This window comes from Schistocerca nitens, chromosome 5, assembly GCF_023898315.1.
Source record: "Schistocerca nitens isolate TAMUIC-IGC-003100 chromosome 5, iqSchNite1.1, whole genome shotgun sequence".
Lineage (NCBI taxonomy): Eukaryota > Metazoa > Arthropoda > Insecta > Orthoptera > Acrididae > Schistocerca > Schistocerca nitens.
This window is the reverse complement of record NC_064618.1, coordinates 74,914,881-74,976,809: the sequence shown is the minus strand read 5'-3', so window position 1 is coordinate 74,976,809 and position 61,929 is coordinate 74,914,881. Positions and strand designations below refer to the sequence as shown.

Here is a 61,929-nt window from a genome sequence, read left to right as displayed (position 1 = left end):
TCCAAAATTGTAACACACTGCACACATTATATTAATCTACATAAAATTCCACCTGATGATGGAGGTTTAAATTTCTGAAATGCACAATGGAAATAAATAATAACTTGTGGTTAGTAACAGTAAGCTGGAGAATTACCTCCATTATGTCAGCTAGAATGGATTCTGAAAACATCTGTCCTGTGAAACTCAACTCACAGTTTTCTCAAATGATGTAGTGAAAGCCATAGATCAAACCAGTCAGACAGATGTAGTATATCTTGACTTCCAAAAAGCAGGTGGCTCAGTATCACACCAGTTTATAAAAGCATGGTCATAAGGGGTACCAAACAATATTTGTAACTGAGTTTAGCATTTTTTTCCAGGGAGGATGCAGTATTTACCTTGGGTGGTGAGTCATCAGCAGATACAGAAGTAACTCTAGGTGTACTCCAGGGAAGTGTATTGGAACCCTTGCTGTTCATGTCATACATTAACATGTTGGTTGCTGCTTGCATAGAAATGGATGTTTCACTGCCAGGGTAGTCCATGCAGTGTTAATAACCTGGTAGACATTATTAATAGTAACACGAGACCTTTTGCAGATGATGCAGTTATCTATAATGTTAGTCGTAATACTCTGTTGTGGATGGAGGTGGCCTCGAGGCAGTCAATGTGTTAATAACCTGGTAGACATTATTAATAGTAACATGAGACCTTTTGCAGATGATGCAGTTTTCTATAATGAAGTACAGCCTAATAAAAGAAAAAAAGCTGCACAAATATTCAGTCAGATTGTGAGAATATTTAAAAGGGGTGCAAAGATTGGAAACTTATTTTAAATGTTCAGAAACAGAAATTTTGCACTTCTCTAAATGCAGAAAAGTGGTATACTATGACTGCAACATTTATGAGTCACAACTTGGAGAAGTCCTCTCATACAAATGCCCAGATGTAACAATCTGTGGAGATACGAAATGGAATGATCACATAGGCTCAATTGTAAGTAAAACTTTGGTAGACATTGGTTCATTGGTAGGATAGTGAGAAAATGCACTCCATACACAAAGTGAATTGTTTATAAAACACTTGTGCAACTCATGCTAAATGGGGACAATGGGGGACATAGAACACACATGAAGGAGAAATGTGTGAATGATCATAGGTGAGTCTGACCCATGGGTGAATATCATAGAAGTACTGAAAACCCTGAACTGGCAGATGCCTGGAAATAGATGTCAACTTTCCTGCAAAAGCCTACTTAAAAAATTTCAAGAAGTGGTATTAAGTGAGGAATCTGGTTATATACCATTGCATTTTATGTACTGCTTCTATGGGAACTGTACTGATAAGATTAGGATAAATATAGTGCACACAGAGGCCTTTAAGCAGTTGTCTTTACTGTATTCCATATGTAATGTTCTTGCTCACATATAACACACAACTTTAATTATAATTTCACACATTGCATTGTACTCTTACACTGATACTTAACATGTTGAATGTGTTCATAATTGTAGATCAAGCTATTAGTAATTCTTGTTTTCTACAGGAATCAAAGGGTTATAACATTCTTGTTTCTTCTGGATTCATTTGCAAACTTGAGGTTTTTACTCTTTGAAATAAAAAAGGCCCAACATACATAACCTGTCAATTTTCTTCATTTATTCATGCCAAATAAACTGCAGCTTCCTCCTCTCTCAATGATGACTCCCAAATGACTAAGTGCTTTGGTCCGACACTGACCCTTCTATATAAAAAAAAGATAACAATCCATGATGAGAAGTTTATTATTAGTAGGCCTATTAATACTTTTGTAAAGTTGTCATGAAAAATTATTTTTTCACAAAAAATGCGATACTAAATTTTACAATATTGAAGAAAATATTTGACAGTGTTTTCTTATACAATTTCATTTTTATGCAAAAATTTTACTAAGTATTAATTTTGAACCAAAATTGTAAATTATTGCTAAAGTGGTTTATTATTTTGGTTGCTAACATTTACAAGATTTTCAGTGCTAAAAGTTACTTTAATTGATACAACCAACTGCCTTGTAAACCATGTTAAAGATTATCATCTTCTGAGATATGTATAATTTGAATAATTGCTCATGACACTACACAGTGTTTATGTTGAACTTTCTGTTTGATTATTTTGCTTATTATCTTCAAAAACTGTGTCATGAGCGAACTGTTATTTTCCTGGATTAGAAATTATTGCTTTAACAGATACATGAGATTCCAAATTATTGTAATCTTGCAAATGAAATAGTACATCCAGCATTGTTATTTACAAGATATCTAATTATTCCAAATAGTGCTAGATATGAACACTGATTGGCAAGGAGTAAACACAGTCACAAATTCATGATAACATAATGAAGTACAAAATGTATCAAGTAATTCACTAAAAGTCATGCATCATCTACCCCTATATGAAATGTAAGCCTGTTACTTTATGCATACAGTATACTCCCAATTAATTGGGGCAATGTGGGGGAGAAGAGGCACAAATAATCGATAAACATGAATAATTGAGATAGTTTCAAACATGCATTCTTAGTTTGAAAGTTAATCCAAGTTCTGTGCATGGGTACTGTAGCCCCGTTTATTTCTTAAAGTAGTCTATGATGTTGGTCTGCTTCTGGGAGGGGTTGACATGTTTTAACACACATTTCGAATTTTTCTTGCAGCAGTAATGTCAATGTACTGAAACTCCCACTAACCCATGTAATCTAGAAGAGTATCAACATGTTTCAGTGTGGTATAATGAGTGACAAGGTCACTGTCTTCATCCTCACTTTCACATTCATTGTCTTCTTCTTTGTTTTGTTGTGAAGCAGTGGTCACAATTTCAGCATTACTCATGTACTGGAAGCCAGGTTTACATGCATCAATCTTCAACCACTCATTCAAATTTTCTTCATAGACTTCTTCAAAGTCATTTAAACCTGTTGCCAGGTTCATTATTTGTGCAATTGCTATTTTTTCATCACTAAATCCGTGAAAATCACTTTATTCTGTTTCTGGAAGAATTTTCCTCCATGATCGAACTAGTGTATGTGCCTTGACTTCTTGCCAGGCATCAGAAATCTGGTTTATGGTATCAAGAATTGTCAAATTCTTCCAGAATGCTGCCAAACCATCCTCAGTTCGCATTCTCAGTAGACCAACCTAGTAATAATGTTTTACCAATGCAGTTACTTCATGGTCCATTGGCTGTACAATGGCATCATGCTAGGAGGTAAAAAGTTACCATGAGACCATCAGATATGAGAATCCTCTTATCAGGATGTGAAAGGGTGCGTTATCAAGCAATAGAACAGCCTTGTGTGGCACTCCTTTCTCTTCTAGACATCACCGAACTTGCAGTACAAAATGTATGTAGAACCAGTTTTTGAAAATTTCACTACCCATCTACACTCCTTCCTGGAAGAATTATGCACAGGGAGATCCATGGCTACAATACCCTTGAATGTTCATTCCACCCCCCACCCCCCCTCCCCAACCATTAGTAGTTTAACTTTGTGGTTCCCAGAAGCATTAGCAGTGCATAAAATTGTAATTCATTCTTTAGATGACTTACACCCAGGAGCACGTACTCTTAAAAGCAAGAGTTCTGGTATGTACACATTTCCAATACAGACCACTTTTGCCTGCATTTTAAATTTGGTTTGGTGTGAAATTCTCTTCTTCCACAGATTTCTGGAATTCTTCCCAGAAAGAATCAGCTTCCACAGCATTTGAACTAAACTGCTGTCCTTGCCAGCACATTTGTGAATCCTGCGACATTTGAATCTGGTTAGCTGACCTGGTGAGGCATTAAATTCTCCCTCTAATCCTAGAGCTTCATGAAAAATGTTAGCTTTTTTGGCACACATTGCACTAAACTATTGCAAAAGAGCAGCATCTAATTCATCAACTGCAGCTCACTTCATACTTTTTTGTGCAAATGGTCCAGAATTAAAATCTCATTTTCTGACAAAATGCTGTATTTTCTGCATATTCTTTTTAACATTCTGAACAGTGTGCATTCTAATACCATAATCTGGTCTTTGTTTTGCAGTAGTTTCCCCCTTCTCAAGTCTTCTAATTAATTCTCATTTATGTTTTAATGTCAACACACATCTCTTTCATTTCCCCATCAACTCATTTATAAACTTTATAACTTACTTCATTGACACTTACAACCCAATTAACATCAAAAAACTAAGTTTGTTTTCAATTTACATGGAACAAGTTGGTCAACAACAATGGAAATAGTACTGTATTGTCACATAGCAGTCATGTAAACAATGGAAATGGCACTTATTGTCATGCGGCAGATTGTTTATTGCTGTTTGGTAGAGAAAAATGTTGCACTTTTTTTTAGATGCACGATTATCTGCAAACTGGATTATCCACACACAAGTAATTGAGAGTAGGAAGAACCCCAGTATGTGGAACAATGAAAAGTACCTTCTGTCATGCACTTCGCAGAGGTTCACTGGCTATCAACACCTACATCTAATGTAGATGTTAATCTGTGTATGCCTCGTGGACTTAAGGCAGGTGTTCCTGGTTTGAGTTCCAATCTAGCATACCATTTAACTTGTATTGTTGACAATACTAGGAAAAGGATATATTGCCACTCACTGTAAAGATGAGACACTGAGTTGTTGATAGGCACAACAAGAAAGCTGTTATACATTTAGCTCTCAGCCAAATCCTACATCAGAAAAGAGAAAACACACACAGTCACACAAGCGAGCACACCTCACACACACATGACCACTGTCTCTGACAGCTCTGACCACAATACAACTCTCACATTGAACAAAAGCAGCAATTTGAAGTGGGATGGGAAAGGAGGAGGAATAGCAGAGTAGGGGGGGGGGGAGGAGGGGGGGTTGAGAGGAGAGTGCTGCTGGTGGACTGTGCAGTGATTAGATGGCAACATGAGAAGGCAGCCAGGCACAGCATTGGGAGTCTGTGGGACAGGGAGTTGGTGGTGAGAGGGGTGGAGAATGTGTTGTAAAGATAACTGCCACCTGCACAGTTCAGAAAAGCTGGTGGTGGAGGGGAGGAGCCAAATGGCCTTGATTGTGAAGCAGCCATTGAAATCAAACATGTTATGTTCAGCTGCATATTGTGCCACAGGGCAGGGCAGGGCAGGAAACTTTGCTCTTGATCGCAGTTTGGCCGTTCATCCAGGTGGCCTCAACCCTGACGGGGTAAGATAAGTCTGTGGCAGGAGTGGAATAGGAAGTCCTAGGTGGGTAAATTGAGCTGGTCTTGCACCTGGGTCTTCCATAGGGATATGATCCTTATGACAAGGGGCTGGGATTTGGAATGGCATAGGGATTGACTAGGATGTTGTGATGGATTGGTGGACAATGCAACACCACAATAGGAAGGGTGGGAACAATCTTGTGTAGGATGCCTTTCATTTCAGAGCATGATCGTAGATAATCAAAGCCCTGATGAAGGATGTGGTTCAGTCGTTGCAGTCCAGGATTATACTGAGTGATGGAAAGGGTACCCCTTTGTAGCTGCTCCTTGGGGTTGGTGGGAGGATTGGAGGTGCGTGGGGAAATGGCTTCGTGAAACCTTTGGCATACTGGACACAGGAGTTCTTGCACTGCAAATATGCCACCCCCGGGTGACCAGGCTGTATAGGAGAGATTTTTTGATGTAGAAGGAATGGCAGCTGTCAAAATGCAGGTACTGTTTGTAGAATAAAAGATGTTTATAAACAGAATAAAAGATGTTCCCAAGACTGTGGTTAAGGCAAATACTACACTACTGTGGCTTTTGAGGGGGAAATAAATGACATATTTAAAGAATTTTGAGTTAGGTTGTGAAGCATTGAAGCTCTATCTCCACAAAACGCACTGGCACTGAGTTCAATTCCTCATCCAGGATACAATTTATAACATTTTCGCTGCTATGAAGATAGTTTTCTGAAAGTGGTATATTGTACAAAGGATGATAAGTGAAACCTATGGAATAGCATGAAGCACACTCATTATCAAGGAAAAAAATTGAAGACTTGACAGTGACGAATTTTGGTGACCTTTCTGTGGACAGAAATGACCACAACCTGTTGAATTTTGTCTTTGAGGACACATGCTATCAAAGCTAATGTCTCCGTTGATACATTGAAAATATTTGTTGTGCTTTTCAGGACAAATGTTTCCACAACCAGTTTGTCTGCTGCATGAAATGCCCATATGGACACTATGTGTGGTATTCCAAAACTGTCACAATTCTTTGGATGGAGAGACTGGGTAAATCCATCATACAGTCCAACTTTTTAATTTTCTTGAAAATTGCAGGAAATACCTGCGATAGTGATGTTCAAGTAATAGTGATAAATAGGAAGAGTAGGAGTTAATGCCTCATCAATGACAAAGTCGTTAGAGATGGAATAGTGTTATAGTGGTCAAGACAGAGAGCAGGAAGTTCTGTGAAAATGGAATGAGAAAAGTGTGCTTTCACCTCTGGTGATTATGTGGAAGATTAACTAAAAGTGTGTACTAAGCATTGTATACGCTTAGCACACACTTTTATTTAGCCAATTTTAGTTTAGCCAGTATGAAAATATAAACAAAAGAAGAGTCAGCCATTTATTGGTGGGTGGTTAATGTGTGGTGCATGTGCCCTCAAATGCAACAACCTGTGACTTCATCAGCGGCCGTGATAGTTAGTTAATACATTAACTATTTATGCTTTCCTTGCTGACAGGAGAGGATGTAGAAGAAGTGTGTGTGAGGGTAAGGAGGGGATAGAGGGGCAAAGGTAGACAGGCGATAGGGAAATAGGTGGCTGTCAGTGGTGGAAACAAAACAAGAAATGAAAAACATGATTATCGCAAAACAGAGAAAGTGGGCAAGGGATGTCAGGTATGAGAGAAAATTCGGGAGAAAGCTGATAACAAGGTCTGAATAGGTGTAGTGGTTTAGAAAAGACAGGAAAGGAAAGGATGAGTGAAAGGATAAGGCAGAGGGGAGAGGGATAGTGGAGGTTTAGGCTATCAGGATTATGAGAACATTGGACATGCTGAAAGGAGAGATCCACATTACATAGATTCTGGAGCAGCTGTTGAAATTATGTTGTTGTTTGTGGAATGTTCGGCAAGTGAGTGACCAAGATTGCAATTAGCCCACACAAAACACTGCTCAGTGATTATGGTACAGTCAATCCTAAATAAATCCCGAATATTGCGAAACTCAGCGTGTTCACCATATTCTTATACTTCAGTACCAAATAAATTAAAATAATTTCTTGCACCAAAATTATTGAATATTCCATGTACGATAGCAATGCATAATCGTTACAAACATTGTAGCTTGCCATAATAGTATAGCTGAAAATGAAAATAGTTTGAAATCATAATACAGGAAATCTATTTCATTGTATATTGCACGATACCTCAGTCTTGTACCTCGTCAGTTCCAAAAGTAATCGGCAAGTGAGTGACCAAGATTGCAATTAGCCCACACAGAACACTGCTCAGTGATCATGGTATAGTATAGCTGTTCCACACAACATCCATGCCTTTTCTAAAATAGGAACTACCTATGACAGACATGTGGTACAAGGTGGTAGATGTATAGGACAGACCTGGGTAGAGAGTAATTGATGGTAGAATGATCTGTGGCATGTAAGACTGGGAATAAGCACAAATTGATGATACCGCCACCTCCTCCCTTTTCTTGTGACTGTTTTTAGTTCCATCAAACCATCTTCAGACCTGTAGAGATAACAAAACATTTACTAACCACTACATAACCTAAAATGCACAATACTGTTATTACACCCATATCTAAAACCAAGCATACAAGAATCTATTTATGTTTAAGTATGTCGGATAGCTACAAGAGTGACCTGGCAGTTTATATATGCACAAAGCATCAGTGGTGTGCTAGGATTTTCACCATTAATATAAGAGCACTTGGCAACATTAGGTATTTTTATTTACTTATTTATTTATTTACTTATTTATTTATTACTTGTCATTAGCCAACATTTGTTGAAATAAACAGTTTTGACATTACATTTGATAGTGAATCTAAAATTGGGAAACTATGTACATTCAGATTACATTACATGAGGATAAAGAGTTATTCTCTACATTATAATTCCATAACATCATAGTTACTCTCTACTACATTCCAATTCCTTGACATCATAGTTACTCTCACTCTCTACTACATTCTAATTCCTTTACATCATAGATACACTTATCAGCTAACAATTTGTGCAGCTGCTTCTTGAAGGCATCACCTTGTAGGTCTTTCAGTGATTGTGGTAACTTGTTATATAATTTCAATCCTGTTTGCTGAAAGCTACTTTGGACCTTAGATAGCCTAGTAAAGTCTACATTAAGATTGTTTTTATATCTGGTATCATGTGAATGAACATCTGTTCTGGACGGTAAGGTATGTATTTGTTTTTTTATGGAAAGAAGACACGTTTTTATATACAGAGAAGCTGTTAAGTTCCTTAAAGTGCTTTCGACATGATTCTTGGCTTTTAATACCTGTAATCGCTCTAATTGCTTTCTTCTGCCACATGAACACTGTCTGAGCACCAATTGAGTTGCCCCATAATTTTATTCCGTACTGTAAGTGAGATTCAAAGAAGGCATAATAAGAAGATAAAAGTTGTTTTCTGCTAACTAATGTTTTTAGTTTCCTTAACAAAAAGACTACTCTAGAAAGTCTGGTACATAACAGTTCCGTGGGGGTGTTCCACGTTAATTTTGGGTCCAGGTGGATTCCTAGAAGCCTTACAGAGTCAGACTCATTTAATTTTTCCTGTAGATTGTGCAAGAAGAAATACATAGTTTCCGTCTTGCTACTGTTGAGTATCAGCTTGTTACTGTGGAGCCATATGGCAGACTTTTCAAGCATTGCTTTTGTTTGTTTCTTCACTTTCTCCAATTTGTTATCTGAGGTAATCAGGGTTGTGTCATCAGCATATATTATTGACTTGTGAAGCATGAAAGTAGGCAAGTCATTCATGTATACCAGGAAGAGAAAAGGTCCAAGCACCGAGCCTTGTGGCACGCCTCTTACAACTGGTAGGGCATTTGATTGCTGGCTATTTACTATAACTACCTGAGTTCTGTTTGTCAGGTATGATCTGATTAATGCCAGTTCGTTATTTTTTACACCATAGCACTCTAGTTTATTTATTAGTATTTCATGGGATACAGTATCAAATGCTTTACTCAGATCTAGTAGTACAGCACAAGTGATGGAATTGTTCTCGAAGCCATCAAGTATGTCTGTCACAAGAGTTTCTACTGCATTTATTGTAGACAATCCTGGCCTAAAACCAAAGAGCGAGGAGGAAAAAAGATTTTGTTCAGCAAAGTAGTTGCAAAGTTGTGTTTTAATGCAGCATTCTATTATTTTGGATAATATAGGTATGAGGGATATTGGACGGTAACTTTCAGGTTTGTTTTTTTCTCCTTTTTTATAGATTGGGATAACAATAGTAGCCTTCAGGACCTCAGGAAATTTTCCAGCTGTAAAAGTACTATTGATCAGAAAGGTAAGAGGGGCAACAATAATGTCAATTATTTGTTTCAAGATGGTGTTGGAGATGCCATATTGATCTTCACTGTATGAGCCATGTAGGTTTGTGACGACATTGTATAGAGTTTGGCAGGTCACCTGTTTCCATTTAAAGGATAAGTTATTTAGGTCAGGAATGTTGTAGGTAAAACTTTCAGAAGTTGCATCATCTGGTGCAGAGGTAGCAGTAGCTTCCAACTTAGTACTGTTAACAAAAAATTCATTTAATTTTCCTGGCACTATTGGAATTTCTTGTCCGTTTTTATGCTTCCCTGCTATTTTGTTTATTACCTGCCAGGCTGCTTTGCATTTGTTGCTGGAGTTTTCAATGAAAGCATCATTGGCTCTCTGCTTTGCCGTCTGTATTTCAGTTCTATAATTCTTCCTGGCTTCTTTATACCTCTGCTTCGATTCAAGGTTACCAGTTTTAGCCATTTTATGTAGGGCAATAAGTGTGTTTCTCAGGTCATGCAGTTCAGGAGTGAACCAGTTGTGCTTCTTTTTTCTATTTGGTGCACCATCTGTTTTCATCTTTTTGATTATTTGTGGGCAACAGTTTTGAACTAAGCTTGTTAGTATGTTCATGAATAAGTTAAAAGCATTACCGTTATTACAATTATATACTCTGTCCCACTCAACTTCTGATAATTTTTGCCTTAACTTTCTAATGTTGTCAGGATATAATAATATGATCCTCTTAATGTGTTCAGGTTGCTGAGTAGGATAGTTTTCACAGTTGACCATTAGCCATAGGCTGTCATGGTCAGATAAAACTGGATTTATCACTCCGTACTGACACTCGTCAGGTAGCATGCATGTGTGCTACAAACCAAACTCATGTGTTACATCTTGTACATTGTTTACACATACCAAATCCTTGAATCAGTTTCAACCAAATCTGGAATGCAAACAGCGAACAGCACAAGTATGAGCTTCTTGGGGTTTACAACCATCTAGCTCCAATAGGAGTGTGGATAGTGGCAGAAACGTGTTTTTTCAGCCTCCAATGTGTAGGCTACCCTGCATGAGAGGCATGTTGGAGTAGTGTCAGCCTGCGATATCGACTTGCTTTACATGGTAACCTATAATCAGGGGCAAAATAACTGTTTTCAATTCCCTGATGTGTAGAGTGTCCTGCACGATAGGTGTGTTATGGGAGTAGTATTGGCATGCTCTATCAACCTGTTTTGCAGAGGCTAGACATGTGATTGGGCATGGGTGCAGGAAGGTTGAGGAGAGTACGGACAGGAAGGTAGAGGACAGGAGAGGCATGGAAAGACAGATGGGACGGGGGGGTGGGGGGGGTGGAGGGGATGAAAGAAGAGATGTGGGACAGGAAGGGATGGACCAGGAGAGGGGGAAGAGAATGAGAGAGGGGAAGGAGGAGGGGGAGTGGTGGATGGAAGGTCTAGTGAGGTATATATATATATATATATATATATATATATATATATATATATATATATATATGTCTGCTTGTGTCTGTATGTGTGGATGGATATGTGTGTGTGTGCGAGTGTATACCTGTCCTTTTTTCCCCCGAAGGTAAGTCTTTCCGCTCCTGGGATTGGAATGACTCCTTACCCTCTCCCTTAAAACCCACATCCTTTCGTCTTTCCCTCTCCTTCCCTCTTTCCTGATGAGGCAACAGTTTGTTGCGAAAGCTTGAATTTTGTGTGTATATTTGTGTTTGTTTGTGTGTCTATCGACCTGCCAGCGCTTTTGTTTGGTAAGTCTCATCATCTTTCTTTTTAGATATATTTTTTCCACGTGGAATGTTTCCCTCTGTTATATATATATATATATATATATATATATATATATATATATATATATATATATAAAGATGATGTGACTTACCAAATGAAAGTCCTGGCAGGTCGACAGACACACAAACAAACACAAACATACACACAAAATTCAAGCTTTCGCAACAAACTGTTGCCTCATCAGGAAAGAGGGAAGGAGAGGGAAAGACGAAAGGATGTGGGTTTTAAGGGAGAGGGTAAGGAGTCATTCCAATCCCGGGAGCGGAAAGACTTACATTAGGGGGAAAAAAGGACGGGTATACACTCGCACACACACACATATCCGTCCACACATATGTGTCTGTCGACCTGCCAGCACTTTCATTTGGTAAGTCACATCATCTTTGTTTTTAGATATATTTTTCCTACGTGGAATGTGTGTGTGTATATATATATATATATATATATATATATAAAGAGGGAGAGGGGAGTAGGAGGAGGTACAGAGCTGGGACGAAAGGAGAAGGTGTACAGAGAGATGGTGGAGGAGGATGTGTGCAGTATATGTGTTGAACATATAAACAGGTGAAGGTGCAGGGAAAAGGCTAGTTAATAAATGTTTCTTCAGAGTACTTTTAAATTCTTGTGCTATCACTCACAAATGGTAGGACTAAATATTGTTGCTACTGCTTGTTGGTGTCTTTTGGGGCTGTGTGGAAGAGCGTGTACCTAAACTAGAAAGAGTTACGAATGTCAGTGTGGCACTCATCAATCAGGTACAGATGAGTGGTTGCCTTTCCTCATTTTGAAATTTCATTTATTGTAATGATATGAAGACAATCCTTAGGATAATTCTTTGTGGATAGCCTTTGCACAATCCAACTAAAACCCACATGACATTTTCCAAGACAATCATGACGGGTTACACTGTATAAACTGAACAATTCTGAACATTCTTTAAATCTATTTTGTCCCATTTGTTCCAGTTTCCCCTCTCTGTTTCATGCTCTTTAGATTTTACCAAGTGCAAATTTCATTGTCACTTTCGAACTCTACCATCAGAAGCATACAACAATTGGTTGGCAACGAATCTAAACATTCTGGAGTGGCACAAAGTCAGACAGAGCTTGTCTGTAGGTCACACTTTCACATTTTCTTTCAGTGTACTAACAAAGCTGCAAAACTGTTACTAAATACTCCATTACTGCAGACGCGTTGTGAAACATGTTTTAAGTACCACGTCGTATTATCTGCTATAAACGTGCAAATTTTCTTTTGCCCAGGCTATTGTAGAGATATAAAATATAGAAAAATAAAATCTGCAGTCTGAGATGCCTTAAAAAGAAGCTGTTCCCGTAGGAACACCAGATGTCAGAGGCTCATGGCAAGTGCGACCGTACGGGGGGGGGGGGGGGGAGAATGAAGTATTTTTAATACCTGTATTGGCAGACGAATGGCGACTTGTACGTACAGTAGCCATTAAAATGACCCTGATAAAGTCCTGCGTAATATCGACTTTTAAATCATTTTCTTGAAAGAAAACTACCTGACTACACAAAAGTTTTTCGTTTCCTGAGAGCCAGTGGCAGGTCGCGGCCTACTATTACACGCGCCCCTGGCTCAAGGAGAGTAGACACATACCAATAACTGTGCCCAAGTTCAAACTGCCCTCCTCCCAACGTGAGCAGTAGCTAGTACTCCGATTGGTTCGTTCAGACTGATCCTTGTTTGCGGCTATCCCCACCCCTACACTGAATTTAGTCTGCACACCAAGGAACATAGAATAAAAAAGGTATGCCAGATTGGCTTAGTGCGCTGTCATTGGTCAGCGACTTGTTACGTCACCTGGCAGCCAGACGGCAGCAGTCTCCGTTTGTAGAATATGGGTGATTGTAAAATAACTGTTTTCACGTCTCTTCTCTTCTCATATAACGTAAAGTTTCGCGCTCACAGGGTTGAACACACTTCATGTTAATATTATATACAAGGTTTCCGAAAGAAATGCGTTAAATATTAGTAGCAATGACGATATATCGCCACGCAAAACTAGTGGCCGATGTTCGCATCCGCATTCATGCTCGTGTTTTAGGCATCTGACTACGGTAAATGTTTTACAGTTGGGTACTGCCGATTTTACACATGTTTTTGTAAATAAAAAGATAGTAATCGTCGAACTTACCTTACAAAGCTGATGCAGAAGCTACGTCGAAGATGCTGAAGACGACGCTGACCAGAGCCGATTCTTCCTTGCCGAATTCCGTTTCATTGCATCAATTTTGGCTCTTTTGTTTAAATGTCTAATCCGTATAAAAGTTCTTGTTCTGACATATAACTGAACTATTTTGCTATTAAGTTCGGGAAATTTCGCACTTATATGACCTGCTAAGGTTGCCATCACTCTATTACAATGAGAAATATTTGATCCATGAAAAGCAGCAAATATAATTTCTAACTCACGTATTTTAGCAAACTAGTCAGTAGAGGGAGAAATAAGGCCCCCTTTTGAAATAATGGTAATCCAGTCTTGCTTCAGACTTAGTTCTGTATCAACAACACACTGCCCTGCTGTATTTCCCAAAGAACTGTCAACGTTTTTGCACTTGAATGCTATATATCCTGCTACATATTTTAGAGCATCCTCATTCACGTCTTCACTGGTACACACTGAATCACTGAGCTCGAAATGTAAGAGCAAGTTTTCGTCATCTGTAGCGACGTCAAATGATTTATCAGTTACTCTTATACATAATTCACTCGAGAGAAAACGTGCAAACTCTTCCTCAGTTTCATCAGCTGGTGTTGGGTAGTTTTCAGAAGCAGAATTCTCATTTCTGTTCTCTGAAGTCGAAGCACCAGAAGACAAAGGTATTTCACTTGCACTTCCAGTCAGTATCAATAAGCGAATTCTGTTTTTCACCTCGAAAGGAGTGGGATTGTTGTAGAAGACACCAAGGCCACGGATTCTGGAAAAGAAATTTTCCAGACAATCTTGGTTAAGTCTGGCTGTCAATATATAAGTAGCTCCGGAATTTTTCATGTCATTGTAAAGTCCAAAAAGTGAATTTATTGATATGATGAATCCCTTCTGAAATGGGAGAAGACTGTTTCTTTTTCCTACTCGCATACTAGAGCACATTTCAAGAAATCTTTTTAGAGTGTTTTCCTGACTTCTGATATGAAACCCGAACCACTTCTAAGGGGAGCTTTCTCATCTTGAGGGTATCTCGAATTCAGCACATCGAAAACATCGTTCACGAGCTCAATGAAGCTTCCTTCGCGATTTTTCTGCAGAACATATCTCACAGCTTGGGCAGTGCGACGTGAAAATATCTGTGCAGCCCTTCGGACATTCTGACGATCACGTCCACTAACGTTAAGATGAACCTCCGATATGTGGTGATTGATCGAAAGGTCGCCTTTCTGATGTCGAAGAAGATCTTCTATAACCATTTTTGTAATCATAGTACCATCAGGCAAAGTGATTCCGTCATCAAGAAAATGATTTCTTAACAACTTAAGCAAATGTGGAACATCAAAAATAACCCAAACTTTTCTGCTGTGATCAACAGGGTTTGAAAAGAATGTCTTGGATGTAGACACACCAAGTTGCTTCCACACATTCATATTTTTTGGTCCCATGTCACACGTAACAGCTACAATACGGATTCCTGCTGTTTCAACTTCTTTTATGACATTCTGCAACAAATCACTAGACATGGCAACATCAAAGTCATAATACACTGGCTGCTTCTATTTTGAAAACAAGCTGCGAACCATGACAACTTGGACATTGTTGTGTGGTCCGAGTACTACATCGTCGGACGAATCGTAAGTCACACGACCGTCAATGCTCATCTCGTCGAAGCTTAGGACACCAATCGCCTCTAATGATGTGAACATTTCTGACCTACCTTTAATTAACTCCAAAACTGGTTTCAAAATACCTGGTTGGCACTTGAACTGTTTCGTCCATGTCTGGAGTGTTGACCTGCAGGGAAAAGGATAATTCTTCCTCCTCCGGTAGGCATATGCTTTAGGAGACAAAGCTCTCAATGTGAGAGCATTTGCAATGTCCTCTGAGCACCACTTTACTTGCTTCCTCTTCTTTAACAGACAACGAATTTGTCCTGGTGTGAAACACTGAGAAAGAGTACTTCTCACATCCGAGCATACACATTTGTGCTTCTTAAGGTGCGTTTACACTGCGATTTGTATCGGCACATGTATGAGATACATGTATATGCGACTTTGCGACATGTATCGCGACTTGTATGAGTTGACAAGTATCAACCTCATACATGTATGAGCGTGCGTTTACACTGGTTGATATGTATCACTGTGCGATAGCTTCCGACGACGATTTGGAAGTTTTCACATTTTTATGTGCTGATACACTTGCTCTTTTGGAAGATGATAGGAAGAAAAGGCGGAGGAAGCGTAGATGGTGGCACAGAGAGTTTCTCGCGAATTAACGCTAGAGGATGGCGCATATTTTAGAAATTATGTTAGGATGAGTATGGAGGATTTCCGCAGTTTGTTATCACTTGTGGCTCCTCTTGTGTCCAAAACCAACACAAACTTTCGGGAAGCGATTCCACCAGAGGATCAGTTGGCAGTAACACTCCGTTTTTTAGCCACTGGGGATTCCTCGTAAAACGAAGATTTCATGACAAAACATTTGCATTGTCGCGCGATTGCTAATGCCAACGCCTCACACACGATTGTCGGCATCCGTTGTCAACATTATCACGCGAGGCCGCCGGAATAACAGCAAAACATTAATATACGTGCCAGATGCATGAAAAAATTATATAATGTATTACATACTCTGATATATATAAAACTTTTACCTTCACTTCTTGGGATAAAACTTGCACAATGGCCTCGCAAACACGAAGAATAATGTTGCATATGGCCCTTTTTGATATTCTACGCAGATACATTAACGTCTAAACGACAGTCGGCGCCTTCAAAACTCAAACAGCCGCCAAAGAGCCTGGTACTACGCATGCGCTAATCGTCGAAATAAGCGGCAGTCGACAAGACGACAGGAAATGATAGTACTGCGCATGCGCGAGTTCTTCAAATGTCGCTCATACATGTCGCGTATATGGCCAAAAAGCGATATACAAAATGTATACGCGACATGTATGAGCTCGAGGGTCCGCATACAAGTTCCGTGAATTTTTGTATGAGGTGATGTATCGCGACATGTCAAATTGACATGTCGCTCATACATGTCGCGATACATGTATCCCAGTGTAAACGTACCTTTAGTGTGAGACACATTAGGTTTTATAGATGTAGCTTGCTTTATAACTTCTTTCATGGACTTAATTCTTTGTTCCAGTCGAACATTTTTAATCTTCAAACTAACCAATTCTTTCTTCAGTGCTTGAATTTCCTGGTCTTTAAATGAAATTAGCGGATCAGTAAAAACGTCTGTGTTGCTGGATTTGTCTAGCTTACTTTTCTTGGGAGATAAAGTTTTCAACGTTGAGAGAGCTCTTTTTTTTTACTGTTCTAGTGTCACAGCGACGTTCTCTCTCTGTTAGAACACTACCGGTAACATTCGCGGTGCTGGGACCTGGAACTTCGAATACATTTCCGTGCCAGTTTGGTATTTTTAGAGACGGAACAGCATTATCCTGTAGCAGTTTCCGTGTAGGTAGACCTAACAATTCATTCTGCAAGTCTCGTTTGTAATCGCTTTCACAAAAATGTTCGGAACAAACTCTTGCATTATTAACATTAATTTTGTCCTCTCGTTTACAACGAGCAATCCACTTACGCTGTAGTTCAACATTTTTTGGAAAACGATGATAAATTACGCCTTCAGTCTTACGTCCACTATTACTACATTCAGCAACTGCACAATACGACGTATTTGTAGACATAATTCCAAGAATGTAGCTACAAGACTCACGAAACAATTCCTTTCCAACTGAACACTCGTCAGGACAAGAATTACACACAAACTAAAGTGTAACACGAACTCGCATGCACGCCTTCGATAGAAACACTGAGCGACACCGTTGTAAACAAACTGCAGTAGCTGCCAGGTGACGTCACAGCTCGAGATTCATCATGGCGGATAAAGGAGTGGGAGGTCGCATTTGCACTCCCCTGCTGCACACTTAATACAAACCGGCAATGCGGTGTGATTGTGAACTCGTTTGGCGGCATTCTCAAGGACCATTGTGTACCAGTCCTCCTTGAAATGCAGCCAAAAGATGCGATGCGTAGTCGTTGTATGTCACCGATGTGTTAAGAACTACTCCGATAAACGTAATAACGTAAGATAAATCGCGGTAAACAGAAGCGGCATCATTCAAGATGGAAATCTTATACGTTATATCTGACGTCCTGAGTATTATAACCATCACTTTGTGCCTTGTTTTGAAAATACCACAAATTTTAAATTTGCTGAAAGTTAAGAGTGCTGTTGGCATTAACCTGTATGGATTACTTTTGGAACTGACAAGGTATAGGACTGAAGTATCGTGCAGTATACGATGAAATAGATTTCCTGGAGTATGATTTCAAACTATTTTCATTTTCAGCTATACTATTATGGCAAGCTACAATTTTTGTAACGATTATGCATTGCTATCGTACATGGAATATCCAATAATTTTGGTGCAAGAAATTATTTTAATTTATTTGGTACTGAAGTATAAGAATATGGTGAACACGCTGAGTTTCGCAATATTCGGGATTTATTTAGGATTGACATCGGCTTTTCTTACCGGCGTACTACCAAAGACGATTTTGTCGATTTTAGTCGTAAGTCTTACGCTTGTTACACATATTTTTATTAGTTTCAAATTTCTGTTTATAGCATTAGTCAGGCGGAATTATTAGTAATTGTGTATGAACATAGCAATACAAAACAATATGATCAATGAAAACTGAATGTTTTTAACACTTGACAACGAGTTGAGAATTCTTATCAGCTGTTCTACATTAAATATAGCTAGGCCAACTTTAATTTTGATATGTATGAATAGCTGTAATTAAAAGAAATATTTTTTTTGTGCAGCCACTATGTACTCCTGTCTCAGCCTCCAGCAAAGTTGTCCAACTACTGGAAATTTTAAGAACGAAGAACGCAGCTTCTGTTAGTGTTTTGACCTGGTTTCTTTCCGCATTTACTAATCTCAGTAAGTATGGCATGCTCTCAAGTTAGTATTTTGTTGTGCTGTGTTATGAGCAACCATCAATATAACATTATGTTGTCACACACTTAGTGATACAAATACATATCAGTTTGTCTTCTCTTGTGTGTCCTGCAGTTTGTTTCAGGCCACAAGAAAAATTTCTGGAGAACAACAATTACTCAGGAAATAAAATTAATTGCTTTCCCTCAGTGAATGTTTTTACTCAGTACTTCATACTAAGCATCTGCATAACTTCACAGAGAACAGTGTCTGTTTATATATAAGAAAACCTGTATAGAGTGAACATTAATATTAAGTGGAATGTGCGTCACTGAGCCCAGAAGTTTTAGTAAATTGTAATAGATGTGATTAGTAAGGTACTCTTTTACTTTAGCTTTGAATGTTTGGATACTTCCAAATTCGTGCCTGAGGGCTACTGGTAATGTTCAGACATGTGGTGATAGTATCTCTTAGGGAAATGGCAGCAAGGGATTGAAACGAACATTAGTTGCACTCAATATGTATGCTTGGGGCCTCATTAAACATGTTGAAGATGTTGTTAGTGTAGCCATTGAGGGAATAGGATGCAGCTAATTATGGATTGTGGTGCATGTTGAGACAAATGATAGCTCTCTTCTGGGTTTAGAGGAAGGTCGTGCTTGGATCATTCAGGCAACTGGCAGAAGAGGTTCAGAACAAAAGGCTTGCTCAGAGTTTCAACGGAGCTCATAGTCTGCAGCTTTGTCCCTAGAACTGATTATAGCCAGCTAGTTGTAAGTCACGTGGAAGACTTCAACCAGAGACTGTGAAGGTTCCGTGACAAGCTAGGCTCAGATGTCCTGTACGTACGCCATTGGGTTGAGAACAGGTTCGAGCACTATACATCAGAGGCTGGTATCCAGCTAACTGACAGTGTATGGGGTACACACAAAGGATTTGTAGATTATCCTGTCCAGATAAAGATAGGTGTAGGAGGCCAAAAGTATCAGTGTAAAATCCAAAGAAATACTTCCCTCATCCTTCACAGACAAGAGTATTAAAATCATAGTGGTTAACTGCCGAAGCATTCATTTATTGCCAAAGCCTACAATAACTGTTGAAGCATTCACAAAAATTGCCAAAGCTTGAGATGCTCCTAAAACATAGTGGAGCTCACACAATATTGGGTACCAAAATTGGTAGCATTGAGAGTTTTGGGGAAAATTTAAGCGTATATCAAAAGGATAGGATAATGGGAATGGAAGTGGACTTCGTTATAGTAGATGAGAAAGTCAATGGAAACTAAAACTGCATGAGAGATTGTTTGTGCAGTACTCAGTATCGCACATGGGCATAAGCTTATAACTGGATCCTTGTATTGACCACCTGAATCACCCAAGATGTAACAGAAAACTTAAGGGAAATCCTCCATTATCTAGTACAAAACTTACTAGTCATACTGTAATCATCTTACAATATCCAATAATCACTTGGGATCATTACAGTTCTGTTAGTGGTGGGTGTGACAAGACTTTACTAAATGCCCTCTATGAGAACTAGCTAGAACTGGTAGGTTGGAATCCCCCTTATGAGGGAATATATTGGATCTATTGGCAACAAATAGACCTTACCTCTGTGAGGATGTGCACACTTAACTGATATTAACATTGAAGAAAGAGTGGTTACCAAAGTGCAAAGGGCAGCCAAAACCAGTAGAAAAGGTTAATGGAAACGTCTGATTCCACTCGTCTTCTTTGATCAATGACAACACCAGTACGGAGGAAACGACCATTCACAACTACTCCCATATCGCGACTATGATATCATTATGTAAACATGACAACAAACGCGAAAATAGATAAAAAAACCATCAAACACATGTTCCTCCTATAATATAATGAAACTAACGGGACATGCGGAGGAAATTGGGGTTTTTTGGGTGGGAACAAACTAACAATAAACACATGCCACTGAACCAAACGAGAAAACCGGTAAAATAAACCGACCACAACATTTGCAAAATCAACTAGATACAATATCCAATGGAATCGAACACTTCCCTTGACCTATCTAGGTTAACAGAAACAACCTATGCCAATTCATAAACCCCAAAACCTACAACCACTTCCACAATCATCACTACCTCAAAAGCCCCAAGAGAACACCAAATCTGGAAACGAACACTTCCCTTGACCTATATAGGTCAACGGAAAGTATAGATACCAATTCATAAACCCCAAAACCTACCACCACTCCCACAATCATCACTACCTCAAAAATCACAAGACAACACCAAATCTGGAATCTATCACTTCCCTTGACCTCACAGGGTCAACAACACACAAAACTAACTCACCAATACCAGCAACTCCCCCCCCCCCCCCCCCCCCCCCCACACACACACAAGGGTGATAGTGGTAACAAACTGAGCAAATCGTAATTACAATGCTACCCTGTAAGGAGCCACCAGAGATCATGAATCCCTCATAACAAAACATTCAGAAGGTATCCCTGAGAAGCCTCTGAAAGTTTGTCAGTGGAGCTTTGGTTCACCCATTTTATCTGCACTTAGTAGAAAAGCTCATTGTGGGAGGGACCCTCTGTGTGCTACAGTCACAAAACTCAATGAAATTTCTACATTGTAAAGGCTCCTAGTGCCACCAGAGTTTGTATCCAGATACACATGGACCAGACAGGAACTGAAATTGAAGCTAGTAAAGCAAAAGCAGAAATACTGAACTCCATTTTCAAATGCTCATTAAAAAAAAACCCTCAGCAAAGATGAGTAAAATTGTTATTATTGTCAGTGGCATTGAGAAACAGCTAAGATAGTTAAAATGGAACAAGGCAAAGATTCTGTACCAAATTTCTTGCAGATTTGTCCCTTCTTTACACCACAATAAAACATAGATTCCTTGAACAGAAAACCATGTCCTGTGATTCGAAGAAAGCAAAGGTCACATCTGTGTAAAAGAATGGCAGCAGAAGTGGGTCACAGAACAACCACTCAGTATTCTTGACATCCGTTTGTTGTACAGTTTTAGAACTTATTCTGCTCACAAATGTAATGAGGTATTATGAACAGAATATTCCCCATGCCAATTAGCTGACAGTTTCATTCATGTTAAATCCAACTTTCCCTACCCAGTACGTGACATTCTGAAAGCCATGGATTAAGGCAGCCAGATAGATGCAGTAGTTCTTGACTTGTCGAGAGCAGTTATTATTGAAAATGCAGTCACATGGCGGTACCAAACAAAACTTGTGACTGAATTGACAGTTTCTTGGTAGGGAGGACACAGTATGTTATCTTGGATGGAGAGTCATTAATAGAAGGGAAGTAACTCAGATGTGATCCAGGGAGGTGTGTTTGGCCCCTAGCTGTGTTGTGTATTACCAACCTTTTTTCAGTCGGTTCTTGATAAGATTTCAAAATAGTGAAAAGTGTGCCAACTTGCTTCAAATGTACATAAATGTAAAATTGTGCAATTCACAAAATGAAAAAATGTGCTTCCTAAGAGTACAGGATCAATGAGTCACAGTTGGAATTGGTCAACTCAAACAAAAACCTGGGTGTAGCAAATTGTAAGGGTATGAAATGGAATAATCACATAGGCAGACTTTGGTTCATTGGTAGAACACTAGAGCTATGCCATGAGTCCACAATGGAGATTGCCTACAAAACATTTGTGCGACCCAAGTTTGCGGGACCCGTACCAAGTAGGACAAATGGGGTGTATTAAAAATATAAAAGGAAGAACAACACAAATGGTCAAAGGTTTGTTTGACCCATTGGGATAGTTGCCATGGAAGTGCTGAAAAAATTGGAGTGGCAAATACTTGAAGACAGATGAAAACTATCCTGTGAGATGCAAACTATCCCATGAAAACTTACTTACAAAGTTTCAAAACCATCCTAAAATGCTCTGTGTAGGGACCGCGAAGACAGCTCATGCAGAGGTGTTCAAACAGTCGTTCTCACCACACTCCATACGTGAACAGAATTGGAAGAAGTACCCTCCCCATGCTTTTCACAGTGGTTTGTAGAATATGGATGTAGAAGCAGATGTAACTTTGAGAGACTTTTGCACAGGAATATAAAACTCATCTCATAAAATATGGTTGAGCTAAGTAGATATGAAAATTATTTTTACTTTAATATAGTGGTTGTGAATTTCACCATTTATCCTAAATTCTTTTTTATCAGCAACAATAATTGCCATTAGTTAGTAAATGTTTTGACATATGCGTGTTGATATTTCTGAGGTTGCTAAAGCGTACTTCGCTGCCTGTGGCTTTTGTCTTTGCATGCTGATGTCAGCACTTGGTTGACTTTGGTTGTTGGGTGGTAGTATACTGTAGCACTGAGAATTGCTGAATCTAATGATTTCTTGTGGCTGAAGATACGAATTATTTATGTTCAATATGGAGAGTGCCAGAGTAACCTTGACTGATTGTTATTTTGAATTTTAAGGTTGCTTACTGATTTTTGTAGTTTTTTGTTGCTTACTGATTTTTGTAGTTATTTGGTGAATGGAAAAAACAATGTCCTGATACACTGACCTGTAGCAAAGTGTTGTGACTCACTGATCATTCAAAGTGCCGCCGCGTAATTACACGCATCCTCTACGTGCGGCGCTGTCTGCCAGCCATGCAGCAGCTGCGCCACCTAAGCACCCAGCCGAGCAGCGGCCGCTAGACTGGGACTCAAGGCTCATTCGAATGCTAACGTGTACACATGTTTCGCTTGTCAACTTACTCTGTGACTTATATGTGTTGTCGTTCTGAAATATATTTGTTAAACTTGACGTTATAACACAAAGCCCAAGGATTAGGTTGGGTTGGAATGTGAGAGATCACTTGTTAGTTGGTGAAGCCAAAATTAACACGAAAATATGATCACTGTGATAGGTTGATGTGTTGGCCTACATCTATATCTGCAGACATATTTGCAAGCCACAGTGTGCTGTGTGGTAGAGGGTACCTTGTACCGCCACTAGTCACTTCGTTCCCTGTTCACTCGCAAATAGAGCAAGGGTAAAAAGACTGGCTCTGTGCCTCTGTTGAAGCCCTAATTTCTCTTATCTTGTCTTTCCAATCTCAAAAAAACCAGGTGTTGACAGATGCGAAAATTACCGAACTATCAGTTTAATAAGTCACGGCTGCAAAATACTAACGCGAATTCTTTACAGACGAATGGAAAAACTAGTAGAAACTAATCTCGGGGAAGACCAGTTTGGATTCCGTAGAAATATTGGAACACGTGAGGCAATACTGACCCTACGACTTACCTTAGGAGCTAGATTAAGGAAAGGCAAACCTACATTTCTAGCATTTGTAGACTTAGAGAAAGATTTTGACAATGTTGACTGGAATACTTTCAAATTCTGAAGGTGGCAGGGGTAAACTACAGGTAGAGAAAGGCTATTTACAATTTGTACAGAAACCAGATGGCAGTTATAAGAGTCGAGGGACATCAAAGGGAAGCAGTGGTTGGGAAGGGAGTCAGACAGGGTTGAAGCCTCTCCCCGATGTTATTCAATCTGTATATTGAGCAAGCAGTGAAGGAAACAAAAGAAAAATTTGGAGTAGGTATTAAAATCCACGGAGAAGAAATAAAAACTTTGAGGTTCGCTGATGACATTGTAATTCTGTCAGAGACAGCAAAGGACTTGCAAGAGCAGTTGAACAGAATGGATAGTGTCTTGAAAGGAGGATATAAGATGAACATCAACAAAAGCAAAACGAGGATAGTGGAATGTAGTCGAATTAAGGCGGGTGATGCTGAGGGAATTAGATTAGGAAATGAGGCACTTAAAGTAGTAAAGGAGTTTTGCTATTTGGGGAGCAAAATAACCGATGATGGTCGAAGTAGAGAGGATATAAAATGTAGACTGGCAATGGCAAGGAAAGTGTTTCTGAAGAAGAGAAATTTGTTTACATCAAGTATAGATTTAAGTGTCAGGAAGTCGTTTCTGAAAGTATTTGTATGGAGTGTAGCCATGTATGGAAGTGAGACACGGACGATAAATAGTTTGGAGAAGAAGAGAATAGAAGCTTTTGAAATGTGGTGCTACAGAAGAATGCTTAAGATTAGATGGATAGATCACATAACTAATGAGGAGGTATTGAATAGGATTGGGGAGAAGAGAAGTTTGTGGCACAACTTGACTAGAAGAAGGGATCGGCTGGTAGGACATGTTCTGAGGCATCAAGGGACCACCAATTTATTATTGGAGGGCAGTGTGGAGGGTAAAAATCGTAGAGGAAGACCAAGAGATGAATACACTAAGCAGATTCAGAAGGATGTAGGTTGCAGTAGTTACTGGGAGATGAAGAGGCTTGCACAGGATAGAGTAGCATGGATAGCTGCATCAAACCAGTCTCAGGACTGAAGACCACAACAACAACTTGTCTTTGTGGTCCTTCAGTCATTGGCACATGGGCCATGCATTCAAATAGAGTATAGAATAGAGTTTCTGACATCATAGCATGGAAAAAAAAGTTGTATAGTCTTTCAGAACTTGCGGAACAATATTTAGCAGGTCAGATATTCTGAACGTGTTTGAACATAGACCAGTCAGTTGGAAGAACTCCACCTATGTCGTAACACCATCTCTCATCAGTACAGAGCAAATGGCGGATCTCTCAAAAACCTGTCGTTAATTATATGATCTATTGCAGTAAAACAATATATAATGCCATATTAGTGGTTAAAGAGTTTCTGTATTTGTGTATTGTGAAAGTATGCTGTTTCAAGGCAACAGCACATTGAAGATCCATCAAAAACACATTGTTCTTGGTACAGTACATTATGATTAAATGCCAGATAATAACATATCAATGAATAAAGCTTTGAGGAGGAGATAAGACACAAAGCATGGTTGTAGCTCATTCATAGTCAATATAGCATAATGGCTGGAGATGCAGAATTGAAGATAATGGGTTATGTGTTGGTGGTTCGTGCCTCTCTGGATTCAGATATTTTTTTACTAACCTTTACATTTTGTAGTAGGTTCTGATACCATTCTATCAGTTTAATAGAAGTATATTCTATAATCTACATCTACGTGATTACTGTGCTATTCTCAATAAAGTGCCTAGCAGAGGACAATAATGATTGATGTTATGTAAATAAGTGCGCTCTTTCTGAGTATTGAGTTTATTCAGTTAGTTTTATCTGCAAGGCAGTTTGCACTACTTGAAGTAAGATATTTTGCTCATTCTTGTTTAATGTTTTGTATTTAACATGTACTAAAGATTCTGCTCCTGAATAGGAATAGTGATCAAGTAAGGATGACCTTATGGTTTTACTAAAACGTGAGAAAGATGAAATACTTTTTACCTTAGGTGGAGAACCATTATAAATTTGTATACACTGTTTGAAATGGAACTTCTATGAGCTGATGTCCTTACTGACTGGACATGGTACTTTACTTTTTGCCTTGTAACCTGTTCGTGGATATTGAAGTTTTTATTTATACATGCTATAGACAGAACAAAATGACTAGCATATGGACAAGGGACAAATGGTGTTGTAATATCTACATCTGCATGTACAGCTGTACTCTACAAACCACCATGAAGTGCATGGCAGTGGAGGGTATATCCCATGCTACAAGTTGTCAGGGTTTCTTTCAGTTTCGTTCACATATGGAGAGCAGAAAGAATGATCATTGGAATGCCTCTGTGCATGCTTTAGTTATTCTAGTCTTGTCCTCTTGACCCCTATGTGAGCAATACATAGATTAGATTAGATTTACTGTCATTCCAATTGACCCGTAGTGAGGAGGTCCTCCAGGATGTGGAACATGTCAGAAAAACAACAATACATGACAAATATTTACAACTAAAACAAATAAGCTAATGTACCATTCCACAGGTCCCAAGTGGAATGATCGTCATTTTTTAATGAACACTAAGAGTCATTTTACTGCACGCGCGCGCATGAACACGCGCGCGCGCGTGCACACGCACACGCGCCCCCCCCCCCTCCCCCCCACACACACACACATTTTCAATGAACACATTACTGCACTGAAATTGTGCAGAAGTTATGTTGTACTTATATACAAATCAGTTGGTTTTACTAAGAAATTCATCAATGGAGTAGAAGGAGTTGGCCACCAATAAATCCTTTAGGCTTCTCTTAAACTGAATTTCATTGGTTGTTAAGCTTTTTATGGCTGCTGGCAAGTTATTGAAAATGTGTGTTCCTGAATAATGCACACCTTTTTTGTACAAGACTAAGTGACTTTAAATCCTTGTGAAGATTATTCTTATTTCTAGTATTGATTCCATGAATTGAGCTGTTGGTTTGAAAAAGTGATATATTTTTAATGACAAATTTCATTAATGAATAAATATATTGGGAAGCAGTAGTTAGTATCCCTAGTTCCCTAAACAGGCTTCTGCAGGATGTTCTTGAGTTCACACCACATATAACTCTCACTGCACGTTTTTGTGCCTGGAAAACTTTAGCTTGGCTTGATGAATTACCCCAAAAAATAGTCCCATATGACATTATGGAATGAAAGTAAGCATAGTATGCCAGCGTTTTCATTTTTATATCCCCTATGTCTGACAAAATTCGCATTGTAAACAGAGATTTGTTAAGACGCTTCAGTAGTTCTGTGGTGTGCTCCTCCCAGTTGAATTTATTTTCAAGCTGTAATCCCAAGAATTTAACACTGTCCACTTCTTCTATCTTCTTGTCATCGTATGTTAGACATATACTCTTGGGACACCCCTTACAAGTTCTGAACTGCATGTAGTGTGTTTTTTCAAAGTTTAGTGACAAAGAATTGGCTAGGAACCAGTGATTAATGTCCACAAATATTTTATTGGCTGATCTTTCTAAGGCTACACTTGATTTGCTATTTATTACAATGTTTGTATCAGTGGTAAACAAAACAAACTTGGCATCTGGTAATGTTACTGATGAAAGGTCATTGATATACACAGGAAAGAGTAAGGGCCCCAAAATGGAACCTTGTGGGACCCCACATGTAATTAGTTCCCAGTTGGATGATGCCTGATAGCTTGATACATGTCTCTTTCCTAATAACACCCTTTGTTTCCTGCCAGAGATATAAGATTTGAACCATTTTGCAGCATTTCCTGTTATACTATAATATTCTAGTTTACTTAAAAAGGATATTGTGATTTACACAAATGGCTCTGAGCACTATGCGACTTGACTTCTGAGGTCATCAGTCGCCTAGAACTCAGAACTAATTAAACCTAACTAACCTAAGGACATCACACACATTCATGCCTGAGGCAGGATTCGAACCTGCGACCGTAGCGGTCGCTCGGCTCCAGACTGTAGCGCCCAGAACCGCACGGCCACTCCGGCCGGTGTGATTTACACAGTCAAATGCCTTTGACAGATCACAAAATATACCAGTTGCCTGCAATTTTTTGTCTAATGAATTAAGCACACTTTCACTGTAAGTGTAGATAGCCTTCTCAATATCAGAACCTTTTAGAAATCCAAACTGTGACTTTGACAATATGTTATTTGAGATAAGATGGTTATAAAGACGACTGTACATTACTTTTTCGAAAATTTTTGAGAATGCTGGCAACAGTGAAATTGGACGGAAATTTGGTGCTATTTCTTTATCTCCCTTCTTAAACAGTGGCTTAACTTCATCATATTTTAGCCATTCAGGAAATATTCCACTAATAAACGACTGGTTACACAGATAGCTTAATATGTTACTTAGCTCAGAATCACATTCTTTAATTAACTTTGTTGATATTTCATCATACCCACTAGATGTTTTTGATTTTAAAGGTTTTATGATGGACATTTTTACTGTATGATTAAATGATGATGGCGTCCTCTTGGGTAAAATATTCCGGAGGTAAAATAGTCCCCCATTCGGATCTCCGGGCGGGGACTACTCAAGAGGATGTCGTTATCAGGAGAAAGAAAACTGGCGTTCTACGGATCGGAGCGTGGAATGTCAGGTCCCTTAATCGGGCAGGTAGGTTAGAAAATTTGAAAAGGGAAATGGATAGGTTAAAGTTAGATATAGTGGGAATTAGTGAAGTTCGGTGGCAGGAGGAACAAGACTTCTGGTCAGGTGACTACAGGGTTATAAACACAGAGTCAAATAGGGGTAATGCAGGAGTAGGTTTAATAATGAATAGGAAAATAGGAACGCGGGTAAGCTACTACAAACAGCTTAGTGAACGCATTATTGTGGCCAAGATAGATACGAAGCCCACACCTACTACAGTAGTACAAGTTTATATGCCAACCAGCTCTGCAGATGACGAAGAAATTGAAGAAATGTATGATGAAATAAAAGAAATTATTCAGATTGTGAAGGGAGACGAAAATTTAATAGTTATGGGTGACTGGAATTCGAGTGTAGGAAAAGGGAGAGAAGGAAACGTAGTAGGTGAATATGGATTGGGGCTAAGAAATGAAAGAGGAAGCCGCCTGGTAGAATTTTGCACAGAGCACAATTTAATCATAGCTAACACTTGGTTTAAGAATCATGATAGAAGGTTGTATACATGGAAGAACCCTGGAGATACTAAAAGGTATCAGATTGATTATATAATGGTAAGACAGAGATTTAGGAACCAGGTTTTAAATTGTAAGACATTTCCAGGGGCAGATGTGGACTCTGACCACAATCTATTGGTTATGAGCTGTAGATTAAAACTGAAGAAACTGCAAAAAGGTGGGAATTTAAGGAGATGGGACCTGGATAAACTGAAAGAACCAGAGGTTGTACAGAGTTTCAGGGAGAGCATAAGGGAACAATTGACAGGAATGGGGGAAAGAAATACAGTAGAAGAAGAATGGGTAGCTTTGAGGGATGAAGTAGTGAAGGCAGCAGAGGATCAAGTAGGTAAAAAGACGAGGGCTAGTAGAAATCCTTGGGTAACAGAAGAAATATTGAATTTAATTGATGAAAGGAGAAAATATAAAAATGCAGTAAATGAAGCAGGCAAAAAGGAATACAAACGTCTCAAAAATGAGATCGACAGGAAGTGCAAAATGGCTAAGCAGGGATGGCTAGAGGACAAATGTAAGGATGTAGAGGCTTATCTTACTAGGGGTAAGATAGATACTGCCTACAGGAAAATTAAAGAGACCTTTGGAGATAAGAGAACCACTTGTATGAACATCAAGAGCTCAGATGGAAACCCAGTTCTAAGCAAAGAAGGGAAAGCAGAAAGGTGGAAGGAGTATATAGAGGGTCTATACAAGGGTGATGTACTTGAGGACAATATTATGGAAATGGAAGAGGATGTAGATGAAGATGAAATGGGAGATGCGATACTGCGTGAAGAGTTTGACAGAGCACTGAAAGACCTGAGTCGAAACAAGGCCCCCGGAGTAGACAACATTCCATTGGAACTACTGACGGCCTTGGGAGAGCCAGTCCTGACAAAACTCTACCATCTGGTGAGCAAGATGTATGAAACAGGCGAAATACCCTCAGACTTCAAGAAGAATATAATAATTCCAATCCCAAAGAAAGCAGGTGTTGACAGATGTGAGAATTACCGAACAATCAGTTTAATAAGCCACAGCTGCAAAATACTAACACGAATTCTTTACAGACGAATGGAAAAACTAGTAGAAGCCGACCTCGGGGAAGATCAGTTTGGATTCCGTAGAAATACTGGGACACGTGAGGCAATACTGACCTTACGACTTATCTTAGAAGAAAGATTAAGGAAAGGCAAACCTACGTTTCTAGCATTTGTAGACTTAGAGAAAGCTTTTGACAATGTTGACTGGAATACTCTCTTTCAAATTCTAAAGGTGGCAGGGGTAAAATACAGGGAGCGAAAGGCTATTTACAATTTGTACAGAAACCAGATGGCAGTTATAAGAGTTGAGGGACAGGAAAGGGAAGCAGTGGTTGGGAAGGGAGTAAGACAGGGTTGTAGCCTCTCCCCGATGTTATTCCATCTGTATATTGAGCAAGCAGTAAAGGAAACAAAAGAAAAATTCGGAGTAGGTATTAAAATCCATGGAGAAGAAATTAAAACTTTGAGGTTCGCCGATGACATTGTAATTCTGTCAGAGACAGCAAAGGACTTGGAAGAGCAGTTGAATGGAATAGATGGTGTCTTGAAGGGAGGATATAAGATGAACATCAACAAAAGCAAAACGAGGATAATGGAATGTAGTCGAATTAAGTCGGGTGATGTTGAGGGTATTAGATTAGGAAATGAGACACTTAAAGTAGTAAAGGAGTTTAGCTATTTGGGGAGCAAAATAACTGATGATGGTCGAAGTAGAGAGGATATAAAATGTAGACTGGCAATGGCAAGGAAAGCGTTTCTGAAGAAGAGAAATTTGTTAACATCGAGTATAGATTTAAGTGTAAGGAAGTCTTTTCTGAAAGTATTTGTATGGAGTGTAGCCATGTATGGAAGTGAAACATGGACGATAAATAGTTTGGACAAGAAGAGAATAGAAGCTTTCGAAATGTGGTGCTACAGAAGAATGCTGAAGATTAGATGGGTAGATCACATAACTAATGAGGAGGTACTGAACAGGATTGGGGAGAAGAGGAGTTTGTGGCACAACTTGACCAGAAGAAGGGATCGGTTGGTAGGACATGTTCTGAGGCATCAAGGGATCACCAATTTAGTATTGGAGGGCAGCGTGGAGGGTAAAAATCGTAGGGGGAGACCAAGAGATGCATACACTAAGCAAATTCAGAAGGATGTAGGTTGCAGTAGGTACTGGGAGATGAAGAAGCTTGCACAGGATAGAGTAGCATGGAGAGCTGCATCAAACCAGTCTCAGGACTGAAGACCACAACAACAACATGATGGACATTATTTCTATTGGGGTAGTGAGGGTCAAATTCATATTATGGAAGTTACTTGAAATGTCTGGTCTAAGGATAGCAGCATCTACCGAACCTGACAACCCCATCTTCTCAGTAACAGTTATAAAATGTTTGTTAAAAAGTTCTGCAACACTATACACATCTGTCACCAATGTATCATTTACTCTTAATGCTATTTGTTCCTCTTCATGTCTGGTTCTACCGGTCTCCTCCTTCACTATATCCCATATTGTCTTTATTTTGTTATCTGATATGACTATCTTTTCCTTGTAATATATGTGCTTTGACATCCGTATTACAGTCTTTAATATTTTGCAGTATTTCTTATAATGTGCTATAGCATCAACATTGGAAATGTTTCGGATTGACAGATACAGTTTGCTTTTTGTTTTACAAGATACCCCTATTCCTCGAGTAATCCATGGCTTCTTTGTAGACTTTGCTCTAACCTTGGTAAGTTTTGGGGGAAAGCAGTGTTCGAATAAGGTAAGCACTTTATTAGCAAAAATGTTATATTTTTCATTCATGCCATGAGCACTGTAAACATCAGTCCAGTGAATGTCTCTGAGGAGTGTCCGAAAATAATCAATTTTTGGCTTACTGATTACCCTCTTGAGCTCAGATTTAAGAGATTTTATATCCTGTTCAGTATATAGGGGGTTGTAGTATATTCCTAGAGCTTTCATTTAAAGCTGGTTCTTGGAACTTTGTTAGTAGACTTTCTCGGGATATATTACATCTGTCTTCAATAGTCTGCCACTTCAGCATCTCTGACACTGTCCAACAGGTCAAAAAACCTGTGACTATTCATGCTGCCCTTCCCTGTATACGTTCAATATTATCTGTTAGTTCTATTTGGTATGGGTCCTATATGCTTGAGCAGTATACTAGAATGGGTCGCACGAGTGATTTGTAAGCAGTTTTCTTTGTTGACTGATTGCACTTCCCCAGTATTCTACCAGTGAACTGAAGTCTAGCATTGGAGCCTATATGAGCATTCCATTTCATATCCCTATAAAGTTTCACGCTCAGGTAAAGTGAACATAGGAATTTGCCAACCATCCATTTCTTAACCTGTGTGATTTGCAAGACAACTGCCACTGGAGCACGCTTTGATCGCGTACACCACACTGTGACACATATACTGTATGCAAGAGTTGCATCTCTTGTGAGTGTTCAGTAGCGTGTTGAACTCTGTTGTACTTGCTCAATATTGATGTTGAAAGGCTTGGTTAGTGATGAACTATTCCTGTCTTTTTCTGGTCTTGAAATGAAGCAATTAGTTTACATCCCTACCAAGAAATGCTCAGTCCAGTCATAAATACAATCATAGTTTCAGTAATGCGTGTAGGTGTGTAAGAGTGTCAAATGCTGTTTTGGAAGTTTTTTGGTGCATGTTCAGAGATACCTCACTTTAGGCCGTGTGACACTGTTGAAATTGCTGTACTAGAAGCAACTGTAAGCAGGGAACACTATGTTAGTGTTTTTCACATTGGAGAAGTCACAGGACAACAGCTGGGGACATGGTGAAAGTGTGTGTATCCGTTTAAATAATGTCTTTCACAGAGGAACATTATTTATACTACTGAACCATTAATGAGCTTAGTTAACTTGAACTTCTTGAGTTAGCATCAAAATGTTTGCTAAACAATTAATAGCTTTTGTATTTATATAGTAAGTTGAATAAAAGAAATGCTAACCCACAACACACACACACACACACACACACACACACACACAGAGTTCATTTTCCATTTATGTATTGTGGTCAGAATAGAATAACAGTTGGCAATAGGATGAACTGCATCTTATGCTTTGGAAGAGAAGTAAAAAATGAAGACAATGATTCTGAATGTCAGCAGCTGTAGGCATCAGTTTTTGCCCCTTATGGTTTGATTACTGATGTTAACCTAGTTACTTTTTTCTAAGTTGTTCTTAGATAACAAGTTTGATAATATTATTAAACCTTTAATTATGTGAGAAACACAAATTTATATAACTAAGTTTTATTATTTCTAAATTTCCTGTTGGTGAAGTTTTCTGTGTTGTCGTCATTATCATGGGATCATTACATGCTAATACTATTATTCGTATATTTATGATTTTGTAATATACTGAACAAAAATTTCTTGTTTCAGCACGTGTATACACCATCTTCCTAGATTCGGCAGACATTACACTTTTGTCGAATTTTATTATATCTGTGATACTAAGCAGTTCTGTTATGGTAGCTGCTATTGTGTACAAGAAGCCAAAGACATCTTAAACAGTAGTAATTTTTCTATGTAGTGTGCTGTTTTGAACAATCTTAATTCCTGCCATATGGATTTGCTATAAGCTTTTGTAGGTAAATTATCTAAGAATCGGTTACCAACTTGATGCTGACTATAGACATCACCAGAGCCAAAGCAATTTGGCAATAACACACTGCCTGACTGATAGTAATGATGTATAATGCTTCCTTAGCATTGCCATTTTAGGAAGGTCTCCACTTCCTGAGGAAGAATGAGTTCCTTTCTCCTGTTTTTCTAGATCTTGCTGTATAATGTATGTATGCTGTAACTTGATACTTACTTCATGAAGGAGGGGGCTGCTAGTAGTAGATGTAAATGATCCCTGTCTCACAGATGGACTACTTTTCCTGTACAGGCAGCATGTGAAACAAGCATGCGCCTGAAGTGTAATTGCTACACTTTACAAAGTACTTCCATACAAAGCTACCATACACAGTGGCAGCTGGTGATCATGTGCTAATGTGCTACAGCACACTAAACATCACACTAAAATTATGCCTTTTCTCTTCAAATGCTTGCCGATGTGCAAATGAAATGGGCAAAAACATGTTTTGAGGCACTCTCTCCATGATAACTGTAAACAAAAACCAGTGTCGAAAGTTGAAATGATGGTCAGTTGCACTACAATAAACTCAGAGAAGGGGGATACAGCTGTGTGTTTTTGACTGTGCATTCTCTGATGTGACATCATCCACTAAGGGTGTTTCATTGGTTACAGCACCAGGTCAGTATTTTTCTTTGAAAGTGCATGTAAAATCTTGTGCAAGAAACATGGCAAATTGTATAGGTGATCTGCTAAAAGAGGACATTTTTCTGTAGATCTTTTGAGTAGAAAGTGAGAGAGAATGAGTTAGGTAGACCTACTCCAAATTTAAATCTAACAAGGGGAGGGCATGGGATGGAGCTCACCGATTTGGCTCAAACTACATGAATAGAAGTCAGTAGATGCCTCTTTAAAGTTTCTAAACTATTTCACCTGAATGGAATGTAGGAAAGGGTAAACAGTGTCTAAAGATTGACAACTACAGTATGAGGGATTTCTGAGCAATGGCTGTCATATCAATGCCGTGGCGCAGTGGACAAGCACACTGACTGACAATTTGTCAGCTCGAGTCTGATTCCCACTGCTACCATTTTTTTGTTTTAGTACATTACTCGTAACAATAAACTATTAATTATATAATTTAAATATATTTATGCAGTTCAGTTTATATAAGTAAAATTAATGTATTCAATTCAGTTATGATTACCCTTCTAAGTCAAAAGGCTACAGGAGGTGACAAAAATGAGAATATGTAGAAATTTCATATGAATTTGTATGAGAAGAGTTGGATCTTTGGGTGTGATGTTCATAATGCACTCTTTTTGCTTTCCATGCTTCTTATTTGGGTACAGTGATGGATTGGGTGCAAGGGGAGTAAAAGGCATAGGACGTACTAATGCATTAATAAGAATAGCGGGAATCATTAAATACTTGATCTTAGAGCATTAGGTACAGCTAATGTCACAGCAATATCAAATCACACCTATCGTGACAACATAGTGTAACATACTCTGTTTATTTTTGTAATATTGTATCATATTGGTAAAATTTTTCCCGAGCTGCCACTGGGTTACCTGTGTAAGGTTAGCACTGATCAGAAACTGTTAAGTATTGGTGGACTTTAACTGGCTCCTCACCTCTGAGTATACCCATGAGAAGTGACAAGTTACAGTGTGCACATAATAAGTTATTCTCATAGGCAATATGTCTGTCAACTCGAAGCAGAATTTACAGTGTAATAATGCAGCATCTGTTCGCTCAAGAACTCCATAAAAAGACATTTGATAGGCTGTGCTGTTTAGATTTTACTGTATGATATTTTTGTATAATCAGCTCATTTGATAAGGTGTTTTATGAATCTCCTTATACGTTTACATTGATTTTAAGGCATATTGCATCATTATGATACTAGCAAATCATTCTATTTTTCATTACAATTTCACATTTAAGCTGAGGGGGCTAATGGATTAGTGAAGAAGTACCCACCATAGCATGCAATCAAGTAGATTCTTTTCTGTATTTGGGAATGACACCTTCCCCCCCCCCCCCCCCCCCCCCTCTCTATCTGTGTGTGTGTGTGTGTGTGTGTGTGTGTGTGTAAGGTACCAAAATGTTCATGCCTGGAGCTAGATTTATACCCTGATTCTCTGCAGAGAATTGTGCAGTATTTGATAAAAGATAAAAAGTTCCAATAATATTCAAATGACTTAATATTCCCTATGCAAACAGAAGATTGGAAACTTGTTTGTATATTAATGTGCTCTCATTAACACTCCATGCTCATGCCACATAGACATGTAGGTCATAGATTACACTAACATTGTGCTCGTCTTGTTATTTTCACCTAATACAGACTAACAGCACTTGGACAATACCAAAGAGTACACCACACGAGATTCTAATATGCAGTTTCCTTTTTAGAAACTAGTTTGTTGACCATGAGGTCCATGTTTTCATGTTGTCAGATAGCTATTATAATGATCACTCCAAGGGATATTATAGCTATGACAGGCTGTACTGCTTTATAAACAGTATTTTCTTCAAATGGTGGTGTGTTTCTTAACCCTTTGGCCCCATAGTAATCAATGGCAAGAAACAGACATTGTGTGGATAAAATCTTTTCTTCAGTTATCAGTCTTTGCTGTAACAGTATAATGTAGTAGTAGCCGTAGGTGGAAAGTTTATTTCTTTTTCTTTCGTTATGCTGTGCTTATGTTGTCAATGCATTAGGCAATTTTATTTTGTTTATTACATGAAATACTGAAGCATAATTTTACCTCCAGAGGTGCTTGATTGATGCAAAAGATTAGCCCATTTTATTTTATTGCTGCACTGCATGGAGAAGGTGGACCTTACTCCTGTCAGAACATCCCTGGACTCCCCCATGACAGTGTTTATGGAAGAATGAGTTTACTTCCTCTAATCCCCCCACTTCTCCCACAAGGAGTCAAGAAAACATGCACACATCATCTTCTATTTGCACATTTCAACTTTATTAATATAGTCAACAATTAGTCATGCTCTCTCGAAATGTTGCTTGTCGAATGTTCCTTATTTTAAGAATTTACTTCAGCTGCAAACCTATGTCTGCAAAAATTTGTTATATTTTAGATTTTAAGTTGAAAATTATTAACTCCAGCTGTCTCTAATGACCTGATTGTCACTGGGACATTAGTGTTTAATGTTCCATCTTGTTTTTCTGATTTTGTGTGTCTTTGCATTGTAATTCTTCAGTGTTGTTCATTTTATTTCATTTAATTTTTGCTGCATTATATAATAAAAATGTGATCATTTGTATGATGTGATGGTCAGTAGAATTTTTGTTGGGTCACACATTCAGTAGCCGAACAAGAAATTGTACAAGACAATTTGTTGGCAAAATGGGTGATTGTATTGTGTCCTATATTTCATAGGGTACTTTCAAACAGTAGAAAGTTTAGAATGGAATAACAGTAAGGAAAGGATAGTCAGTACTTCCCATATTGTTGTCATAGGTTACTTTGTTTCATTTAAACTTGTGTGTTACCTCAACTGAAAACGGTGTATAAATAATCTCCTGTGCTGCTGTAGCCATTGTTGAAGGACTGAGAGAATTGTTTTAGAACTTTCTATTTGTACATAATGAAAGAAAAATTATCTTTATTTTTTCATGATTTATTTGTTTTCACATACCTCATCATTTAACATAATGCTCTTGTTCTTAAGGCTTTAAGATTATGTTCACTGAAAATAAATAATTTTCAAAGTCTTAATTATCATATTGTAAAATTTATAGGATGTTCACAACAAAAAAATATTTTAACAAAAGTTTCATAGCATTACCACTAAATGTCAAATTTTTAATGTCTGTCAATTTTTTGAACTGTTTCTGAAATGTTGAACAGTTACTGATTCCATGATAATTATTGTAATTTTAAATGTATGTATGTTTCAAGTTTTAATGATCATGAACTTTGATTTCAATCAGATATATTGATAGGCTAAACCTATCGCTGTACCTGCCTTTTTATAACAAGTTCCATAAGAATTTGTTTTTGTAAAGACAATATGTACCTGTTATACAATAAAAAAATGCTCTATGCTCTTTTACGCCAAATAACCCTCACTGTGTTGTTTGTAGACTATGAAAGATGCTTTCTGTATTCTAATTTTAACTGGACATTGGGAATAATATACTGACTAGATTAAAGGATGAAATAAGATGTATGACGAAAGAAATTATTAAAAAGATCATATAATTTCCTGAGTATATAAGGCAAATAATACAGAGGAAATGCAAAAAAAACTGTTAGTACTACTGCCAGTAAGCGATATGGTATAGAGATCATGAATAGGGGATTATAATTCTCCTCCTCCCCTCTCTCCCCCCCACTCTCTCTCTCCCCCCACTCTCTCTCTCCCCCCACTCTCTCTCTCCCCTCTCTCCCCCCCCTCTCTCTCCCCCACTCTCTCTCTCCCCCCCTCTCTCTCCCCCCCACTCTCTCTCCCCCCCACTCTCTCTCTCTCCCCCACTCTCTCTCTCTCCCCCACTCTCTCTCTCTCTCCCCCCACTCTCTCTCTCCCCCCACTCTCTCTCTCTCCCCCCACTCTCCCTCTCCCCCCACTCTCCCTCTCCCCCCACTCCCCCTCTCCCCCCCACTCTCCCTCTCCCCCCACTCCCCCTCTCCCCCCACTCTCCCTCTCCCCCACTCTCCCTCTCCCCCCACTCTCCCTCTCCCCCCACTCTCCCTCTCCCCCCACTCTCCTCTCCCCCCACTCTCCCTCTCCCCCCACTCTCCCTCTCCCCCACTCTCCCCTCTCCCCCCACCTCTCCCTCTCCCCCCCACTCTCCCTCTCCCCCCACTCTCCCCTCTCCTCCCCACTCTCCCCCTCTCCTCCCCACTCTCCCCCTCTCCTCCCCACTCTCCCCCTCTCCTCCCCACTCTCCCCCTCTCCTCCCCACTCTCCCCCTCTCCTCCCCACTCTCCCCCTCTCCTCCCCACTCTCCCCCTCTCCTCCCCACTCTCTCCCTCTCCTCCCCACTCTCTCTCCCCCCCCTCTCTCCCCCCACTCTCCCCCCTCCCCCCCTGTCTCCTCGTGTGTGTGTGTGTGTGTGTGTGTGTGTGTGTGTGTGTGTGTGTGTGTGTGTGTGTGTGTGGGCACACGCGCGTGCGCGCTAGTCATTTTAGGGAGTTAGTAACTATGAGCACTTCTGTCCATAAGCGGAATATAAATTATACAGAGCCAAGACTAAACTGATTCATGTGATGTGGAAAAGCAGTAACATTAACTGCTCCATTAACGTACATTGCTGGGGAAAGGAGCTGCTGCCTATAGTGGTAAAAGCGTGTCCAGTATAACAAGGCTCATTAAATTACTTTACTTTCACTGCAGAATGTGGCCATAGTTTCTATGCAATTTTACTTCTCTTTCCTTCCCTTAATAGGACAATTGAAGAAATTGAACTGGAAATGGATTATGATGATTAACGTCATTCTAAATACTGTAGGTGATTTTTATGCAGTGCAGAAAGCTGTACCCAGTGTAAGGAACTGCTGCCAGTTTTGCAATGAAATGTGGGTTCTACCTTGCTGAGGAAAAGGTTGAAATCAATGGGCTGCACATACAAAAAGATTCAAAACCAGAGATCAGTTTTAGTTGAATGTGAGAATATTGTGGTCTGTGGAATGGTGATGTCGATTTCTTTTGCACATGAAATCCATTAGGGAAGAGGGAAATCAGAGCTTTGCTCAATAGTAATCTAATGTGTGGAAAATGCAGACAATGTGAATATGTAGCGGGTGTGACAATCTCGGGACATGCTGCCGAATGATTAACAGTGCCAAGTGGCAGGTTGAAGACTGGATTTTTGAGGAAATTAAGTTCCAGTTCTAGGCCAAATTGACCCAAGGACATTACCATGATCAGCTGAATGTGACTAATTTTGAAAAATGTTTGAAAGAACTGGTTTTACTAAATCTTCCTTCTCATTCAACTTATTTTGCTAGAGAATGTGCCCTGTCACAATAGACAGGTCAAACAGCCTCTAGCATTTTGCAGTTCAAAGGCAACAATAAAAAGGAAACATCCAATGTGATGACAGTGTGAGGAAGGAAGCTCTTTGCTTCTTAATTTGATTGAAAGAACATGCCAAGAAGTGACACTGTCAATGCATTGGCTACAAGCAAAGAACACAGTGATCTGCTTGTTGCCATGTAACTGCAACCTGTGCGCAGGTGAGTTTGTGTAGCCGAAAACAAAGAGAATAATAAAGGAGTGTAATATAATTGGAGATATGCTTGCAGAAAATCTCTGTAAATTTGTGGACATTTCCTTCTGTCAGTCACTGCAGGGAACTGTGCAGTTTGAGAGTAAATGTTGGACGAACAATAGTGGTACTGAAGTTGCTGTCATAATATTACTTTTAGTGGAGGCAGGGCTGCCCTGGCAATGACAGTGAATCGAAGAACTTCAACTCATTTCCCAGTGACATAAGTGGAAGTGGTGAACTTGAATGATTCTCTCAGATTTGAATTTGTTTTGTTTACTTTTGACGCTGTATATACAATGAAAAATTTTCTATGTAACTGAAAACCAGTATGTAGCCTTTGATTCAATACTTCATGGGTGTCTAAATTAATTTTCATACACACCCAACTATATGGTGCTGCCTGAATACTCAGTGCTGGAACTGCAGGTAGAATGGGGTGGGGGGATTATGTCAGGTGGAGTGGACAAGGGGAAAAAGGAACCAGGGAGTGGGAGAGAGGTTTGGGGAATGGTGGCTGACTGCTCAAGAGTGCAGCAGTAAGTGTATGACCAGGACTGATTTAAGATCTAAGCGACACAAGTGGCACTTGGGGCACCTAGCTGAGAGACATGCCACAATTGCAAGATTTCTATACCGAATGTATCATAGTTAGTTGTAGCCACTTGGGGTACCCAGCTGAGATTTGTATATAGTGCATATCACAATTAGTATCGAAAATTAACATGGATGAAACTGTAAGGGGGGGGGGGGGGGGGAGGAGGACAGAAGGTGCACGGAACAGGCACGCAGCATGGACACTGGCACCAGTGAGTTCATGCAGTGTGTGATGAGGAGTGAATTGGAAGGGAATGGCAAAACAGAGGAAGTGGAGACTTTAAGGAAGAGGGTGTGGGTGCAGGATGAATGAAGTTAGGATCCTGTGGTAGAGTGGAGGTGGGTGTGGGGCAGGGGTTAGCACAGATTGAGGCCCGGAGGATTATGGGAATGAAAATAACTCCCATCTATGTAGTTCAAGCAGACACTGAAACTGAGCACATTGTGCTCAGCAGTGTATTATGCCACTGGTTGGTCAACTGTGTATTTGGCCACAGTTTGCTGCTGGCCATTCATTTTGGTGGACTGGATTGGTGGTCATGCTCATATAACATGCAGTCCAGAAATTGCAGCAGAGCTGCATATGACATGACTGCTTTTACAAATGGCCCTACCACTGGTGGTAAATTGGAGTAGGATGTGCTGGGTGTGTGAATTGGACAGGTCTTGCATCTCCTCGTCATCTCCACTCCTTGTCATTGTCATTATGCCCTGCAGAAACCCACTTGTGCCAGAGAGAGTGAGGGAGAGTGTGTGAGTGTGAGTGAGTGTGTGTGTGTGTGTGTGTGTGTGTGTGTGTGTGTGTGTGTGTGTCACTTTCCCATCCTATGTACCTGCTACCTTTCCTTCTTGTCTCCCTATCTCATTCGGTGAGTTGTTACTTTTACTTTGATGTTATTTCATTCTGACAAAATTTACTACCATATTTAAATTAATTTTCATATAGCTATTTTGTAATTGCTACAGTCAACTGGGGTAATTTTGTACCACTTCTTACAATTTTTTGAAAATACTGGACACACAATAAATTACACATTGCAAGAGACTTAGTAACATTGTACCTTTATAGGCACTGAGTGCTTGGGAAAGTGAAAATGTATATTAATTATGCCTTTTTAGAGTAAAATTTTGATTTTAATACTGGTACAAAAAGATACACTGTCATTCTGGTTAACTTTAAACCAGTCGTAAAAAACAATAATTTTCTTATAACTAATGCTCTGAGTAAATATAGATCATGCTGAAAGGAAATCAAATATTAACAAAAAACTGAAAACAAACAGTGCAGGTTTACTTTGAAAATCAATTCACTGTTGTCAGAAGCTTCATTCACAGGCATACAAAATAATGCAAATACGTGGAACACCAGTCATTTGAAACAAAAGTAACAAGTGGTACAAAGATACCCTGACTGGTAAAAAGTTACTGTGATTGACAAAGTGCATTACCTACCACCTGTATCAATCTTCAAGTCATCTTCACTTATCCTTAATAGCAACAGAGTGAAAACATGAGATACATTTAATATTTAACTACCAATGCAACTGTATGTATTGTACATGCTCATGAAAACTGTCATAACACAATGTTACATGCTAAGTCTTGCTGCAGCTGGTGGTGGGGGGTGTAAGCTAGTGTGTGAATTCTGTTTTCTGTTACTTGTGTCAATTCACCACCCATCAGTCTGCTATAAGTGAGCAGTTGCTTTTCTCTTATTTAACGAATTGTTCCATTCAGGAATTTTCATTTTTCTTATACAGTCAGTAGCACGATAGTACATTTTTATGGCAGGTAACACTATACAAATATACATATTGTCAATTCCATTCTCTATTTTGATTCTGTGATGCAGAGTGTCTTTTATTTCATTTGAAATCACAGTAAGGATCCTGCAATGTAGGCTGTTGTAAATAATTTTATGTGAGTGTGTGAATGTGTTATGGCAGTTTTCGTAAGGATGTACAATACATTATGTTACATTGGTAGTTAATTATTAAATGTATCTCATGTGTTCTCTCTGTTGCTATTCAGACTATGTGAAAATGACCAGAAGAATGAAACAGTTAGTGAAAAACGAATTATTTTATCGGTACCTCTTGACAGTTTTGAGATACGACTTTTTCTCCAAATACTTATGAGCTGTAGGGTACCGCTCGCAGAAAGTAGTTTCGTATCTCTTTCAACAAAGTTTATTTTAAAGTTCTATACACATGGTGCTAATGGCCTTGCTGTGGTGGTCCCTGAAAGATCACCAAAGTTAAGTGCTGTCGGGCTTGGCTTGTACTTGGATGGGTGATCGAGTCTGCTGAGCACTTTGGGCAAGTGGTGTCACTCAGCCGTGGTGAGGCTGGTTGATGAGCTTCTTGATTGAGAAGTGGTGGTCTGGTCACGAAAACTGACAACAGCCAGGAGAGGAGTGTGTTGACCCACATACCCCTCCATATCCGCGTCGAGTGACACCTATTGGCTGAGGATGACAAGGTAGTTGGTCAGTAGTTGAATTTTCTACTACATACATGTGTTGCACATTAATGTAAATTTGTGTGCTTACCAAATATATTCAGTTAGTGATATGGTTCCCTTCCATTGTTCATAACAGTTCTGTGTATTGTATTCAGTTGGCTAATGGATTCATGTGACTTCTGTATGATAACTGTATTGTTCTTAGAGGAGGAAATGTATTTACTGTAACTAATGAGATACCAGCTATTATTTCTGGCAGTGGATTGTAAAGCCCTCTTTGGTAATAGATTTCAGCACCCTTATGTTTGTAAACTTGATGCATACTTGTAACTTTCTGTTAATAGGCCCACATACACTTTCATATTCTGAGGGTAGCGAAAATAAAATACTGTGCTTGGAAAATTATTTACAATTTGTACAGAAACCAGGCAACAGTTCTAAGAGTCAAAGGATAAGAAAGGGAAGTGCTTGTTGAGAAGCGAGTAACAGTTGCAGCCCCTCTACTATATTGTTCATAATGTAAGTAGAAGAAGCACTATAGGAAACCATGGAGGAATTTGGGAAGGTGATAAGTGTTCAATTAAAAGAAATAAAAATGTTGAGACTTGCCAATGTCATTGTAGTTCTGCCAGAAACAGCAAAGGACTTGGAAGATCAATTAAACTGAATGGACACTGTCTCATGACTTACCAAAGTCTTTAAGATTGCTAAAACAACCTCCAGCTAACTATAACTTTGTCAAAAATCTTCAAATATCATGCAATATAAAAACCACAAGGACACTGAGACACAAAGACAACAACCATGCAGCCAATGCCACACAAGTATTTATATTTTCTAAACAACTCTCACCTATTTTTTCACTATTATAAAAGCCACTATAATTAATTCATTACATTAGAAAAGTTTTAAAAAGGTTCTTGTGTACTACATTTCATATTTCTTTTTATAAATAATAATACTGTAAAATTTTATAAATGTGATCTCATAATAAAAGTGTGATTTTTTTTCACACGAGCTACGTTTTACATTTATTGTACACACTTGTTTACTTATATTGTGTGTTAGTAATTACACATACATATTCATCATATATAATTGTAAACAATCTGTTTTTTTCTGCAAAAGCCTTACTTTTATTTTAAAAACTATGATTTTTATATTGCTTACAACAATGAAGTACTCTGCACTTGCATATTTTTACCGGGTCAGCATTTAAAACTTTTTTCTGAGGTCATGGATCTTTTAGGTGATCTTCTATATGTAGTGCATGCTGAATTCAAAAATGTTACTCGCTGTGCTCAATCAGGTCACATTTCTTCTTTACCTCATATGTAGGTATTAGTCTATTAAGTATATAAGTTATTTTTAAGTTTATTATTGCAAACAGAATTATTTCTGTATCATATAGCTACATTAAATATATGATATTCAAGTAAATGTAGTTAACAAGGATAAAAAGATACTTCAAATTATCTGTGCTTTATTTAATATCTTGAAATGACTCTAGAGGTACAGTCAGATGGAGGTGGCAACCATGTAGGAGAGAGAGAGAGATGGGAATTGAGCTGGCCTTGCTTCTAGCTTGTAGCAATCTGCAGGGTAGTATGGCTTGAGCTCTCTGAGTGAAAACAACGTGGTTACAAAATGAACTGAAAGTGCAAGAATCACCCTCAGCGCTTTCGCTACATTTGTGGTAAGGTCATCACGCCACATAGGAAGTTAAAAATTTGGAGTTAAAATTGGTGATGAGGTCAAGCCCTTCGCACCACATGTATGCTGCAAATCATGCACTGAAGTCTGCGGTGCTGGAGCAAAAAGTAACAGAAGTGTCTCGGTTTTGGTGGGTAACAAGAGATTATACTGCTGACTGTTATTTTTGCATGACAAATTTTCAGGGTAAGTTAATGACTTTGATTCTCACAAGCTTAATATGTCTCTTTATTCCTTTTAAAGTAATTAGAGTAAGTATTATAACTGAATTAATTTAATGAGTATATCCCCCTTTACTTTTAGATGTAAACCAAAAGAACAGAGAGAGTGTAAAATACCCAGACTAGTGCTTCATGGACCAGAAATTCCGTTTCCAAAACCCTCCAGATAACTAGAGTGGCTTTTATGGCCCAGATGATGATGATGATGATGATGATGATGATGATGATGATGATGATGATGATGATGATGATGTTGTGTATGAAGAGGATAGCAGGAATGTTGGTTATGTCAAGCCACCTTAGACTAATGCCACCCAAAACCTGTAACACTAGCCAAACTGAATACGAGAGCTATCCACAAAGTACATTACGTTTTCATTTGTGTCCGTTAGGGGCGGGGCTAGCGCGGCCATCATGGTGTCATGGCATTCCGCCGCTCAGTCGGCATCCTGCCGTGCTAGTAAGAGGTTCGTGCTGTACTCCGTTGAGTTACTGTGACAGTTTGAAATATCAGCGTTAATTGAAAATGCCGCGAAGTGTGAAGTGCGTGCTGTAATAAGGTTTCTGACTGCAAAAAACTGTACACCAATAGAAATCTATCGGCAGCTTTGTGAAGTGTATGGGGACAACATAATCAATGAAGGTGGAGTGCGTCAATGGGTCATAAAATTTAAAAATGGCCGAACTAACGTTCACGACGAAGAGCGAAGTGGAAGACCCAGCATAGTCACTGCCGAACTTGTCGAAAAAGTCAGTGCCGCGGTCTGTGAAAACCATAATTTCACAATAACGGAACTCTCTATGAGTTTTCCACAAATTTCATGAAGTTTGTTGCATGAAATCATTACCGAAAAGCTTGGTTACCTCAAGTTTTGTGCAAGATGGATACCAAAAATCTTGACAGAGATTCACAAAAATCAGCTATTGGCTGCAGCGTTAACGTTTTTGGATGCTTACGAGAAAGATGGTGACTCATTACTCGATCACATCGTTACTGGTGACAAAACATGGGTTAAGCATGTGAACTGCGAGACAAAATTGCAGTCAATGCAGTGGGGTCACACAAATTCCCCCCAAAACCCCAAGAAATGCATGCAGACAATGTCGGCAAGGAAGGTGATGGCGACTGTCTTTTGGGACAGAAAAGGTGTGATTTTTGTGGATTTCCTGGAAAGAGGCACTACAATAAACTCTCAAAGGTATTGCCAAACTCTGCACAACCTCAGAAGAGCAATACAAAACAAGCGCAGGGGAAGGTTGGGCTCAAAGATCTTGCTGATTCACGACAACACCCGGGCCCACACGGCAAATGCCACTCGTGAAGTTCTCGAATCTTTTAAGTGGGAGTTGTTTCCTCATCCGCCGTACAGTCCCGACCTGGCACCGAGTGACTTCCACGTATTCCCAGCAATGAAGAAGTGGTTGGCTATGCAGCGTTTTGTTGACGACACACAGCTTCAAGAAGAGGTAACCACGTGGTTGAAGGCGCAGGCGGCCGAATTTTGCAACGAAGGAATTTCCAAGCTCGTCCATCGCTACGATAAGTGCCTTAATTTAAATGGCAACTATGTAGAAAAGTAGTATTTAAGTGTGGCTTTCATCTGTATATAATAAAAAAATTTCCAATACTTTATTTATTTTTAATTCCAAAACATAATGTACTTTGTGGATAGCCCTCGTAATTTGACATGAGATCTGTGCTTACCCAAACACTCTGCCCAGTTACTCAGATAATATCTTTGGGAAAGTAGATTGTTGGGTCCGGTAACAACCTTCTATTGGTACCACAATCGTAAAGAAGAGTTTCGACGGCATTTAAGAAAGAATGAAGAAGCTGCTCTGGTGGTCTCATTGAAGCTGTGGGTATAACATATATCCCTACTGAATGGCGGCTTCTCATAGTTTCATCAAGCAGAAGTTTGAAAGGTGTGCTGCTCCACATATGGAATATGATTGCTTCAGTTCCAGTACAGGTGAGTAAAATTTACGGTCATGTGAAACATTTGTTAACTGCTGTGAAATATGAGCACCACAACAGTAAGGTATATGGAGAGTTAAAGGTATATTTTTGAACTTAATACACTATATACTTAATGTGTTAGTTTGGTAAGTATGTCATACGATACACGGGTACACATTATCACTATTTTGACAGGTTGTGATCATACTGCAGGGTCTACAAGGTGGCTATGCCAAATATCCTTGCTTCCTATGCCTATGGGACAGTCAGGCAGATAAGAAGCAGTACTTACAATGCTTCTGGAAGCATGATCTGCCCTGATACCAGGTCCGCACAATGTTAAGTCACAAGCTCTCATTGATGCTCAGAAAATCTACATCCGCTGCTGCACATTAAACTTTGTTTGCTGAGATCCTTTATAAATGAAGTGAATGAAGAAAGTAGGGCTTTGACTTTCTTGAAACAGAAATTTCCATTCATCAATGAGGCCAAACTTAATTCAGGAATTTTTTATGCTGTTCAGATCAGGAAGCTTATGAAAGATCCACAATTCAATGAGAGTATGAGTGGCACAGAGAGGAGTGCCTGGTTATCATTGAAATCAATAACAAAAATTTTTCTTGGCATCTATAGTATGAAAATGCTGTTGAGGAACTCCTGCAAAACTTTCATGTTCTTGGTGCTTGTATGTCAATAAACATGCCCTTTCTCAGCCCTCTTATAGGTTATCTCCCTGACCCCTGAGAAGATGAGCAGGATGAGTACTTTCATAGAGATATTAGTGTAATGGAGGATAAGTATCTTGGTTGTTGGGACGTGAACATGCTTACGGTCTATTGTTAGTACCTCAAGATAGACTTTCCAGATGCAGAACGCACACAAAAATCCTTGAAAAGATTGTTTCTTCCATAAAATGAAGTTAATGTGTGATCTTATAAACATAATTTTGACTTCATGCAAATGCAAAACTGTTTTCAAATCAGTCAGCATATATACTAGTGGCCATTAAAATTGCTACACCAAGAAGAAATGCAGGTGATAAACGGTTATTCATTGGACACATATATTACACTAGAACTGACGTGATTACATTTTCACGCAATTTGGGTGTGTAGATCCTGAGAAATCAGTACCCAGAACAACCACCTCTGGCCATAATAACGGCCTTGATACGCCTGGGCATTGAGTCAAACAGAGCTTGGATGGCGTGTACAGCTTCAACACGATACCACAGTTCATCAAGAGTAGTGACAGGCGTATTGTGACAAGCCAGTTGCTTGGCCACCATTGACCAGATGTTTTCAATTGGTGAGAGATCTGGAGAATGTGCTGGCCAGGGCAGCAGTCGAACATTTTCTGTATCCAGAAAGGCCCGTACAGGACCTGCAACATGCAGTCGTGCATTATCCTGCTGAAATGTAGGGTTTCACAGAGATCGAATGAAGGGTAGAGCCACGGGTCGTAACACATCTGAAATGTAACATCCGCTGTTCAAAGTGCCGTCAATGCGAACAAGAGGTGACCAATGGCACCCCATACCATCACGCCGGGTGATACACCAGTATGGCGATGATGAATACACGCTTCCAATGTGCGTTCACCGTGATGTCACCAAACACGGATGCGACCATCATGATGCTGTAAACAGAACCTGGAATCATCCAAAAAAATGACGTTTTGCCATTTGTGCACCCAGGTTCGTTGTTGAGTACACCATCACAGGCGCTTCTGTCTGTGATGCAGCGTCAAGGGCAACCGCAGCCATGGTCTCCAAGCTGATAGTCCATGCTGCTGCAAACGTCGTTGAACTGTTTGTGCAGATGGTTGTTGTCTTGCAAATGTCCCCATCTGTTGACTCAGGGATCGAGACGTGGCTGCACGATCCGTTACAGCCATGCGGAATAGATGCCGGTCATCTTGACTGCTAGTGATACAGGGCCGTTGGGATCCAGCATGGCGTTCAGTATTACTCTCCTGAACCCACCGATTCCATATTCTGCTAACAGTCATTGGGTCTCGACCAACACGAGCAGCAATGTCGCGATATGATAAACCACAATCGCGATAGGCCACAATCCGAACGTGATGGTACGCATTTCTCCTCCTTACACAAGGCATCACAACAACGTTTCACAAGGCAACGCCGGTCAACTGCTGTTTGTGTATGAGAAATCGGTTGGAAACTTTCATCATGTCAGCACGCTGTAGGTGTCGCCACCGGCGCCAACCTTGTGTGAATGCTCTGAAAAGCTAATTATTTGCACATCACAGCATCATCTTCCTTTCGGTTAAATTTTATGTCTGTAGCACGTCATCTTCGTGGTGTAGCAATTTTAATGGCCAGTAGTGTATAATCAGCATATATATTGTATCCAAACCATAACCAGCATATATATTGTATTAAAGTGAAATACCAACTAAGCCTGGCCTGACTAAACAAGGTGAGTTACATTTATGAATTCAGTGTGCACAAAATGTAAAGAATTGGCATATAATAGCTTGACAAAAATGACGCAGACCAGTGTTATTAACTTCAACATTTACAAAAAATAAATTCAAGATAAAGCAAAAACCTCTTATTAGCATCCAAAAATGTTATATTTCAGCTTATCAATGCTTAAGACTACAAAACTTCTGACAAGATGGGCTTTAGATGAAGAAATATGCATATGTCAAATAATTCACTTGTTCGAAGTATTGTAGGTGGCTAGGACAGTCTTAGTGGAGTCAGCTACATTTAAAGTCTGATAGTCATTATTGTTCCCATTAATCAGCTAATGATAGCAATTATCATCTTCTTCCACTCTGAGCTCGCTGCCATACAGGAAACTGACAACTCAAAATAAAGTAGTCTAGGTATGTGAAAAATCAGCTTGAAGTTTGCTGTTTGTTCCATAGGCAGTGAGCATATGCTCCAAAAATTGTGCCCCTCCCAACAATGTCTATGAAACCCAAGAAAGCCAGCTTAAGAAAATTATTTCTACATCACTGTACCAAACATTAACAATGTCACTTGCTTTTTCATGGTACTGTTTTTGCTAGGATCAAGCTGAGCCTTTTCACAAGTGTTCACCTCGGCCACTGATCAGTGGATCTCCAAGCCATCTCTGTTTTCCATGCCATCAAGCAGGTAGTCATACCAACAGATAGAATGCTGCACCACTCAAATTGACACGGGATAATTATTGCTGCAGAGGAGTTCCAGCCACAGAGGTATAATAAGGGGAGATGGTGCTACAGACATACGCTGTACTTTGCTTTGCGGGTTCGGAGGTTAGAATAGGCACGAGTTATTCCTGCCTGTCATAAGAGACGACTAAAACAAGTCTCTCACTTTTCGGCTGATTCAGTTATGGTCGCTTTACAGGATTTGACCTACACCTCATTCAAAATTATCTGAAGTGCAGGCCATTTGGGGATGGACATCTTACGTGGTGTGCCGTATATCCAGTGTGCGGTTAGATCTTTTGCACCTCTTATTGTCCTGGATCAGCACCTCCACCTGCAGTCCAGTTCTGTGGACAAGGACGCATTACAGGGTACATCATCTACTTCCATACTCCGCTGCCTTCTTAGCCTGAGACAGTATTGGATTTCTCGGTACCCAACATCCAGAACAGTAACCAGTCTGTTGTGGTGGGGCCATCATGTACCCATTTGCTGGTAGCCCCCTGACAAAACAGGGATCGCACTGCTGATACCAGAGCTGCAACCTCCCCATGTATGCCAAGGACAGTGCCCATCTCCTAGGGCCATCAGGACTCTTGGCAATGACTATCGTGCCAGGTGGTCTTTGCTGTGGCTGGGTGGCACCCATGGGGAGAGTCCCTGATCAGAGTGGGTTGTAGTAGGGCAGATGACCCGCAGAGAAGCGGACCAAGTCATCTTTTGCTGGGGACCAAACAGCCCCATCAGTCTCTAAGGAAGGGAAGGTTAATTATTACGCTGATAGGTATGGCCCTAAATCATTCCCCTCACTAGCAAAACCATGGGAGGAACATAGGGCTACAGAATGATGAGATCCATATTCGCCTCATTACTTAGTGTGCAGCAGAAATTATGGGAACTCCTTTCTGGATTCGAAGCCTCCGTTTTTTTGTCAAGCACCTGGAGGATAAGTTTTGGGGAAGTGACAGTGCTGCCCAAAATGTGCAATGGGTCGGTTTTGATTCAGATGGCATCCCCAACCCAGTCCCGGGCATAACGCGCCTGTGAGAAGCTGGGCGATATTCGTGTTTTGGTCACTCCCCACAAAAGCCTCAACATGGTCCAGGGAATTAATTTTCATCACAACCTCCTGTTGCAGTCAGACAATGAGCTACATGCCAATTTAGAATGGCAGGGTTTTCATTTCATCCAGTGCGTTTACAGGGGACCCAAAGACAATAGGGTTGCCACCGATGCCTTCATCTTGGTCTTTAAGGGTGATTTGTTACGTGAAAAGGTCAAGGTGATGGTGTACTTATGTGACATCAAACCTTACAGTGCAGTGCTTTAAGTGCTTGAAATTTGGGCACATGTCCTCCCGGTGCAATTCCAGGGCCACATGTAGAGACTGCGGATGTTTGCTGCATCTGATTACTCCATGTGCATCTCCTCCCACCTGTGTGAACTGTGGAGAGCCCCACTCCCTGCTCGTCAGACTGCCTGGTACTCCAAAAGGAGTGGAAACTTATGGAGTACAAGACCCTAGACAGGATGTCTTACTGTGAAGCTACTCGAATATGAAAGGTTAAACCCTGCCTGAATGCTATCTTTCTACACTGCCACCATGTCGGCATTGCTATTGATGATGCCATTGTGCCATTCATCTAAGCTTACTCCGGTGAGCCCTCAGTGCCACCCATCTTCCACCCCCTCTCCAGCTGGCTGGGGGCATGTCTTCTTCTGTTGCTCCCAAAGCTTCTACTTTGGAAGCATCATCCTCCCAAATTCCGGGGACATCAGTTCCCTCCCTCCAGCCCGAGAAGCAACAGCCTCCTCTGGCTCCTCTCAAGCAGAAGGGGTCCCTTGGGACTCTACCTTCCACAGTTCCATGGTCGCTCCCAGTGGTCAAGTGGACACCAGCCAGTGGCTGAAAGAGTCACTGGCTGCTGGTCGACAGGTTTCATGGTCTTCCTCTGTCCCAGGAGATACTTCCAAGAAGCTCTCCCAGCAGTCAGGCAGCAGAAGCTGCAGCAACAGATAAGTAAACCGCTTTTGTGACATTTACGAGCTCCTAACCAGGAGCGAATTTTATTGTATGGTGTGTGTGCTTTAATAGTTTAGTTTCTTGTGTTTCTGCATGTAAATTTAACATCTAATAGCCACAGTTGTCGCGTTTTCGTTTGCGTTGGAAACTAAACCAATTTTGTGACATATTACAAGTTCCTAATCAGGGGAAAATTATTTAGTTTCACCTGAGTGCTTCGGTAGTTAGGTTTTTGAATATCTGCATATTACTAGACACAGTTTGTGTGTTTTCATCAGGGTCTACAGTAGGGTTGCACAGCATGTGCCAATAGTCCATTTATCTGCATAGTTTAGTTTTCCACGGTATTTAGTATGGACAGGGACTGCGATTGTTATTGAAACGAGCCGAGTTGGTGACGCTTCGCTCTCAGCTTCAGGCTGTGATGGCTTCGGTTACACAACTTGAGGCTGCAGTGGATGGGCGCCACTCTTGTGGGCCGGCCGTGGGCATCCAACGGACGTTCAGCACGTCAGAGTCCTCCCATCGGTCCTCACCAGTGGCCAACCCAGGTACTGCCCGCACTGAGACTGACCCCTCACCTGTGGTCGAGTGGGAGGTCACCTCAGGCCGAAGCAGGCGGTGAAAGACTTCCCAGGTGGCTGCAAGTAAGGCCGCCTCAGTTTGTCTGACAAACAGGCTTCAGATGCTGTCTGTGGCTGACACTGTCACTGAGCCAGATTCGCCTGTCCTGTTTCAGAGGAAACCACTCAGCCTGCAAGATCTGAGCAATTGCAGAGGGTGGGATTATTGGTAGTTGGGAGCTCCGGCATTAGGCACGTTATGGGGCCCCTTAGGTACTTGGCTGACAAGAAGGGTAGGAAAACCAACGTGCACTCCGTGTGCATACTGGGTGGAGTCATTCCGGATGTGGAAAGGTTTCTCCCGGATGCCATGAAGAGCATAGGGTGCAGCCAACTACAGGTGGTTGCTCACATCGGTTCCAATGACGTGTGTCACTTTGGACCAGAAGAGATTCTCTCTGGTTTCGAGCTACTAACAGAAGTGGTAAAGGCTGCCAGTCTTGCCTGAAAGATGAAAGCAGAGCTGACCATTTGCAGCATAGTCGACAGGACGGATTGTGGACCTCTGGTACAGAGCCAAGTGGAGGGTCTGAATCAGAGGCTCAGACGGTTCTGCGACTGTGTAGGTTGCAGATTCCTCAACTTGCGCCAAAGGGTGGTTGGGTTTCGGGTTCCGCTGAATAGGTCAGGTGTCCGGAGTACGCTGATGCATTTGCTCCATACTTAACAATCATATACAACCACTCGCTCGACGAAAGATCCGTACTCAAAGACTAGAAAGTCACACAGGTCACACCAATATTCAAGAAAGATAGTAGGAGTAATCCACTGAATTACAGGCCCATATTGTTAACGTCGATATGCAGCAGGGTTTTGGAACATATATTGTTTTCGAACATTATGAATTACCTCGAAGAAAACGGCCTATTAACACAAAGTCAACATGGGTTTAGAAAACATCGTTCCTGTGCAATGCAACTAGCTCTTTATTCACATGAAGTGTTGAGTGCTATTGACAAGGGATTTCAGATCGATTCCGTATTTCTGGATTTCTGGAAGGATTTTGACACTGTACCACACAAGCGGCTCGTAGTGAAATTGCGTGCTTATGGAATATCGTCTCAGTTATGTGACTGGATTTGTGATTTCCTGTCAGAGAGGTCACAGTTCGTAGTAATTGACGGAAAGTCATCGAGTAAAACAGAAGTGATTTCTGGCGTTCCCAGAGGTAGTGTTATAGGCCCTTTGCTGTTCCTTATTTATATAAAGAAGATCAAAACAAACTGCAAAATGATTTAGAAGAAATATCGGAATGGTGCGAAAAGTGGCAGTTGACCCTAAATAATGAAAAGTGTGAGGTCAATCACATGAGTGGTAAAAGGAACTTGTTAAACTTCAGTTACACGATAAATCAGTGTATTCTAAAAACCGTAAATTCAACTAAATACCTAGGTATTACAATTATGAACAACTTAAATTGGAAGGAACACACAGATTATGTTGTGGGGAAGGCTAACCAAAGACTGCGTTTTATTGGCAGGACACTTAGAAAATGTAACAGACCTACTAAGGAGACTGCCTACACTACACTTGTCCATCCTCTTTTAATGCTGTGCGGTGTGGGATCCTTACCAGATAGGACTGACAAAGTACATTTACAGGTGCCCTCACACATTTCAGTGTGGCACATGGCACATATTCAGCCACTGACCTCTTGGTTTGCAGTCATGTCCTTCTCCCATCTATCCACTGGAGAGCGCGTGACGACTTGTGTGGCAGTTATCAATGTCTGTTCTTCCTGTCCCTACCCCATCATCCTTCATCTTGACTCTTGCCCAGGTGGGCTCTTCCCAAGGCTGACTGGGTCACTCTCACATCCACTACTACCATTGAATCTCCGTTGCATGCCACCATCAATGAGGAAAGTCGCACCATCACCAATACCATTATTGCTACAGCTGAATCAGCAATCCCTTGTTCCTCCAGTTGCCCTCGGCGGAAGCTGGTGCCTTGGTGGTCACCAGAAATCGCTGCTGCCATAGACTGTCGGCGGCCCCTCTGATGTCGTAAACTCCACCCCCTGTCCCCGGAGGACCTCATTGTCTTCAAATGGCTCCATGCACACGTTTACCTCCTTGTCAAACGAAGGAAACAGGAGTGTTGGGAACACTATGTCTCCACAATTGGAACACGAACTTCTCCCTCCCAGGTTTGGACCAATCTCCACCGACATTACAGCTGTCAGACCCCTGCAGGTGACCCTGGAATTTCCACAAATGGAGCTGTATTGGTCGATCGCGATGTAATCACGGAACATCTTGCTGAACATTATGCTCGTATCTCTGCATCCAAGAATTATCACCCCACCTTTCATCTCCTCAAACAGCGGGTGGAATGACAACACCTCTCTTTTGCTACACACCACCGTGAGCCTTATAATGCTCCCTGCAGTGCGTGCGAATTTCTCAGTGTTCTTGTTGAGTGTCCTGACACATCCCCTGGCCCAGACTATATCCATTTGCAGATGCTGAAATATCTGTCAGCGGGTTCCCAGCACCACCTCCTTGCCATCTTCAACCACATCTGGAGCGATGGCGAATCTCTGTCGCAATGGTGGGAAAGTATCATCATCCCAGAGCTAGGTCTTGATAGCTGTCATCCTATCAGCTTCATCAACTTCCGTGCAAGCTACTTGAACCTATGGTGAGCCGGGGGGGCTGTGTTGGCTCCTTGAGTCTAGGGGCCTTCTAGCTCTGTCCATGGTTGTTTTTCGCCAAGGACGCTCCGCCATCGACAACTTGGTGCACCTGGAGTCTGCCGTTCATAGGCCTTCTCCAGGTGACAATGCTTATTGCTGTCTTTTTCAACCTGATGAAGGCCTGTGAAGCCACTTGGCAACACCACATCCTCACTACTCTGCATGAATGGGGTCTCTGGGGCCTGCTCCCGATTTTTATACAGAACTTTTTTTCACTCCATACTTTCAGAGTTCACATAGGTGCTTCCCACAGTGCACCCCATACGCGAGAGAATGGGGTCCTGCAGGGCTCTCTGTCCTGTGTCCACAATCTTTGTAATTTTGGCCAATGATCTCACATTAGCAATAGGATCATCAATATTTCCCTACTTTATGCTGACAATTTTTGTATTTCCTTCTGCTCCTCTTGTGTTGTTGTGGCTGAACGCTGGCTGCAGGGAGCTATACGGAGGGCACAGTTGTGCGCTCTCATTCATGGCTTTCAGTTTTGAGCTGACAAAACTTGTGTCACGCACTTCTGTCATTGTTGTACTGCCCATCCTCATCCAGAACTTTACCTCGATTACCCACTACTAGATGTAGTGGAGATTTACTGCTTTTTGGGACTGGTATTTGATGCCCACTTAACTTGGCTTCCCCATATTCCTCAGCTTAAGGACAAGTGCCAGTGGCACCTTGATATTCGATGCCTGAGCGACATCGACTGGGGTGCTGCTCATCCTACACTGCTGCAGCTGTGCAAAGCCCTCGTACAGTCCCATATTTACTACGGGAACCTGGTGTATGGTTCAACATCGCACTCTGCACTGCATCTGCTGGATCCTATCCACCACTGTGGAGTTTGGCTCACAACGGGAGCCTTCCAAACAAGCCTTGACAAGAGCCTCCTTTTGGAAGCTGGCGTAACCTCCATTGCAGCTCTGGTGGGAACTATTACTAGCAAATTATACTGCCCACATTCGTAGTTCACCTTGCCATCCAAATTACCATCTCCTTTTCCCTGCCATGGTGATCCATCTCCTGCAATGGCGGCCCAGAACTGGAATCCCTTTGCCATCCTTGTCCAGTCACTTCTTAATGAACTTGACACTTTCCTCCCTACCACCTTTGCTGTGGGTCCACTTGCGTATACCTCCATGATCCATACCTCAGCCACGGCTTCAGCTGGACCTATCGCAAGGCCAAAAAGAATCTGTTCCACTTGGGGCCCTCCCGCGGCAATTTCTCTCTCTTATTGGCGAGTTCCATGGCTCAGAAATAGTTTACACCGACAGATCAATGGTTGACAGTCTTGTTGGCTTCGCTTACGCCCATGTTGGATATACCGAACAGCACTCCTTGCTTAATGGCTGCAGTGTTTTCACTGCAGAGTTGGTAGCCATTTGTCACACTCTTGAGCATATCCACTCCTGCTCTGGTGAGTCCTTTGTCATCTGTAGTGACTCCTTAAGCATCCTACGAGCTCTCAATGAGTGCTTCCCTCGACATCCTTTGGTAATGACCATCCATGAGTCTCTTTATGCCCTCGAGAACAGTGGACGTTCAGTGACCTTCATTTGGACCCCAGGACATGTCAGGATACCAGTCAGTGAACTTGCTGACAGCCTGGCCAAAAAGGCTACTGGTAAACCAACTCTGGAAATATGCCTGCTCGAGACTGATCTCCAATCGGTCTTCCGCTGCAAAGTTTTCACGACCTGGGATACTGAATGGCGAACCGTCAATACCCCAAACTAACTCTGTGTTATCAAGGAGACAACAAATGTGTGGCAGCGATCCAAGTGAGCCACTCGCAGTGACTCTGTTGCCATTTGCTGGCTCTGCATCGACCATACTTGGCTAACACATAGTCACCTCCTCCGTCACGAGGACCCACCTCGGTGTTGCTGTGGCTCCTGTATAACTGTCGTCCACCTCTTGTTGGACTGCCCAATTTTAGCTGCTTTGCAGTGGACTTTTAACCTTCCAGCCAATCTACCTATGGTGATGGCGACTGTGCATCAATGGCTGATTTAGTTTTACATTTTATTTGTGAAGGGGTTTTATCATACCATCTAAGATTGGGTGCCCGGCCTTCTCTTGCAGGCCTCTACCCTCCCTCCCTTTTCTGTCTTCGTCGCTCTTGCTTTGCATTTTGTTTGCCTTGTTGTTTCTTTTCTCCATGTGTGTTCTGTTCATCTGGTCTTTTAGGCTGGCAGTTTTAGTACGTTGCAGATTGGCTGGGTCATCCTTTTTTATCTTTGTGATCAGCCAGCCAAAGCCATCTGCTAAATGATTTTAATACCTTCCTGTACCTTTCCTTTTAGTGTACATTTCTCCTTTGGTTTGCTTCTTTCAGATTTTCTTTTGATCTGTTTCCCCGTAAGTTTTACGCCCTTTTACTTCTCCCAACTTCTTTGTTTTTAATTGTTTTACCTTGAGACTTGTTTGCTTGAGGAAAAAGGAACTGATGATCTTATAGTTCGGTCCCTTTATACCCCAAACCAACCAACCAACCAACCAACTTTGCTTTGAAGATGTCACCACCATGTTAAATGTTGCAAGACAAGAGCAGACTGCTGTTTATGATTACTTCTTATTTTCAGTTTCTGTCATGGGGATGCAGCAGCTCCTTTTTGAATAGAAAAGTTGCTTCCCTGAATAACACAGCATCAGGAAGGCACTTATAGAGTTTTCCTGGTCTTAAATGCATATCTACTCCAGTAATATAACACATTTCACCTTGTTAATGTGCATTTCTGATTGGTACACATTTCAGATAATCAAGAAGAGAAGCATGTGATATGAAAAGGGTGCTTTTGTAATCCAGCATTTTCCTTAATACGGTCTGATGAAACTCATGTTTGGTCTGTGTCCTCTTCCTGGAAATGCTGAGATCACGTTTTACTGTATTTGTTCTGTTTACAATCTTTTCTTCTCACAGAAGTTACGCAGATAGCCTTTTGAATTGGATTAATATCAAAGCTAAAGTCAGGCGACAAAAATAAAATCACTACAGTAAGACTAAACAGCACAACCAAAATTGTTATAGATAAAAGAAATTATTGTTTTAATGAGTTCACTTACAAATGAAATGATTTTTTTATGCCTTAGACTATAATCAAAATGATTAGTACACCCATAAATTACATAAGCTGGTATTTCATATAAAAAAAACTTCCACTAAAAACAAATATTTGGGACCACTAATGTGATGAATGTCAGCTTCAAGTCTTTGACTTTATGACAGCTCTCCTTATTATATAAGGGAGCAATCAAAAAGTTTCAATTTAAAGGCCATATAATTGAGAATTGGTATAACTATCTGGCAAAATTGCTGTAAGCATTGAGGCAATCATCCAATGCACTAGATTGAAGGTACCCATTTGATGAAAGACTCTGACCTGCTGCATGAAGAAGTCTATAACTGCCTGCTGCACACCCTCATCTGACAGGAAGCCTCGATCCTTCAAGGCCTTTTTTTAAAGGACCAAAGGTGCGATAATCATATGTGGGAGATCAAGGCTATAGGGCAGGTGCTCAAGTGTATCCCACTTAAGTTTGCATAACTTCTGCATTATGACATTTGTGATATGGGGACATAAGTTATCATGAAGCAGCACTACTCTTCCTCACAGTTTCCCAAGACGGTGGTTTTTGACAGATGTACTACGCCACACACATTTTTCATTCTCTGATATATGTTTTCCTGTGTTTGTCCTTCGGCAGCCAAGAAAAGAATAACAATACATTGGTCCTGTTTGGACGCATTTGGTAATAATTTCACTATCATTCACATTTTCACATTTACTGCATACATGTTGGAAAGACATGAATGCCACACCAATCCCTTGTTTCAGGTCAATGCTTATATACCCATATCAGAATTACACCTTATTGCATATATGCTGCAGCAATGCCCTCAGACGCAAACTTTTTGATTGCCACTTGTACCTCCATGGTTTCAGCTCACAGAGGGACTGTGTTAAAAAGCTCTGGAGATGTACTGCCAGAGTGGCTCACCACCACTGCAGAAACTATAACTCTGTGTGGTGACATTGTGGACGGTCAATTCTGATAAGGAGTCAGGTCACAATTCATGACAAATACAGAAAGGTAACATGACAACTATTCTTGTAAAAAGTTCTGATATAGCTGCAAATCTTTTTTGGCTCAACACTGGCTTTAAAATTTTAGGCTTGAAGCACTTCTGTTTCATGAGTTGAAATCTTATGCATGTCTTACAGCAAATATTGGAATCATTATTGGTCTGAATGAAGAACTTTCAAGCACATATATGCTTAAAACTGTCATCTGTTTCTAGGTTCTTTTGGGCACACTTACTCATATCGTTTGCAATGAGGAAAAAAAATGGAATTGTGTAGACTGGAAAATGTGGGGATAATCCCTTCGGTGTCCTCTAGTCAGTGGGCAATTCTTTTAGATATAGAAAATCCTGAGGACTTTAAGCCACAGTGAATAGTCAGTTGATTGTTGATCTTTATCCTGTTCCAATATCAGAAGAATTGACTGGCAATTATGACAGTGACCATTACATTTTTCAAATAGATCTTGGTGATGCCAGTTGCTGGTTGATATCAAGATCATACAAATTTTGATTTTAAATATGCCTTATAGCACAAAACATTTAAGCAGGTTATTATTTGTGTTTACAAATGGTCGTGCAATTTTCCAAAGATAGTTTGACAGCTCATACAAGATATTCCAAGTAGTGCAAAATATCTGGATGATCCCTAAATGAATTTTTCACTGTGCAGCGGAATGTGCGCTGATATACCAGGAAGTGTCTGGATGACGTTACAGTGATGAGGGACCATGAAGATGCATTTGCCAAACCTACAGGCATTATTTGACTGATTTCAAGCCAATAACATGCTTTGCCATTTGGATAGATACTATTTCTTTGAACTGAGTATGAAGTACATTTTGTAAGTAAAACTGGCTCTATATTGTTGTCATTGATAATTTACTGCGACAGTTGCAGCCACCTCATGAGAAGCTTCATTATTATAAAAATGTTCTAACCAAGAGGGCTCAAACTGCTTATTCACTATCACCTAAGAGCAAAGGAGTTGAAATTTATTTGATTAGACTCGTGATATTAAGACTTCCTCCAACGTAAAAAGTCCTTGAGAACATGCCTTGCATGACAACATACTCACCTGGCAAGCACCTTATGCTCATAATAAACAAATTCCACTGTAACATTGGCACAGTGCTGTCTCAGAAACACCCTGGCAGCACTAAACAGCCCATTGTCTTCATGTAAATTTGCTAACAGCAGTCCAGTTAAATTTCTCATAGATGGAGACAGAGGCTCTAACAATCATTTATCTTATTAAGAAATTCCTAGTGTATTTTTGTAGAACTAAATTCCAGTTATGTACCAAACATAAGCCTCTGATCTCATTATATCATCCCCCCCCCCCCCCCCCCCAAATCCAAGTGTCCTAAAGAACTGTGCAATGACTGCAAAGGTAGTCTCTTTTTCTTGAGTAATTATCACCATGAAATTCATCGTCAGCCACCACAACATGTTAATTTTTCTTACGGCCAAGATGCTGATTTCAGTCAGTATGAAGTGAGGTGCTTCCAATTTGATAATAATCTGTGACATACCCTTGATGACTTCCCAGTTACAGCTTGTGAAGTAGCTAGAAAATCAGGGCACAATCCACCTCTTTGCATTGTGCTGTCAGCAGTACAGCAGTGAGTGGCACATCACTTACCTAAGGGTACAGACTCAGCATTTTGGGGATTTTTCTCATTGCAACACTGTTTTAGGTCACTGATGATGTCCTTATGTTAACAGCTGAGGAGTCAGAATGCCACATTGCCATTTGATCGACAATCTGCACTAACATCTTCCATTTACTGCACAACTCGCACAAGGGGATGTCCAGGATGAGGTGCTGGCACAACTTCATGCGTTCCAGGCAGATATTGATGGCACTGTAGAAAGTGAAATTCAGGGTTGTCACACCTGAACGTATGCTCATGGATGCAGTGCAGTGTATCAGTCTGTGATAATAATTGGAGCTTTCAAGACAACAGTTCCACGTAGGACACACTATTTCAGGGAGTGCTGTGGTTCCTGGTTGTTGACGCCCACAGAATCTTCATTACATGGCACTGATGTTTTCTACAACGACACCATCTTTGTCATAAATGGGACACCCAGCATGATTGTATCAGACAATGGACTCATTTCATGATCTCTGCCACCAATACAGTGAGCACTTCATCCCCACAGCCTTCAACCTGATGTCAAACTCTGTAGTGGAGTGACTGGTGGGACTCATGGTAGTAGAATACTTCCTGCCTCCCTATCCACTTACAGAGCTCACAACCCCACTGGAAAGCCCTAATTGAGCTCCTTAGCCACAGAAGCATTAGTTCCCACCAATCACATTGACAGCATTTGACTTTTCTGGGTGTGATGAAGACCTGTGGGGATCCCAGTACAAGTCTTCCCCCTTTTTCTCTGGGCCAGGCCCAAGCTGGTCATTGTTCGATCCATGTACTAGTTAAAGGGAAGGGGGGGTTTTGTATATCTTCTATGCAAAAACAAGGAGTCAACATACATTTCTAGCTTGAATATCGATGCAG

General features: G+C 40.4%; 1 protein-coding gene and 1 long non-coding RNA gene across 5 annotated transcripts; one reads left to right on the top strand and one right to left on the bottom strand.

The window, feature by feature from the left end:
- Positions 1-1,615: 1,615 nt before the first annotated feature.
- Positions 1,616-16,216, bottom strand: LOC126259502 (uncharacterized). Of its 4 annotated transcripts, none has more exons than XR_007546524.1 (3): positions 16,143-16,216; positions 7,584-7,713; positions 1,616-1,726 (listed from the first exon to the last, which is right to left on the bottom strand). It is a non-coding gene; the product is annotated as an uncharacterized LOC126259502 (long non-coding RNA). The 4 variants fall into 4 exon arrangements; XR_007546523.1 differs by lacking the exon at positions 16,143-16,216 and adding an exon at positions 13,472-13,731; XR_007546521.1 differs by lacking the exon at positions 16,143-16,216 and adding an exon at positions 12,934-12,998.
- Positions 16,217-17,403: 1,187 nt separating this feature from the next.
- On the top strand, positions 17,404-37,706 carry LOC126259500 (solute carrier family 66 member 3). Its single transcript, XM_049956350.1, has 4 exons — positions 17,404-17,777; positions 17,856-18,078; positions 18,335-18,455; positions 33,409-37,706. The coding sequence occupies exons 1-4, from the start codon at positions 17,629-17,631 to the stop codon at positions 33,534-33,536; spliced, it is 621 nt and encodes a 206-aa protein (XP_049812307.1). The 5' UTR covers positions 17,404-17,628; the 3' UTR covers positions 33,537-37,706.
- The last annotated feature ends 24,223 nt before the right edge of the window (positions 37,707-61,929 follow it).

Excerpts from the sequence above, each read along its gene's own strand:
- LOC126259500 (XM_049956350.1), top strand. The coding sequence starts at position 17,629 with ATGGAAATCTTATACGTTATATCTGACGTCCTGAGTATTATAACCATC. Across the intron at positions 17,778-17,855 it reads TTACTTTTGGAACTGACAAG|CTATACTATTATGGCAAGCT; the intron begins GTATAGGACTGA and ends TTTCATTTTCAG. Across the intron at positions 18,079-18,334 it reads CGATTTTGTCGATTTTAGTC|CCACTATGTACTCCTGTCTC; the intron begins GTAAGTCTTACG and ends TTTTTTGTGCAG.